Genomic DNA, 72,089 nt, shown 5'->3' on the forward strand with positions numbered 1-72,089 from the left:
ATCCTGGTATGCATGGCACCCCATCCCTCATCCCTATCCTGGTATGTATGGTACCCCTCATTCTGGTATGCATGGCAACCCATCCGTCATCCTGGTACCCCTCATCCTTGTCTTGGTTTGCATGGCCCCTCATCCGAATCCTGGTATGCATGGCCCTCCCATATCCCTCTCCTGGTATGCATGGTACCCCTCATCCCTATCCTAGTATGCCTGGCACCCTTCATCCTCAATTCTGGAATGCATGGCACCTCTCATCCCAAATCCTTTTATGCATGGCACCCCTCATCCCCAATCCTGGTATGCATGGCATTCCTCATTCCCAATCCTGTATGCATGGCACTCCTCATCCCCCAATCCTGGCATGCATGGCAACCCATTCCTCATCCTGGTATGTATGGTACCCCTCATCCCTATCCTGATATGTATGGTACCCCTCATCCTGGTTTTCATGGCACCCCGCATCTCTATTCTGATATGTATGGTACCCCTCATCCCAATTCTGGTATGCATGGCACCCTTCATCCCTCAATCTTGGTATGTATGGCCTCCTAATCCCCCAATCCTGGTATGCATGGCATCCAATCCCTCATCCTGGCATGCATGGCTCCCTCATCCCCAATCCTGGTATGTATGCCCCGCTCATCCCCAATCCTGGTATGCATGACACTACTCATCCCCCAATCCTGGTATGCATGGCACCCCATTCCTCATCCTGATATGCATGGTACTCCTCATCCCTATTCTGGTATGCATGGTACCCCTCATCCTGGTATGCATGGTACCCTGCATTCCTATCATGGTATGCATGGTACCCCTCATCCCTTTTCTGGTATGCATGGTACCCCTCATCCCCAATGCTGGTTTGCATGGCACCCCTCACCCCGCTATCCTGGTATGCATGATCCCCTCACTCCCCATTCCTGATATGCATGGTACCCCCTCACCCCCCAATCCTGGTATGCATGGTCCCCTCACCCTATAATCCTGGTATGCATGGTCCACTCACCCCCAAATTCTGGTATGCATGGCACCCCCTCATCCTGGTTTGCATGTTACCCCTCATCCCTATCCTGGTATGCATGGCGCCCCATCCCTCATCCTGGTATGCATGGTACCCCTCATCCCTATCCTGGTATACATGGTACCCCTCATTCCTATGCTGGTATGCATGGCCCCTCAATTGAATCCTGGAATGCATGCCCCCCCCACACACCCCTAGCCTGGTATGCATGGCATCCCTCATCCCAATCGTGGCATGCATGGCATTCCTCATCCCTCATAGTCATTGCTAAAGAAGCTGGCTGTTCACAGAGTACTGTATCCAAGCATATTAATGGAAAGTTGAGTGGAAGGAAAAAGTGTGGTAGGAAAAGGTGCACAAGCAACCGGGATAACCGTAGCCTTGAAAGTATTGTTAAGAAAAGTCCATTCAAACATTTGGGGGAGATTCACAAGGAGTGGACTGCTGCTGGAGTCATTGCTTCAAGAGCCACCACACAAAGACATATCCAGGACATGGGCTATATATGTCGCATTCCTTGTGTCAAGCCACTCATGACCAATAGACAACGCCAGAAGTGTCTTACCTGGGCCAAGGAGAAAAAGACCTGGACTGTTACTCAGTGGTCCAAGATGTTGTTTTCAGATGAAAGTAAATTCTGCATTTAATTTAGAAATCAAGGTCCCAGATTCAGGAGGAAGAGTGGAGAGGCCACAATCCAAGCTCCTTGAGGTGTAGTGTGAAGTTTCCACAATCAGTAATAGCTTGGGGAGCCAGGTCATCTGCTGGTGTAGGTCCTCTGTGTTTTATCAAGACCAAAGTCAGCACAGATGTTTACCAGGAAATTTTAGAGCACTTCATGCTTCCCTCTGCTGACAAGCTTTTTGGAGATGGAAATTTCATAGAATCATAGAATCATAGAATGGTAGAGTTGGAAAGGACCTCCTGGGCGATCTGGTTCAACCCCCTGCTCAAAGCAGGATTCACTAAATCATCTCCGACAGAAATTTGTCCAGCCTCTCTTTGAAAACTTCCAGTGAAGGAGAACTCACCACCTCTCATGGCAGCCTGTTCCACTCATTTATCACCCTCACTGTCAAAAAGTTTTTTCTAAAATCTAATCTGTGTCTCTTCCCGTTCAGTTTCATCCCATTGCTTCTAGTCTTTCCTTGTGCAAATGAGAATAAAGATGATCCTTCTACAATGTGACAGCCCTTGATATATTTGTAAACAGCTATTAAGTCTCCTCTCAGTCTTCTTTTTTAAAGCTAAACATTCCCAAGTCCTGGGACATGGTTTGCAGACCGGTCACCATTCTGGTCGCTCTTCTCACAACTTGCTCCAGTTTGTCGATGTCTTTTTTAAAATGTGGTGTCCAAAACTGGACACAGTATTCCAGATGAGGTCTGACCAAAGAGGAGTAAATTCCGATAAAGACTTCACATGATCTAGACTGTATGCTTCTGTTAATACATCCCAGAATTGTATTTGCCTTTTTTGCTGCTGCATCACACTGTTGACTCATGTACAGTCTGTGATCTATTAGTATATCCAAGTCTTTTTCACCTGTACTGCTGCTTAGCTCTATTCCTCCCATTCTGTATATGCTTTTTTCATTTTTATTGCCCAGATGTAGTACTTTGCATTTGTCTCTGTTAAAAACCATTCTGTTAGTTGCTGCCCACTGCTCCAGTTTATTTAGGTCTTTTTGAATCCTCTCTCTTCTCTAGTATTAGCTATCTCTCCTAGCTTTGTGTCATCAGCAAATGTAATCAGTTTACACTCAATTTCTTCATCTAAATCATTGATAAAGATGTTGAACAATACAGGTCCCAGGATAGAGCCCTGTGGTACCCCACTTGAGACATTCATCCAACTGGATGTGAAGCCATTTACGACCACTCTTTGAGTCTGATCACTAAGCCAGTTATGAATCCACCTAACAGTTGTCTTGTCTATTCCATACTTTGTCATATTTTCAATAAGGATGTTGTGAGATACTTTGTTAAATGCTTTGCTGAAGTCAAGATATACTATATCTACAGCATTTCTCTGATCCACCCAGTCAGTGATTCTGTCATAGAATGAAATTAAGTTAGTCTGACATGACTTGTTATTTTCAAACCCATGCTGACTCTGGTTAATCACTTCATTCTTATCCAGGTACTTACATACATGTTGTTTAATAATTTGTTGAAAGATCTTTCCTGGTATAGAAGTCAGACTCACCTGCCAATAGTTCCCTGAGTCCACCTTCTTCCCCTTTTTGAAGATAGGAACAACATTTGCTCTTCTCCAGTCTTCTGGGACTTCTCCTGTTCTCCAAGAATTTTCAAAGATTAAGGAGAGTGGTTCTAAAATTTCTTCTACGATCTCCTTCAGTACTCTGGGGTGTAATTCATCTGGACCTGGAGACTTGAACTCATTTATGTTAGCTAAATATTCCCTCACAATCTTTCTGTCTACAGATAACCTGGATTTTTCTATTCCTTTAATAGGACAGTGAAGATCAGTTGAGGTTACATTTTCTTTCTGAGAGAAAACTGATGTAAAATAGGAATTAAAAAGTTTGGCCTTCTCAACATCCTCTCTTACCATTTCTCCATTTTCATCCTGTAAAAATCCTATAGCATCTTTGACTTTTCTTTTTCTTTTGACATACCCCCAAAATCCTTTTCTATTGCTTTTGACATCTCTTGCAAGCCTTAATTCTTTGTCAGCTTTAGCTAACCTGATACGCGCCCTGCAGGATCTGCAGACTGCATTATAATCTTCTTTAGAAATGCCTCCTTCTTTACATTTGATACACATTTCTTTCTTTCTTTTTAGCATGTGTTTAATTTCTGTGCTCATCCACCCTGGTTTCCTTAAATGCTTCCCATTCTTCATACTTTTCAGGATTGTTAACGATTGTGCTTTGAGAATCTCATTTTTAAAAATTTCCCATCCTTCCTGGACATTTTTGTCCTTAGGACATCCAGCCATTGGATCCCACCTATTCTCTTTCTGAGTCGCTTAAAATCTGCCTCTCTGAAATCTAACCTTGAAGTTTGAGTCTTCATATGTCTTCCTCCTCTAGTTATCCAAAATTCTATAATAGCATGATCGCTGCCTCCTAGGGTCCCAGCCACTTTTACCTCCTCAACCATTTCCTCCCTGTTTATAAGGATTAGATCCAAAGTAGCAGATCCCCTTGTTATCTCCTCTACCATTTGGAAGATAAAGTTGTCAGCAATAGAGGATAAGAATTCGCTTGATCTGTTAATTTTACTTGAGAGAGATTCCCAACAAATGTCTGGATAGTTGAAATCTCCCATGACCACTACGTCATATTTTTTGGAGAACTTGGTCATTTGATACATAAAGAGTTCATCCATATCTTCAGCTTGCCCAGGTGGCCTGTAGTAAATGCCTACAATGGTGTCCTTTCCGTTGTTCTCTCCTTGTATTCTTACCCAAACAAGTTCCACAGAACTCCCAGTCTCCGAAGCTTCAATCTCTGTTTAGATATTCGCTTTCCTAACATACAATGCGACGCCTCCTCCTCGTATATCAAGTCTGTTTCTTGCAAATAAGTTGTATCCTTTTAGTCTTGTATTTCATTCTCCAGCAGGACTTGACACCTGTTCACACTGCCAAAGGTACCAATACCAGGTTTAAAAACAACAGTATCACTGTGCTTGATAGGCCAGCAAACTCGCCTAACCTTGTCAAGATGAAGATGAGAGACACCAGACCCAACAATGAGCTGAAGGTTGCTATCAAAGCATAACACCTCAGCAGTGCCACAGGCTGATCGCCTCCATTCCATGCCGCATTGATGTAGTAAATGATGCAAAAGGAGCCCGACCAAGTATTGAGGGCATTTACTGAACATACATTTCAGTAGGACAACATTTCGGATTTTAAAATGATTTTACAAGCTGTTGTTATAAAGTATTCTAATTTACTGAGATAATGACTTTTGTGTTTTCATTGGCTGTAAGCCATAATCATCAACATTAGCATAAATAAACATTTGAAATAGATCCCTCTGTAATGACTCTACATAACATAGGAGTTTTACTTTTTGCATTGAAGAACTGAAATAAATTAACTTTTGATGATATTCTAAATTATTGAGAAGCAACTTTAGATAGATAGTTTGATAGATAAATGGGGACAGTGAGAGAGATAGATAGCCGTCAGAAGTTTAATAAGCTCCGTGGAGCTTATCCAGCAGGATTTAGAAATAAATAAATAAAAAAATGCCATAGGGTCCACCTAATTTTTAATAACCAGCTAAGGGAAAGCAGACAGCGGGGAGCTGGTCTTAATAGTCTGCGATGGCAGCCTATTAATATCAGCTCACAGCTATCTTCTTAGCCTTTATCAGCCCTCAACCGCCCCAAAATGACCTCAGAAATTAGATGTGCCAACTCTGGCACTGAGACTCAGCTCTTCCAGATTGCCCTGGTGCCCTGACAATCAGGGTAATGGTTTTGGAGTTGATGTCAGCTTGGTAATGTCTGCTGACATCAAGACCAAGGGTTACTAATGGAGAGGTGTCTATCAGACACCCCCATTGCTGACCCTGTAGTCAAAAGAAAGAAACACACACACACAAAAGTCCTTTATTTGTAAAAATCACTCTCCGACAATTACCCTCTTTCACCCATTTATTATCATAAAAAAATAATCCACATGGTCTGACAAAGTCTATATTCTTCATCCAGTCTATGGAGCCCCGTTCAGAGAACTCAGCTTCAAAGACTGGAGCTGCAGCCACTGCCGATTCTCGAGCTGCACAGCGCCAGAAACCGGCTGCTGTGACAAGCATCAAGCTTTCTATCTTCTATTTATTTTAATCTTCTATTTATATATACTGTACACACTCATATATATATATTTATATATATATATATATATATATTTATATATCACTTTAAAGGACTACACTGTTTAAGTGTGTCAATTTATATTAAACACTAGTCAAGAATAGACACTGACTAGCAAATAGCTAATTTTCACTGTTTAGTTATCATTTACTTATTTATTTAGTGTATCTGATCTATTTCTCACTCTTCTATATGAGTCAGTCCACATCATTTTTCAGCCTATATTTGATTTGCTGCCAGAATGTGCATCAAATTAACATTTTCATTTATTCAACAATTTGCATGTGTGTTTGCCATATCCATAACACTATTTGCCAAAGGCAACAAAAAGCCAACCTAAAGACCTTAAAATGTAACTTCTATTTGACTAGAATAAAGGAACATAACTTTGAAAGTTTGCAGAGGTCAGTCTAACAACTAGATAACTATTGAGGATCCATTGATCTCTCATTTCATCTATCTGTATGACTACTGTATATCCTAAGGTAAGCAAGGTGCGGCCACTACCTATACTGTCCTATGCTTAGGTCTGACTTTTGTATACTGACTACTGCCATTAAAACAAAATACTGAGCCTCCCCAACATGTTTCACCAGAGATCTGACGTCATCAGGGGATAGAGGCTTAATGAGCTGACACATGGGAGGCCAGTTTTATTAAGCCCTTGCACATGACATCATCTAAAGGTCATCCAATCATATGGCACTGATCATCTACCACTAGCATCAGTACTCATAGTCACAAGGTTGCACTGACCAATAGACTCCTCTATTTCCCAAGCCTGATCCTCTATAATTGGTCCAGCTACTTTGTCATTCATTATTGATATCCCAATCCAAACACGGGATAAATCTCCCTCCTGCCCTCATTAACTACAACCTATAGGGCAGCACTTCTCTTAAACATATATGTCCCATTTAACAATCCCGGAGGTCCATAAACATTAGAGTACTTCCGGGTTTAGTGACTCCCCAGCCTGCACCACTGCACTTCATAACTGCAGGACCTGTGATGATGTCAGCACCATGTGATCAAGGGGTGGAGCTCTACATAACAATGTTGGTTAAGGATCTGTGATGAAGTCAGCACCATGTGAAAAGGGGGCGGAGCTCTACAGAACAATGTTGGTGAAGGACCTGTGATGACGTCAGCACCATGTGATCAGGGGGCGAAGCTGTACAGAGAAGTGATAAAGGACCTGTGATGCTGACAGCTCCATGTCATCAGGAGGTGGAGCTGTACAGAGAAGTTATAAAGGACCTGTGATGCTGTCAGAACCATGTGATCAGGAGGCGGAGCTGTACAGAGAAGTGATAAAGGACCTGTGATGCTGACAGCACCATGTGGTCAGGAGGCGGAGCTGTACAGAGTAGTGATAAAGGACCTGTGATGGTGTCAGCACCATGTGATCAGGGGGCGGAGCTGTACAGAGAAGTGATAAAGGACCTGTGATGGTGTCAGCACCATGTGATCAGGGGGCGGAGCTGTACAGAGAATTGATAAAGGACCTGGGATGCTGTAAGCACCATGTGATCAGGGGGCGAAGCTGTACCGAGAAGTGATAAAGGACCTGTGATTCTGTCAGCACCATGTGATCAGGGGGTGGAGCTGTACAGATAAGTGATAAAGGACCTGTGATGCTGTCAGCACCATGTGATCAGGAGGCGGAGCTGTACAGAGAAGTGATGAAAGACCTGTGATGCTGTCAGCACCATGTGATCAGGGGGCGGAGCTGTACAGAGAAGTGATAAAGGACCTGTGATGGTGTCAGCACCATGTGATCAGGGGGCGGAGCTGTACAGAGAAGTGATGAAGGACCTGTGAAGCTGTCAGCACCATGTGATCAGAGGGCGAAGCTGTACAGAGAAGTCATAAAGGACCTGTGATGCTGTCAGCACCATGTGATCAGGGGGCGGAGCTGTACAGATAAGTGATAAAGGAGCTGTGTTGCTGTCAGCACCATGTGATCAGGAGGCAGAGCTATACAGAAAAGTGATAAAGGACCTGTGATGCTGTCAGCACCATGTGATCAGAGGGTGAAGCTGTACAGAGAAGTCATAAAGGACCTGTGATGCTGTCAGCACTATGTGATCAGGGGACGGTGCTGTACATATAAGTGATAAAGGATCTGTGATGACGTCAGCGCCATGTGATCAGGGGGCGGAGCTGTACAGGTAAGTGATAGAGGACCTGTGATGATGTCAGCACCATGTGATCAGGGGGCGGAGCAGTACAGACAAGTGATAAAGGACCTGTGATGCTGACAGCACCATGTTATCAGGAGGTGGAGCTGTACAAAGAAGTTAGAAAGGACCTGTGATGCTGACAGAACCATGTGATCAGGAGGCGGAGCTGTACAGAGAAGTGATAAAGGACCTGTGATGCTGACAGCACCATGTGGTCAGGAGGCGGAGCTGTACAGAGTAGTGATAAAGGACCTGTGATGCTATCACCACCATGTGATCAGTGGCGGAGCTGTACAGAGAAGTGATAAAGGACCTGTGATGCTGTCAGCACCATGTGATCAGGGGGCGAAGCTGTTCAGAGAAGTGATAAAGGACCTGTGATGCTATCAGCACCATGTGATCAGGGGGCGAAGCTGTACAGAGAAGTGATAAAGGACCTGTGGTGCTGTCAGCACCATGTGATCAGGAGGCGGAGCTGTACAGAGAAGTGATAAAGGACCTGTGATGACTTCAGCACCATGTGATCAGGGAGCGGAGCTGTACAGATAAGTGATAAAGGACCTGTGATGCTGACAGCAACATGTGATCAGGTGGCGGAGCTGTACATATAAGTGATAAAGGATCTGTGATGACGTCAGCGCCATGTGATCAGGGGGCGGAGCTGTACAGGTAAGTAATATAGGACCTGTGATGACTTCAGCACCATGTGATCAGGGAGCGGAGCTGTACAGATAAGTGATAAAGGACCTGTGATGCTGACAACAACATGTGATCAGGTGGCGGAGCTGTACAGAGAAGTGATAAAGGACCTGTGATGCTGTCAGCACCAGGTGTTTAGGGGGTGGAGCTGTACAGAGAAGTGATAAAGGACCTGAGATGCTGACAACACCATGTGATCAGGAGGCGGAGCTGTACAGAGAGGTGATAAAGGACCTGTGATGCTGACAGCACCATGTGATCAGGGGGCGGAGCTGTACAGAGAAGTGATAAAGGACCTGTGATGCTGACAGCACCATGTGATCAGGGGGCGGAGCTGTACAGAGAAGTGATAAAGGACCTGTGATGCTATCAGCACCATGTGATCAGGAGGCGGAACTGTACAGAGAACTGATAAAGGACCTGTGATGCTGTCAGCACCATGTGATCAGGAGGCGGAGATGTACAGAGAAGTGTTAAATGACATGTGATGCTGTCAGCACCATGTGATCAGGAGGCGGAGCTGTACAGAGAAGTGATAAAGGACCTGTGATGCTATCAGCACCATGTGATCAGGGGGTGAAGCTGTACAGAGAAGTGATAAAGGACCTGTGGTGCTGTCAGCACCATGTGATCAGGGGGCGGAGCTTTACAGGTAAGTGATAAAGGACCTGTGATGACGTCTGCACCATGTGATCAGGGGGCGGAGCTGTACAGATAAGTGATAAAGGACCTGTGATGCTGACAGCACCATGTGATCAGGAGGTGGAGCTGTACAGAGAAGTGATATAGGACCTGTGATGCTGACAGAACTATGTGATCAGGAGGCGGAGCTGTACAGAGACGTGATAAAGGACCTGTGATGCTGTCCACACCATGTGATCAGGAGGCGGAGCTGTTCAGAGAAGTGATAAAGGACCTGTGGTGCTGTCAGCACCTTGTGATCAGGGGGCGGAGCTTTACAGGTAAGTGATAAAGGACCTGTGATGACGTCTGCACCATGTGATCAGGGGGCGGAGCTGTACAGATAAGTGATAAAGGACCTGTGATGCTGACAGCACCATGTGATCAGGAGGTGGAGCTGTACAGAGAAGTAATATAGGACCTGTGATGCTGACAGAACTATGTGATCAGGAGGCGGAGCTGTACAGAGACGTGATAAAGGACCTGTGATGCTGTCCACACCATGTGATCAGGAGGCGGAGCTGTTCAGAGAAGTGATAAAGGACCTGTGATGCTATCAGCACCATGTGATTAGGGGGCGAAGCTGTACAGAGAAGTGATAAAGGACCTGTGGTGCTGTCAGCACCATGTGATCAGGAGGCGGAGCTGTACAGAGAAGTGATAAAGGACCTGTGATGCTATCAGCACCATGCGATCCGGGGGCAGAGCTGTACATATAAGTGATAAAGGATCTGTGATGACGTCAGCGCCATGTGATCAGGGGGCGGAGCTGTACAGGTAAGTAATAAAGGACCTGTGATGACGTCAGCACCATGTGATCAGGGAGCGGAGCTGTACAGAGAAGTGATAAAGGACCTGTGATGCTGACAGCACCATGTGATCAGGAGGAGGAGCTGTACAGAGAAGTGATAAAGGACCTGTGATGCTGACAGCACCTTGTGATCAGGAGGCGGAGCTGTACAGAGAAGTGATAAATGACCTGTGATGCTGACAGCACCATGTGATCAGGAGGCGGAGCTGTACAGAGAAGTGATAAAGGAACTGTGATGCTATCAGCACCATGTGATCAGGGGGCGGAGCTGTATAGATAAGTGATAAAGGACCTGTGATGCTATCAGCACCTTGTGATCAGGGGGCGGAACTGTACAGATAAGTGATAAAGGACCTGTGATAACGTCAGCGCCATGTGATCAGGAGGCGGATCTTTACAGAGAACTGATAAAGGACCTGTGATGTTGACAGCACCATGTGATCAGTGGCGGAGATGTACAGAGAAGTGATAAAGGACCTGTGATGCTGTCAGCACCATGTGATCAGGGGGCGGAGCTTTACAGAGAAGTGATAAAGGACCTGTGATGCTATCAGCACCATGTGATCAGGGGGCGGAGCTGTACAGATAAGTGATAAAGGACCTGTGATGACGTCAGCGCCATGTGATCAGGAGGCGGAGCTGTACAGAGAACTTATAAAGGACCTGTGATGCTGTCAGTACCATGTGATCAGGAGGAGGAGCTGTACAGAGAAGTGATAAAGGAAATGTGATGCTATCAGCACCATGTGATCAGGGGCGGAGCTGTACAGAGTAGCGATGATTGACCTGTGATGCTGACAGCAGCATGTGATCAGGAGGCGGAGTTGTACAGAGAAGTGATAAAGGACCTGTCATGCTGTCAGCACCATGTGATCAGGGGGCGGAGCTTTACAGAGAAGTGATAAAGGACCTGTGATGCTATCAGCACCATGTGATCAGGGGGTGAAGCTGTACAGAGAAGTGATAAAGGACCTGTGGTGCTGTCAGCACCATGTGATCAGGGGGCGGAGCTTTACAGGTAAGTGATAAAGGACCTGTGATGACGTCTGCACCATGTGATCAGGGGGCGGAGCTGTACAGATAAGTGATAAAGGACCTGTGATGCTGACAGCACCATGTGATCAGGAGGTGGAGCTGTACAGAGAAGTGATATAGGACCTGTGATGCTGACAGAACTATGTGATCAGGAGGCGGAGCTGTACAGAGACGTGATAAAGGACCTGTGATGCTGTCCACACCATGTGATCAGGAGGCGGAGCTGTTCAGAGAAGTGATAAAGGACCTGTGGTGCTGTCAGCACCATGTGATCAGGGGGCGGAGCTTTACAGGTAAGTGATAAAGGACCTGTGATGACGTCTGCACCATGTGATCAGGGGGCGGAGCTGTACAGATAAGTGATAAAGGACCTGTGATGCTGACAGCACCATGTGATCAGGAGGTGGAGCTGTACAGAGAAGTAATATAGGACCTGTGATGCTGACAGAACTATGTGATCAGGAGGCGGAGCTGTACAGAGACGTGATAAAGGACCTGTGATGCTGTCCACACCATGTGATCAGGAGGCGGAGCTGTTCAGAGAAGTGATAAAGGACCTGTGATGCTATCAGCACCATGTGATTAGGGGGCGAAGCTGTACAGAGAAGTGATAAAGGACCTGTGGTGCTGTCAGCACCATGTGATCAGGAGGCGGAGCTGTACAGAGAAGTGATAAAGGACCTGTGATGCTATCAGCACCATGCGATCCGGGGGCAGAGCTGTACATATAAGTGATAAAGGATCTGTGATGACGTCAGCGCCATGTGATCAGGGGGCGGAGCTGTACAGGTAAGAAATAAAGGACCTGTGATGACGTCAGCACCATGTGATCAGGGAGCGGAGCTGTACAGAGAAGTGATAAAGGACCTGTGATGCTGACAGCACCATGTGATCAGGAGGTGGAGCTGTACAGAGAAGTGATATAGGACCTGTGATGTTGACGGAACCATGTGATCAGGAGGCGGAGCTGTACAGAGACGTGATAAGGGACCTTTGATGCTGACAGCACTATGTGGTCAGGAGGCGGAGCTATACAGAGTAGTGATAAAGGACCTGTGATGCTATCACCACCATGTGATCAGTGGCGGAGCTGTACAGAGAAGTGATAAAGGACCTGTGATGCTGTCCGCACCATGTGATTAGGGGGCGAAGCTGTACAGAGAAGTGATAAAGGACCTGTGATGCTATCAGCACCATGTGATTAGGGGGCGAAGCTGTACAGAGAAGTGATAAAGGACCTGTGGTGCTGTCAGCACCATGTGATCAGGAGGCAGAGCTGTACAGAGAAGTGATAAAGGACCTGTGATGCTATCAGCACCATGTGATCCGGGGGCAGAGCTGTACATATAAGTGATAAAGGATCTGTGATGACGTCAGCGCCATGTGATCAGGGGGCGGAGCTGTAAAGGTAAGTAATAAAGGACCTGTGATGAGGTCAGCACCATGTGATCAGGGAGCGGAGCTGTACAGATAAGTGATAAAGGACCTATGATGCTGACAGCAACATGTGATCAGGTGGCGGAGCTGTACAGAGAAGTGATAAAGGACCTGTGATGCTGACAGCACCATGTGATCAGGAGGCGGAGCTGCACAGAGAAGTGATAAAGGACCTGTGATGCTGACAGCACCTTGTGATCAGGAGGCGGAGCTTTACAGAGAAGTGATAAATGACCTCTGATGCTGACAGCACCATGTGATCAGGAGGCGGAGCTGTACAGAGAAGTGATAACGGAACTGTGATGCTATCAGCACCATGTGATCAGGGGGCAGAGCTGTATAGATAAGTGATAAAGGACCTGTGATGCTATCAGCACCTTGTGATCAGGGGGCGGAACTGTACAGATAAGTGATAAAGGACCTGAGATGCTATCAGCACCATGTGATCCGGGGGCAGAGCTGTACATATAAGTGATAAAGGATCTGTGATGACGTCAGCGCCATGTGATCAGGGGGCGGAGCTGTAAAGGTAAGTAATAAAGGACCTGTGATGAGGTCAGCACCATGTGATCAGGGAGCGGAGCTGTACAGATAAGTGATAAAGGACCTGTGATGCTGACAGCAACATGTGATCAGGTGGCGGAGCTGTACAGAGAAGTGATAAAGGACCTGTGATGCTGACAGCACCATGTGATCAGGAGGCGGAGCTGTACAGAGAAGTGATAAAGGACCTGTGATGCTGACAGCACCTTGTGATCAGGAGGCGGAGCTTTACAGAGAAGTGATAAATGACCTCTGATGCTGACAGCACCATGTGATCAGGAGGCGGAGCTGTACAGAGAAGTGATAACGGAACTGTGATGCTATCAGCACCATGTGATCAGGGGGCAGAGCTGTATAGATAAGTGATAAAGGACCTGTGATGCTATCAGCACCTTGTGATCAGGGGGCGGAACTGTACAGATAAGTGATAAAGGACCTGAGATGACGTCAGCACCATGTGATCAGGAGGCGGAGCTGTACAGAGAACTGATAAAGGACCTGTGATGTTGACAGCACCATGTGATCAGTGGCGGAGCTGTACAGAGAAGTGATAAAGGACCTGTGATGCTGTCAGCACCATGTCATCAAGGGGCGGAGCTTTAAAGAGAAGTGATAAAGGACCTGTGATGCTATCAGCACCATGTTATCAGGGGGCGGAGCTGTACAGATAAGTGATAAAGGACCTGTGATGACATCAGCGCCATGTGATCAGGAGGCGGAGCTGTACAGAGAAGTGATAAAGGACCTGTGATGCTATCAGCACCATGTGATCAGGGGTGGAGCTGTACAGAGTAGCGATGAATGACCTGTGATGCTGACAGCAGCATGTGATCAGGAGCAAGAGCTGTACAGAGAAGTGATAAAGGACCTGTCATGCTGTCAGCACCATGTGATCAGGGGGCGGAGCTTTACAGAGAAGTGATAAAGGACCTGTGATGCTATCAGCACCATGTGATCAGGGGGTGAAGCTGTACATAGAAGTGATAAAGGACCTGTGGTGCTGTCAGCACCATGTGATCAGGGGGCGGAGCTGTACAGGTAAGTGATAAAGGACCTGTGATGACATCTGCACCATGTGATCAGGGGGCGGAGCTGTACAGAGAAGTGATATAGGACCTGTGATGCTGACAGAACCATGTGATCAGGAGGCGGAGCTGTACAGAGACGTGATAAAGGACCTGTGATGCTGACAGCACCATGTGGTCAGGAGGCGGAGCTATACAGAGTAGTGATGAAGAACCTGTGATGCTATCACCACCATGTGATCAGTGGCGGAGCTGTACAGAGAAGTGATAAAGGACCTGTGATGCTGTCAGCACCATGTGATCAGGAGGCAGAGCTGTTCAGAGAAGTGATAAAGGAACTGTGATGCTATCAGCACCATGTGATTAGGGGGCGAAGCTGTACAGAGAAGTGATAAAGGACATGTGGTGCTGTCAGCACCATGTGATCAGGAGGCGGAGCTGTACAGAGAAGTGATAAAGGACCTGTGATGTTATCAGCACCATGTGATCTGGGGGCAGAGCTGTACATATAAGTGATAAAGGATCTGTGATGACGTCAGCGCCATGTGATCAGGGGGCGGAGCTGTACAGGTAAGTAATAAAGGACCTGTGATGACGTCAGCACCATGTGATCAGGGAGCGGAGCTGTACAGATAAGTGATAAAGGACCTGTGATGCTGACAGCAACATGTGATCAGGTGGCGGAGCTGTACAGAGAAGTGATAAAGGACCTGTGATGCTGACAGCAACATGTGATCAGGTGGCGGAGCTGTACAGAGAAGTGATAAAGGACCTGTGATGCTGACAGCACCATGTGATCAGGAGGCGGAGCTGTACAGAGAAGTGATAAAGGACCTGTGATGCTGACAGCACCTTGTGATCAGGAGGCGGAGCTGTACAGAGAAGTGATAAATGACCTGTGATGCTGACAGCACCATGTGATCAGGAGGCGGAGCTGTACAGAGAAGTGATAAAGGAACTGTGATGCTATCAGCACCATGTGATCAGGGGGCAGAGCTGTATAGATAAGTGATAAAGGACCTGTGATGCTATCAGCACCTTGTGATCAGGAGGTGGAGCTGTACAGAGAAGTGATATAGGACCTGTGATGCTGACAGAACTATGTGATCAGGAGGCGGAGCTGTACAGAGACGTGATAAAGGACCTGTGATGCTGTCCACACCATGTGATCAGGAGGCGGAGCTGTTCAGAGAAGTGATAAAGGACCTGTGGTGCTGTCAGCACCATGTGATCAGGGGGCGGAGCTTTACAGGTAAGTGATAAAGGACCTGTGATGACGTCTGCACCATGTGATCAGGGGGCGGAGCTGTACAGATAAGTGATAAAGGACCTGTGATGCTGACAGCACCATGTGATCAGGGGGTGGAGCTGTACAGAGAAGTAATATAGGACCTGTGATGCTGACATAACTATGTGATCAGGAGGCGGAGCTGTACAGAGACGTGATAAAGGACCTGTGATGCTGTCCACACCATGTGATCAGGAGGCGGAGCTGTTCAGAGAAGTGATAAAGGACCTGTGATGCTATCAGCACCATGTGATAAGGGGGCGAAGCTGTACAGAGAAGTGATAAAGGACCTGTGGTGCTGTCAGCACCATGTGATCAGGAGGCGGAGCTGTACAGAGAAGTGATAAAGGACCTGTGATGCTATCAGCACCATGCGATCCGGGGGCAGAGCTGTACATATAAGTGATAAAGGATCTGTGATGACGTCAGCGCCATGTGATCAGGGGGCGGAGCTGTACAGGTAAGTAATAAAGGACCTGTGATGACGTCAGCACCATGTGATCAGGGAGCGGAGCTGTACAGAGAAGTGATAAAGGACCTGTGATGTTGACAGCACCATGTGATCAGGAGGCGGAGCTGTACAGAGAAGTGATAAAGGACCTGTGATGCTGACAGCACCTTGTGATCAGGAGGCGGAGCTGTACAGAGAAGTGATAAATGACCTGTGATGCTGACAGCACCATGTGATCAGGAGGCGGAGCTGTACAGAGAAGTGAAAAAGAAACTGTGATGCTATCAGCACCATGTGATCAGGGGGCGGAGCTGTAAAGATAAGTGATAAAGGACCTGTGATGACGTCAGCGCCATGTGATCAGGAGGCGGAGCTGTACAGAGAACTTATAAAGGACCTGTGATGCTGTCAGCACCATGTGATCAGGAGGCGGACCTGTACAGAGAAGTGATAAAGGACCTGTGATGCTGACAGCACCATGTGATCAGGAGGTGGAGCTGTACAGAGAAGTGATATAGGACCTGTGATGTTGACGGAACCATGTGATCAGGAGGCGGAGCTGTACAGAGACGTGATAAGGGACCTTTGATGCTGACAGCACTATGTGGTCAGGAGGCGGAGCTATACAGAGTAGTGATAAAGGACCTGTGATGCTATCACCACCATGTGATCAGTGGCGGAGCTGTACAGAGAAGTGATAAAGGACCTGTGATGCTGTCCGCACCATTTGATCAGGAGGCGGAGCTGTTCAGAGAAGTGATAAAGGACCTGTGATGCTATCAACACCATGTGATTAGGGGGCGAAGCTGTACAGAGAAGTGATAAAGGACCTGTGGTGCTGTCAGCACCATGTGATCAGGAGGCAGAGCTGTACAGCGAAGTGATAAAGGACCTGTGATTCTATCAGCACCATGTGATCCGGGGGCAGAGCTGTACATATAAGTGATAAAGGATCTGTGATGACGTCAGCGCCATGTGATCAGGGGGCGGAGCTGTAAAGGTAAGTAATAAAGGACCTGTGATGAGGTCAGCACCATGTGATCAGGGAGCGGAGCTGTACAGATAAGTGATAAAGGACCTGTGATGCTGACAGCAACATGTGATCAGGTGGCGGAGCTGTACAGAGAAGTGATAAAGGACCTGTGATGCTGACAGCACCATGTGATCAGGAGGCGGAGCTGTACAGAGAAGTGATAAAGGACCTGTGATGCTGACAGCACCTTGTGATCAGGAGGCGGAGCTTTACAGAGAAGTGATAAATGACCTCTGATGCTGACAGCACCATGTGATCAGGAGGCGGAGCTGTACAGAGAAGTGATAAATTAACTGTGATGCTATCAGCACCATGTGATCAGGGGGCAGAGCTGTATAGATAAGTGATAAAGGACCTGTGATGCTATCAGCACCTTGTGATCAGGGGGCGGAACTGTACAGATAAGTGATAAAGGACCTGAGATGACGTCAGCACCATGTGATCAGGAGGCGGAGCTGTACAGAGAACTGATAAAGGACCTGTGATGTTGACAGCACCATGTGATCAGGGGCGGAGCTGTACAGAGAAGTGATAAAGGACCTGTGATGCTGTCAGCACCATGTCATCAGGGGGCAGAGCTTTAAAGAGAAGTGATAAAGGACCTGTGATGCTATCAGCACCATGTTATCAGGGGGCGGAGCTGTACAGATAAGTGATAAAGGACCTGTGATGACGTCAGCGCCATGTGATCAGGAGGCGGAGCTGTACAGAGAAGTGATAAAGGACCTGTGATGCTATCAGCACCATGTGATCAGGGGTGGAGCTGTACAGAGTAGCGATGAATGACCTGTGATGCTGACAGCAGCATGTGATCAGGAGCAAGAGCTGTACAGAGAAGTGATAAAGGACCTGTCATGCTGTCAGCACCATGTGATCAGGGTGCGGAGCTTTACAGAGAAGTGATAAAGGACCTGTGATGCTATCAGCACCATGTGATCAGGGGGTGAAGCTGTACATAGAAGTGATAAAGGACCTGTGGTGCTGTCAGCACCATGTGATCAGGGGGCGGAGCTGTACAGGTAAGTGATAAAGGACCTGTGATGACATCTGCACCATGTGATCAGGGGGCAGAGCTGTACAGAGAAGTGATATAGGACCTGTGATGCTGACAGAACCATGTGATCAGGAGGCGGAGCTGTACAGAGACGTGATAAAGGACCTGTGATGCTGACAGCACCATGTGGTCAGGAGGCGGAGCTATACAGAGTAGTGATGAAGAACCTGTGATGCTATCACCACCATGTGATCAGTGGCGGAGCTGTACAGAGAAGTGATAAAGGACCTGTGATGCTGTCAGCACCATGTGATCAGGAGGCAGAGCTGTTCAGAGAAGTGATAAAGGACCAGTGATGCTATCAGCACCATGTGATTAGGGGGCGAAGCTGTACAGAGAAGTGATAAAGGACATGTGGTGCTGTCAGCACCATGTGATCAGGAGGCGGAGCTGTACAGAGAAGTGATAAAGGACCTGTGATGTTATCAGCACCATGTGATCTGGGGACAGAGCTGTACATATAAGTGATAAAGGATCTGTGATGACGTCAGCGCCATGTGATCAGGGGGCGGAGCTGTACAGGTAAGTAATAAAGGACCTGTGATGACGTCAGCACCATGTGATCAGGGAGCGGAGCTGTACAGATAAGTGATAAAGGACCTGTGATGCTGACAGCAACATGTGATCAGGTGGCGGAGCTGTACAGAGAAGTGATAAAGGACCTGTGATGCTGACAGCAACATGTGATCAGGTGGCGGAGCTGTACAGAGAAGTGATAAAGGACCTGTGATGCTGACAGCACCATGTGATCAGGAGGCGGAGCTGTACAGAGAAGTGATAAAGGACCTGTGATGCTGACAGCACCATGTGGTCAGGAGTCGGAGCTATACAGAGTAGTGATAAAGGACCTGTGATGCTATCACCACCATGTGATCAGTGGCGGAGCTGTACAGAGAAGTGATAAAGGACCTGTGATGCTGTCAGCACCATGTGATCAGGAGGCGGAGCTGTTCAAAGAAGTGAAAAAGGACCTGTGATGCTATCAGCACCATGTGATTAGGGGGCGAAGCTGTACAGAGAAGTGATAAAGGACCTGTGGTGCTGTCAGCACCATGTGATCTGGAGGCGGAGCTGTACAGAGAAGTAATAAAGGACCTGTGATGCTATCAGCACCATGTGATCCGGGGGCAGAGCTGTACATATATATGATAAAGGATCTGTGATGACATCAGCACCATGTGATCAGGGGGCGGAGCTGTACAGGTAAGTAATAAAGGACCTGTGATGACGTCAGCACCATGTGATCAGGGAGCGGAGCTGTACAGATAAGTGACAAAGGACCTGTGATGCTGACAGCAACATGTGATCAGGTGGCGGAGCTGTACAGAGAAGTGATAAAGGACCTGTGATGCTGACAGCACCATGTGATCAGGAGGCGGAGCTGTACAGAGTAGTGATAAAGGACCTGTGATGCTGACAGCACCTTGTGATCAGGAGGCTGAGCTGTACAGAGAAGTGATAAAGGACCTGTGATGCTATCACCACCATGTGATCAGTGGCGGAGCTGTACAGAGAAGTGATAAAGGACCTGTGATGCTCTCAGCACCATGTGATCAGGAGGCGGAGCTGTACAGAGAAGTGATAAAGGACCTGTGATGCTATCCGCACCATGTGATCAGGGGGCGAAGCTGTACAGGTAAGTGATAAAGGACCTGTGATGCTGTCAGCACCATGTGATCGGGGGACGGAGCTGTAGAGAGAAGTGATAAAGGACCTGTGATGCTGACAGCACCATGTGATCGGGAGTCGGAGCTGTACAGAGAAGTGATAAAGGACCTGTGATGCTGTCAGCACCATGTGTTTAGGGGGTGGAGCTGTACAGAGAAGTGATAAAGGACCTGAGATGCTGACAGTACCATGTGATCTTGAGGCGGAGCTGTACAGAGAAGTGATGAAGGACCTGTGATGCTGTCAGCACCATGTGATCAGGGGGCGGAGCTGTACAGAGAAGTGATAAAGGGCCTGTGATGCTATGAGCACCATGTGATCAGGAGGCAGAGATGTACAGAGAAGTGATAAAGGACCTGTGATGTTGTCAGCACCATGTGATCAGGGGGCGGAGCTGTACAGAGAAGTGATGAATGACCTGTGATGCTGACAGCAGCATGTGATCAGGAGGCGGAGCTGTACAGAGAAGTGATAAAGGACCTGTGATGCTTTCAGCACCATGTGATCAGGGGTCGGAGCTGTACAGAGAAGTGATAAATGACCTGTGATGCTGACAGCACCATGTGATCAGGAGGCGGAGCTGTACAGAGAAGTGATAAAGGAACTGTGATGCTGACAGCACCATGTAATCAGGGGGCGGAGCTGTACAGAGAAGTGATAAAGGACCTCTGATGCTATCAGCACCGTGTGATCAGGAGGCGGAACTGTACAGAGAACTGATAAAGGACCTGTGATGCTGTCAGCACCATGTGATCAGGAGGCGGAGATGTACAGAGAAGTGTTAAATGACATGTGATGCTGTCAGCACCATGTGATCAGGGGGCGGAGCTTTACAGAGAAGTGATAAAGGACCTGTGATGCTATCAGCACCATGTGATCAGGGGGTGAAGCTGTACATAGAAGTGATAAAGGACCTGTGATGCTGACAGCACCATGTGGTCAGGAGTCGGAGCTATACAGAGTAGTGATAAAGGACCTGTGATGCTATCACCACCATGTGATCAGTGGCGGAGCTGTACAGAGAAGTGATAAAGGACCTGTGATGCTGTCAGCACCATGTGATCAGGAGGCGGAGCTGTTCAAAGAAGTGAAAAAGGACCTGTGATGCTATCAGCACCATGTGATTAGGGGGCGAAGCTGTACAGAGAAGTGATAAAGGACCTGTGGTGCTGTCAGCACCATGTGATCTGGAGGCGGAGCTGTACAGAGAAGTAATAAAGGACCTGTGATGCTATCAGCACCATGTGATCCGGGGGCAGAGCTGTACATATATATGATAAAGGATCTGTGATGACATCAGCACCATGTGATCAGGGGGCGGAGCTGTACAGGTAAGTAATAAAGGACCTGTGATGACGTCAGCACCATGTGATCAGGGAGCGGAGCTGTACAGATAAGTGACAAAGGACCTGTGATGCTGACAGCAACATGTGATCAGGTGGCGGAGCTGTACAGAGAAGTGATAAAGGACCTGTGATGCTGACAGCACCATGTGATCAGGAGGCGGAGCTGTACAGAGTAGTGATAAAGGACCTGTGATGCTGACAGCACCTTGTGATCAGGAGGCTGAGCTGTACAGAGAAGTGATAAAGGACCTGTGATGCTATCACCACCATGTGATCAGTGGCGGAGCTGTACAGAGAAGTGATAAAGGACCTGTGATGCTCTCAGCACCATGTGATCAGGAGGCGGAGCTGTACAGAGAAGTGATAAAGGACCTGTGATGCTATCCGCACCATGTGATCAGGGGGCGAAGCTGTACAGGTAAGTGATAAAGGACCTGTGATGCTGTCAGCACCATGTGATCGGGGGACGGAGCTGTAGAGAGAAGTGATAAAGGACCTGTGATGCTGACAGCACCATGTGATCGGGAGTCGGAGCTGTACAGAGAAGTGATAAAGGACCTGTGATGCTGTCAGCACCATGTGTTTAGGGGGTGGAGCTGTACAGAGAAGTGATAAAGGACCTGAGATGCTGACAGTACCATGTGATCAGGAGGCGGAGCTGTACAGAGAAGTGATGAAGGACCTGTGATGCTGTCAGCACCATGTGATCAGGGGGCGGAGCTGTACAGAGAAGTGATAAAGGGCCTGTGATGCTATGAGCACCATGTGATCAGGAGGCAGAGATGTACAGAGAAGTGATAAAGGACCTGTGATGTTGTCAGCACCATGTGATCAGGGGGCGGAGCTGTACAGAGAAGTGATGAATGACCTGTGATGCTGACAGCAGCATGTGATCAGGAGGCGGAGCTGTACAGAGAAGTGATAAAGGACCTGTGATGCTTTCAGCACCATGTGATCAGGGGGCGGAGCTGTACAGAGAAGTGATAAATGACCTGTGATGCTGACAGCACCATGTGATCAGGAGGCGGAGCTGTACAGAGAAGTGATAAAGGAACTGTGATGCTGACAGCACCATGTAATCAGGGGGCGGAGCTGTACAGAGAAGTGATAAAGGACCTCTGATGCTATCAGCACCGTGTGATCAGGAGGCGGAACTGTACAGAGAACTGATAAAGGACCTGTGATGCTGTCAGCACCATGTGATCAGGAGGCGGAGATGTACAGAGAAGTGTTAAATGACATGTGATGCTGTCAGCACCATGTGATCAGGGGGCGGAGCTTTACAGAGAAGTGATAAAGGACCTGTGATGCTATCAGCACCATGTGATCAGGGGGTGAAGCTGTACATAGAAGTGATAAAGGACCTGTGGTGCTGTCAGCACCATGTGATCAGGGGGCGGAGCTGTACAGGTAAGTGATAAAGGACCTGTGATGACGTCTGCACCATGTGATCAGGGGGCGGAGCTGTACAGAGAAGTGATAAAGGACCTCTGATGCTGTCAGCACCATGTGTTTAGGGGGCGGAGCTGTACAGAGAAGTGATAAAGGACCTGTGATGCTGTCAGCACCATGTGATCAGGGGGCGGAGCTGTACAGAGAAGTGATAAAAGACCTGTGATGCTGTCAGCACCATGTGATCAGGGGGTGGGGCTGTACAGAGAAGTGATAAAGGACCTGTGATGCTGTCAGCACCATGTGTTTAGGGGGCAGAGCTGTATAGAGATGTGATAAAGGAACTGTAATGCTGTCAGCACCATGTGATCAGGGGGTAGAGCTGTACAGAGAAGTGATAAAGGTCCTGTGATGCTGACAGCACCATGTGATCACGGGGTGGAGCTGTACAGAGAAGTGATAAAGGACCTGTGATGACGTCAGTGTGGTATCCCACAATGTGGCCATTTCTATGGGATACCGTATAAAGAGTGTGTTTCACATAAATACTGTTTTTTTTTGTGTAAGCTGCATTTTAATTACATTGTGAGACTTGCTTACAGGCTGCACAAAAAAGGGTTAATCTTTCTCTCACTGGCTGGATCATGTGACCCTGCTCTCTTTAATACGCAGAAGCTTCTGGAAAAACGCCTCTGGGCAGTCAGCCAATGACTGCAGCTCTAACAGTCACATGGGAGTGGGAGGAGCTAATTCCTGTGAGGTAGCTAAGGATTGAAGTGGCAGTTGGTGGTCAGACATTTTGAGAAGAGGAAGCCATCTTGTAGGTGAAGGAGTTACCGACCTTCTCCCTGACTGCTGCGCTTAAAAAGGGGACAAACACAATAAAGGGAAATGATAGTCTTCACATTCATATCCTGTACCTCAGTTCCCTACTGTTTGTGAATAAGAATTTGCCCCATTATCCTCAGTAAAGAGACTTCTGTTTAAGTTCTTAAGGCTTCTTTATGAATGGGGCCGGGTGCACAGACTGCTACCACCATCATCACCCTCTACCGGGAGGCATTTAGTGGAAAAACATTATATTGTGGAGTTTAATGTGGGTGTGTAATTTGAGAAGAGATGACTCTTCTCCTGACAGAAAAACTGGCCACAGCGAGATACATTATATACTGCGAGGAGCACAACCCCCTGGCATACACCACATAAGATTACCACAAGAATTGGCGTCACGAACGGGATCTACCTCTGTGCCTTATATTTATTGAAGATTAAGTTAATAAATTCTGCTGATATTGAGGGAAGCTGAAGAGAAAATTACCTCAGAAAGTGTCAGTCTTTACTGCTGTAAACAACTTGTACTGCACCGCAGCTGTTGTTGGACTGTACACACCCCAGTGGCTGCTTTTTTGGGAACAGTGATCTGATTTGATTGTAATACCCTGTGATTTAAACTGTGTTTTCCAAGTTTTTGAGCAGATATCATGAATATAAAGTTGGTGCCCGGCAGGAATGAGCAATTTTCTCCACTGCAGCCCGACAAAGAGGGGAGAGACATACAGCAGCCGGAAAGGTAAGAGGAACCACTGCATTATACATACAGTGTTGTAAACGTGTCTTCAGAAGAGGAGAGTGAAGGGACTAGCCCATCAACTCCTATGGCTCAAGCCATGCCATTAACAAGGCCTTATTACTTTGGGAACCCCGGCTCCCCAGCTACAGTGGAGAACCCCACACATTAAAGGACTTTAAAGAGAAAATGCATGCAATGTTCAGATTGTACCCAGTGAGCCCTGCACAAAAAGTGGAGATATTGATTGGTCAGCTAGGGGGCGCTGTACTAAGGGAAGTTAAATCTTGGTCTCCCAGTATAAGGAAAACTCCTGAACAGATACTAGACAGGTTAGGAGTTACATTTGAAACTAAAACCCTGTCAGCGTTAAAGATGAGATTCTTCTGGAAAAGACAATAGTCCCGTGAATCTTTAAGAGATTTTTCCCTCAGTTTAAGGGAAGCCGGGTGTGCCCTTACCCAAGCTGATCCCGCTGAAACTGTTAATGCTGATCAAATTTTAAAGGAACAGTTTATTGAGGGAGTAATTTCTGATACTACCAGGTTACAATTGAGAATGCTAGCACTACATGTCCCTGATAGTGATTTTCTGGATTTTAAAGAATCTGCCATAAAAATATTGAGCCCTAGGGATAAATGATTGAACGACCAAGAAAGTGCTGTGTTTGCCAATGCCAAACCTGTTGTTGTTCAGTGTGCTCCCCAACAGGTAGAAGGCTCTACTTAAGAGATTCGTAATCAAATTGCGGAACTTGACACTGGATAGCAAGTTACAACAATCCAGCTATCACAATATAAGCGTTATTGGAAAACAGACCATCTAGCAAAAATTACCTTGGCTGACCTCAACATTATAACTAGTAAGGGACAACATGTTCCTAAAGTGGGCTACTTGGCAGCTACTTTTAAAATTGGCAGAACTGAACTACCTGACCAAGGCCTTATTGTAGTCGATATAAGAGAAGATGATTTCCCACCCATAGTTTTAGGGATTAATGTACTACAAAATTGTCTTGACAAACTGATTGAAGGCATGACTTACGCTCTAAATGCTGTGTCCCCCATGAAGAAGAGAACCCTTCAGAAAACACTCCACATACTCGTTATTCATCAGAAATTAACTAATTCAAAAGGGGAGATCGACCCTTCCAGGATAATGAGTCCAGGCCTGTAATCCTGAAACCTCGTACTGAAACTATGGTGTGGTGCAAAACCAAGATGGGTCTACAGGGTCAGGACTAAGAAGTTCTAGTTGAATCAAATGAACACAAAGATGATACAATCATTATAGCTGCAAGACGTTTGGCTACTGTAACTCATGGTCGAGTACCAATGCATCTCATAAATTGCAGGGACCAAGCTGTCACCCTGCATAAATATTCCACTATAGAAAAACTGAGTAGACTCAATTTTCAGGATGTCCTTCAAGAGTCCCAATGCTCTATCTAAGTGAAACCTTCCCCAAGTGTAGAAACTGAAAAGGAGTGGTGGCACGAACTCGACATAGGCACTGAAGAGACCCCCTTGAGCAAAAAGATGGAGTGCTAAGAGTTGCCAAAGAATATCAAAATATATTCAGCAAGTTTGCCTTTGACTTTGGGAGAGTCCGTACAATCGAGCACCCCATTTCCACTAGTTCCTGTTATGCACACGCCCGGACTGACTGGCATGTGCGTGATTAGTGATCCCACTGTGACATAAACCGGAGAGTGCCTGGAGGGGCGTAACTAAGTATCAACCCGATCCGACCAAGGTCGCACGATGGCTAACGACACCGTGCACCAGGGAGGAACCGAGCAGAGGGACCAGGTGCCACTCCAGGTCAGACAACGGACACGGCTGTTGACCCACACCGGGGAATACAGGAACAGGCAGGTTAGGCTGGCACACAGTCTGGTGGGTATAGGTAGGCGCGGCTGGCATACAGACGGGGAGGTACTGGCAAGCACGGCTGGTATGCAGACTGGATAGGGTCCAGTACAGACTGAGACTCAGGAACAGAACCGCAGATGCGGTAGACAAACAGAGCAGAGAGAAACCGCTGGAGCGGTGGGCAAGACAAAGCAGAGAGATACCGCAGAAGCGGTGAGCAAGCAGAGCAGGGCAAAACTGCCAGAGCGGTGAGAAAAGCAGAGCAGAAAGGAACCTCCGGAGCGGAGAGCAAGGCAGAGGAGAGCGAAACCGCCATAGCGGTGAGCAAGGCAGAGCAGGCAGGAACCGCCAGAGCGGTGAGCAAGGCAGAGCAGGCAGGAACCACCGGAGTGGTGAGCAAGGCAGAGCAGGCAGGAACCGCCGGACCGGTGAGCAAGGCAGAGCAGGCAGGAACCACTGGAGCGGTAAGCAAGGCAGAGCAGGCAGGAACCGCCGGAGCGGTGAGCAAGGCAAAGCAGGCAGGAACCGCCGGAGTGGTGAGTAAGGCAGAGCAGAGATAAACCGCCGGAGCGGTGAGCAAAGGCAGAGCAGAGGGGACAGAGCTCTGTTCACACGGAACAGACTAGAAGGGAAAGGCAGAACCAGATACACACAAGATACCTGCAATGAAGAAGCGAGTGGACTCTATACTCACAAAGGGAAGTACAGCGATAACGAGTAGGAGTTAGGTGCAGGTTCAGACTCTGCAGAAAAAGGGAAGGTACGGACATAGAGAAAAACAGGTAACAGGCTAGGAGAGTGTTCAGACAGTAACTGAGTGTTCAGACAGGAACTGACACTGCAGCGAGATACAGGAGTGAATCTGCATATGCAGCCCCCAGAATGGCGGACAAACAGGTTAGAAGACACAGATAAAAGGTCTGGGCATGCGGCACCCAGAAGGCTGGACGAACAGGCTAGGAGCATGTTCAGACAGGCCTGGGAATACAGCCTCCAGGAAGGCGGACTGGAAGGAAAAACAGAACGGGACCTGGCACATCAGAGGCTAGGAGCTCTCTGAGTGTAAGAGTTGCTCAGGCACCAGCTTCCAGGTGGAGCTGGTTTAAATATCCAGTGACAGACAGCAATAGGCTAAGGACGCATTAGGGGTGTGCCCACAGCAGCTACAAAAAACAGGAAGTAACCGGGCCACCGCCCTAAGCAGTCAGAACAGAGACAAAGAGACAGCATGAATAGAAGCCAGGCTAGCAGACTGGACTGAAGATCAAGTTTGCGATCTTGCATAGCCCGTCACCAGGTATGTTACAGTTCCCATCCTCCAATCAAAGAAAAGTACCGACGTATACCTCCATCCATGTATCAGCCAGTAAAGAAGATGATGCAAGAAATAAAGGATGCTGATGCAATTAAGGACAGTTGCAGTCTTTGGGCCGCACAAATTGTTCTTGTCAAAAAAGAAGGATGGGAGTAATCTTTTTGTATGGATTATCGCAAACTTAACAAAGTTACCCACAAAGATGCATACCCCTTGCCCGGAATAGAAGAATCATTGACTGCCATGAAATCAGCAGCCTATTTCTCCACCCTAGATCTCACCAGCGGATACTGGCAAGTACCAATGGCCCAGAGGACCAAGAGAAGACCGCATTCACTACCCCCATGGGTTTGTTTGAATTTAACGTCATGCCCTTCGGCCTGTGCAATGCTCCAGGAACCTTCCAGAGACTCATGGAATGCTGCTTGGGTCACAAGAATTTTGAAACTGTGCTTCTGTATTTAGATGATGTAATCATCTATTCCAAAACCTACAAGGAACATCTCCAGCATCTTGCTGAGGTCTTTGAAGTCCTAGCCGAGCATGGCCTGAAAGTCAAACTGTCCAAGTGCCATCTTCTAAAATCCAAGGTCCAATACCTAGGGCACGTAGTTAGTGCAAAAGGATTTATTCCAGATCCTGAGAAGATTGCTGTGGTAAAAGACTGGCCATTCCCAACTACCATTAAGGAAGTCCGCGGGTTCTTCGGATTTACTAGCTACTACAGAAGATTCACCAAAACTTTACTCTGATTGCTGCCCCCTTACAAGACCTCCTAAAAGGACCACCATGCGAGAAGACGTACTAAAGCCCCTCCATTCAATGGACTCCAGAGCTAGAACAGTCCTTTCAAGAACTTAAGATGAAGTTAACTGAAGCCCCAATTCTCTCTTACCGGACTACAATATCCCCTTCCACCTGTATACAGATGCTAGCCATATGGGACTAGGTGCAGTGCTAGCTCAAGTCCAAGATGGCAAAGAAAAAGTTACAGCTTATGCCAGTAGATCCCTCCAGCCAACCGAGAAAAATTATCACAACTACAGTTAATTTAAGTTGGAATTCCTTGCATTAGTGTGGGCTGTCACTGAAAAATGTAAGTATTATTTGGCTGCAATCCCCTTCATCGCTTTCACTGACAATAACCCATTGTCCCAGTTACAGACTGCTAAACTTGGAGCCCTTGTGCCGAGATGGGCCTATCGCCTGGCCAACTACAAATTTATCCTGAAGTACCGAGCAGGCTGATCAAATGCCAATGCTGATACCCTTTCCAGTTTGCCAACAACAGAAACATCCCATTATAACGAAGACGATTGGGAAGAAGTAGAAATGCCTACCTTTTACTCCTATGTCACCAAACAGAATGTGCGGAGAATCAAAAGAAACGCAGTTTCACAACCTAGCCACAAATCCACGGTGAGTCACGATTGGGCTGAAATCCAGAAGGAGAGCAGAACTTTCACAACTCTACGGAAGTTGCTAGACTGTAGATCCCCAAAACTGCCCATGGGCTACTAACAATCTTACCCAGAAATTTGTCGATTATGGCGAAAGAAAAAAGGTCTGCAGTTCCACAAAGGAGTTCTTGTTCGATGCACCGTGAACCCTCACACTCACGAGAGAGTGTTTCAAGTAGTCGTACCCAGACAAGATACCAGCCTGATCCTAAAGGCATACCACAACCAATCAGGACACTTTGGCTGCCAAAAGACAGAGTTGACCATCCGAGAACGCTTCTATTGGATAGGAATGCGCCAAGACATTGAGAAATGGTGCAGAGAATGTGTTTCATACACAAGTAGCCGAGAAGGTATGGAACGAAGAGTCTCGCTGCATCCCATTGAAACTCCCCATCCTCTGGAGCTTGTTGCTCTTGACCATGTGAAGCTGCAACCCAGTAGTACTGGATACCTCTATGCTCTGACTAATATCAACCACTACACCAAATTTGTTGTGGCTGTGCCTGTCAGAGATCAGACTGCCTGGACCACTGCCACAGTATTTTGGAAACATTTTGTAAGGCCTTATGGATACCCTGAGCAGATCCTGATAGATCAAGATCACACATTAGAGTTATTCCAAGAACTGTATGCACTCTATGTCTGCAAGACACTTCGCACAACTGCGTACCATCCCCAATGCAATGGACTATGTGAAAGGATGAATAAAACTTTGATTGACGTGCTAAAAATTTTTCCAACAAAAGAAAGACAAGAATGGCCTGAGTTGCTCCAAGAGTTAACTTACCTGTATAACAACACTTCCCACTGCTCAACCAGTTACACTCCATATTACTTGATGTTTGGCCATCCAGGGAAACTGCCTGCAGATTTTCAGGTAAATGTTCAAGCGGAAGATCACTCTAATTCCCTAAAACAGTCAGATTTGGTTGTACACCACCAAAGACGTCTCCGAGAAGCTAACAAAATTGTGGAAGACCGAATGAAAGCTGTCCGTCAACGGCAGGAGGATGATTTCAATGCAAGGGCCAAGGCGAAACCCTTACAAGTAGGAGACAGAGTTAGGGCTAAAAAGAACCACCGCTCCCACAAACTGGATGACCAGTGGGAATCAAACACTTACGTCATCACCAGTATCCCGTTCCCAGGGGTGGAAGTGTACAAAATTGTCAGAGAGGACTCTCAGCAAGAAAAGGTGGTCCATCATAGCCTGATCAAGATTTGCATACCCCTGGAAGTTCCAGTCCCGCCAGTTTCTAACCCTATTGCACCAGAAGAGACTTCCCGAACCCCTACCACCCCATTTGTTTGGCTTCATGCGCCCTGTCTTCAGTTTGTGCTACCAGTGCCTCATTCTCCATTAGAAGATTCAGGCATAGCTCCTGCATCCACCCAAGAAAAAAGGGAAGTGCCAGCTTTGCGAAGACACGAAAGAGCGACCAAGGAACAGTTACAAGCTTGTTACCAGGACTAGTTGGTCACTACTTATCTAAATGGGAGAGACTTTGTATGTGTGGCTCCGATAGAGACGTATTTGTACTACATAATAAGAGAGACTCCATGGCTCATGGGAGCCTTATTACTGCCATACTGTTTCCTAGCCTTCCCAAAAACAGCTGGTGCAGGAAGTTTCTTTATGGTCTGTGTGCCCCGACTGCACCTGGGGACGAAGCAAAGAAGTTATAACGGGTTTGCTGTTATCCGGTTCCCCACTTAGTGGTGGTTGTTCTTGCAAGTACCTACTCCAGAACCAAAAGCACTCTTTTATTACATTTACATGTTGTTTTACCTTTGTATTCAGATGTTGCATAGTTTTATGTTTCTTCACAGGTACTCAGGAAACCAAGAATATTTTAAGCAACAGTATGGACTGAATTTGTAAACATGTATGCTGTTACATTTTGTTTTACAGATGTGGATGTATCGGGGACGACACACTTCCAGAGGGGAGACTTGTGGTATCCCACAAAGTGGTCATTTCTATGGGACACCAAACATATAGTGTGTTAAATACTGTTGTTGTTTTTTTTGCGTAAATTGTGCATTTTAAATACATTGTGAGACCTGCTGACAGGCAGCACAAAAAGGGTTAATCTTTCTATCACAGGCTTGATCATGTGACCCAGCTCTGTTTAATATGCAGAAGCTTCTGGAAAAAACGCCTCTAGGCAGTCAGCCAATGACTGCAGCTCTAACAGTCACATGTGGGTGGGAGGAGCTAAATCCTGTGAGGTAGTTAAGGATTGAAGTGGCAGATGGTGGCCAGACATTTTAAGAAGAGGAAGCCATTTTGTAGATGAAGGAGTTACCGACCTTACCCCTGACTGCGTCTCTTAATCACAATAAGGGGAACTAATAGTCTCCATATTAGGTAGAATTACCTCAGGGCAGAAACAGAGCACCGCCCTGAGGAAGAAATATTCAGATTTGATGAAACCAAAGGTTACCAGGATCTGCCTGTGCAGGTACACAGCAGCCTTCAACCGTGCGTGTCATGCTGTACCTCAGTTCCCTACCGTTTGTGAATATGAATTTGCCCCATTATCCTCAGTAAAGAGACTTCTGTTTAAGTTCTTAAAGCTTCTTTATGACTGGGGCCGGGTGCATGGACTACTACCACCATCATCACCCGCTACCTGGAGGCATTTACTGGAAAAACGTTATATTGTGGAGTTTCATGTGGGTGTGTAATTTGAGAAGAGAGGACTCTTGTCCTGACAGAAAAACTCGCCACAGCGAGACACATTGTATACTGCGAGGAGCACAACCCCCTGCCATACACCACATGAGATTACCTCATCAGCACCGTGTGATCAGGGGGCGGAGCTGTAAAGAGAAGTGATAAAAGGCCTGTTTTGACATCAGCACAATGTGATCAGGGGGCGGAGCTGTACAGAGAAGTGATAAAGGACCTGTGATGACATCCGCACCGTGTGATCAGGGGGCGGAGCTGTACAGATAAGTGAGGAAGAACCTGTGATGACACTGTAATGCAGAAAGATACATTTGCTTGACCGCATCATTTCCAGGTCGCATGACGTATGCGCGCCTGTGCACATCCACTGATCTCTCCACCAATCACGTTCTGAGTGGACAACCTCTCACAGGTCACTTTATGGGATCCAATGCGCCTGCGTTAACTCCGATACACAGTAAAGAGCATACAAATGCGCATGTCTCGATATCTGTCACCCATCTTATACTTTAAAATATTATATCTTTTATATAGGGTAGGAAATAAGGAAGGTTTATTATTATGTATTACGCAATATCGAACAGTTTGAATCTCATTTGTCAATAATCATAAGTGTAATCCTGTCACAAAATACAATGTAAATGACAATGTTAAAAATGATATAACTGTAATACTGTGAAAAAATGACAATGGGGAGTCACTATGATAGTAAACCAAATAAAGTGCACATCACATCCCTTCACTACTAAAAACATACACGATCTATCCAGAGTCTCCTCAACGCAAATAAATCATACCACAATTAATACCAATAATCATAATAGAAGCCATATCATGATGTCAAGCACAGCCCATATATACTATAGACTTATTCCATAACATTATTTCATTATCCATTAATGTTGATGGCAGGACAAAAAACCTCTATTCCTCATAAACTCAATACTCTGGCAATAACCATAAAAAAAAAAAAATAACATCATGCTCTATTGTAATTGCACACTTATCTACACAATTGCCGGTGTTTTTTGAGCGCTGGCATGCGTACTTACTATATTTGAATCCTTTCTATATATTGCTTCATACACATGCGCAACTGGATTTTTCCTTATTTACTCAGCGACATCAGACAAGTACATCATGGGCCTATGCTTTTACCTCTATCAGCTGATATTTCAGAAATGCACAGGCGCGCCAGCGATCTTATTGGCTGGTTACATTAAGTCTCTCAACTAGTTATACTTCGCAATAAAAAGTGGAGTACGGTGGTCCAGAATCCACGCTGCCCAATGGTTGCCTTTTTTTTTAATACATTTTCTATATATTTCAACACTTATTGAGTTGTATCTTATCATTGTGGTTTGGTCCTGGTGAAGAGGTTTTGAAAACCGTGAAACGCGTTGACAAAATAAACCGCATTCATGCTTCACCTTCGTGTGTGATCACATATTTGGGCATCACGGATTCTGAACCACCATACTCCACTTTTATTACAACGTATGTCCTTGGTGATCCTGCATCAGCCTTTACATGCCTCTATAGGCGTTGTGACTGGCACAACCCTATCAGGTGAGCATACCTCTAACATTTTACACCACTTGGTTATCAGATAAGACCCTATTTGCGCTTTCTGTCTTTCCAGTTTTTCTGGTTTGCTTTAACTAGTTATACTTCGACACGCATGCTCAGTAGGTGTTCCCTGACATCAAACTGTGTCTCAAACACTCTGATTGGTCAGACATAGAGTCGCATGCGCGGTAGCCGCATTCTTTTGCCATGTTATAATACATGCAGCATGACTGCATACATGTCGGCACACATTCTCATTGCACACTTTGTGACAATGCAATGTGGTACATATCTTTTGATTGGCTATACGATGGTGTGCATGCACAGTATTGAATTTCTGGCGCCAAACCCTGTTCCGGCACCATCTCCTTCTCTAGGATGTATAAATATCGTAACATTTGGGTGTTTATATAATGTTTCACAGTAACAGGTTATGTACAGTTCTAATACTTTATAGTGTGTTATTACACATGCTCTTTTTATACCAATAGACCTTGACAAGTATGGTGTGTGTCTGATTACACACTGCTTTATATTGATTTAAGCAATATGTATTTGACAATTATTTTTTGCCATTATATCCTATTTTTTGATATTGTGTTCTAGCAAAACAAGCAGTGGACACTGGAGGAAGGGTGCTAGTCCTATTCTGATCACACCCGGTGGATTATTTATTTTGTGGCATTTTTGCTTTTTAAATGTTCTTAATTCATATACGTCATTGTTTGACTTGATTGGTTCAATAAACTCGCATTGAATTCTTTTTGGTGATCGCAGTTTTCTTAGTGCACATGTAAGAGAATAAGCACATAGTTATTTCCACAATAAATGGACTTGTTCTCTTTATGAATTTAACACAAGACTACTAAAGGAAACTATATATGAGACTTTGTTATGTCACTGTTGGGAACAGTTTATAACACTCTTTAATATCCAGTACCTTAGACCAACAGCTATGAATTCCTCCTTCTATTACCACTTTGGAACTAAACATTACCATCCCCTTCTCCTAGTGTGCCAAGAAGCAAGGCACAATTCTAGTCCACCAGCGCTGGCGATATTAACCCCTCCACATCTTACATTACCAGGATAGTTTTAATTAGTATGAAATATTTTTTCCCTTTTTCTGTTTTATAAACCTGAGTGCATCTAGAAGTTTGAAAAACATGGTAAATGATTAAATCTAAACAAGATATCTGTTCCACAAAAAAAATAAAAATGTGGGGGAGGAGGGAGGGAAAAAAGGGAAAAAAGCTGCAGATAGATTAGCGGACCTTGTATGAAAGTCTACAAGGGCGATTACATAAATAAAGGGAAGTAGTCCAAAGCCAATGATGGCAAACGAATCCTCAGTTGGCAGGAAAAATGGAGTGTCTACTCTGATTCATGTTGGAGAAACTGCGGACAAAATGCCAAATTATTTCATATCTTTTGGACATGCCCTAAAGTTGTGTTTTTATGGCATGAGATCTTTAAATTGTGGAATAAAATCAACAATTCTACGGTTAAAATTTCACCACAATTAGCCCTTTTATCTCTTGACTCAAATACACTCCAACAGAAGATAAAACATATTTCCATTCATATATTTGCTATAACAAAGTTACTTATTGCATCTAAATGGAAGCCAGTAAATGTTCCAACTATCTCAGAAATTATAGATCAAAAGTTTTTTCACAATTCTTTTGAACATTCCTATGCTTTAAGAAACAACTCTCTTAACCATAGAACGCATACCTGGGGCCTCGCAGGCCTGCTCTGTTACTTGTTTTTTATTTTCTGCAAGATCACTTTAGTTAGAATTTTGAAACTCTAGGTATTCCTCAGTTATATAGTTGTTAGTAATTTCCAGTTGTTCATATATTTTTATGTTATAGGCATTTCGGTAAAACAACTCTTTATTGGGACTACCCCATATTCACATACCTGGGGCCTTTTAGGCCTGTACTTGGTTTACATGTGATCCTCAGTCTTTTTGTCTGTACTGTTACTTAGAAGGAAAACATATCGCTTCAGGAAGAAAAAAAACATGGAAAAATATAATAAAAGAGGAACTATATGGTTACATTGCCCTTACTCTTCAGGCAGGGTGTACAAAATCGTACGATGATCCAATCAGAGAATTATTTCTGAACCCTTTTTCAGATCCACACTACAAAGCTACAATGTCAGTTAATAAATTGAGAATATTCGGAGAAGCCTCCGTTTTGATGATAAGAGAACTCATCCTGTGAGGTTGGAAACAGATAAATTAGCCCCTATTAGCTAAATCTGGAATCTTTTCATCAAAAACTGTACAAAGTTTTACCATTCTAATGACAATGTGACAGTGGATGAGCAACTTCTTGACTTTAGGGGACGTTGCAAATTCATTCTGTACATGCCCAGTAAACCGGCCAAGCATGGCATAAAAATTTTCTGGATGTGTGATTCTGCAAGCTATTATGGTATGAATGGTCTGATTTACTGTGGCAAAGAAGCTGATGATCCAGTCCAGAAAGTCCTATGTTCTGGCATAGTAAAAGAACTTGCAGTACAAATTTTCAATTCTGGAAAAAATATAACAATGGACAACTACTTTACCAATCTGGAACTGGGCAAATTTTTGCTTCAGAAAAAACTCACACTTGTTGGTACTATGAGGCCAAACCGCCGCGAAATTCCTCCAATCATTAAGCACAATCCCAAGCGACCACTTTATGAGAGTGTCTTTGGTTTCTGCAATCAAGAGGCAATGGTATCTTATAAAGCAAAGAAATAAAAATCCGTGATATTACTGAGTACAATACATCATGATGGAAGTAATGACACCGATGACAGGAAACAGAAACCTGACATCATACTGCATTATAATAAAACAAAAGGAGGTGTGGACAAGATGGATGAAATGAATGGAGAGTATTCGTTCAAGAGGTAGGCAAAACATTGGCCTGTAGTCATTTTTTATAGTATCCTTGATGTGTCAGCACTCAATAGCTATATTGTTTATAGTGAAACTCATCCAGAATTCCATGCCAACAGGAAGGACAAGAGACGTCTATTCTTGACGGAACTTTGCTTTGAACTTTTGATGCCTACCATGATGGAGCAAAGCAACACAAAATGCTTGCCAAGGCAAATTACGGAAGCTATGATCCGATGTGGTATACATTTTCAGGAACATCCAGAGCCAAGAGAAAAAAAAAGAAAGCACTGTTATATTTGTCCAGCAAAGAAGGAAAGGAAATCTGAGCGTTTCTGTACTACTTGTGGACAAAATGTCTGCAAGGAACATTCTTCTGAAAAAATATGTGAAAATTGTTGGGGTAATCAGTAAAATTGAAAAGGAAAGTTTTTGAAAAAGAAATATTCCTGCACCATGTTTACTACAACTTTTATATAAAAAAACTTTTAGACAAAAAAATCGTTATATACAGTACAGACCAAAAGTTTGGACACACCTTCTCATTTAAAGATTTTTCTGTATTTTCATCACTATGAAAATTGTACATTCACACTGAAGGCATCAAAACTATGAATTAACACATGTGGAATTATATACTTAACAAAAAAGAGTGAAACAACTGAAAATATGTCTTATATTCTAGGTTCTTCAAAGTAGCCACCTTTTTCTTTGATGACTGCTTTGCACACTCTTGGCATTCTCTTGATGAGCTTCAAGAGGTAGTCACTGGAAATGGTCTTCCAACAATCTTGAAGGAGTTCCCAGAGATGCTTAGCACTAGAGATGAGCGTTGTTCTACTCGAACTGTTCGCCAATCTCAAATTCGAGCTGTTTTGGGCGGTGTTCGAGCCGTTCGGCGAACACGAACAATTTGAGAAAAATTCGGCTGTTCGAGGTTATGTTCGATAACTGTTCGTGCACCAAAATCATAACTGGATTTTTTCTCAGTAATGATGAAAATTAATGTTAATACGCAGTTTGAGTGTACAGCGGGGTGGGGGGAGGGGCAGGGGATGGATCTCTGCAGGAACAATGAAGATCTCCATTTTTTTTTCTCTTTCCCGCATTTGCAGTGGGGAGGTGCAATCTGTCAGCCTATCAGCAGCGCACACACGGAGCGAAGTGCTTTTTTTCACACAAGCAAGGGCATGTGTCATTGGCAGTGTATGTCACATGTCCTTGCCCTATAAGACCAAGCCATTTTCCCCGTCGCCACCATTTTCTCACTGCTGCAGCTGCGTGTTAGACGGCACCGCTGTTGCTGTGTGCGCTATACCTTGTTAATTTCAAGCCAATTTTCGCACAAATATACAGATAGCTTGGGAGTAGGGAATAGTTGTGATTGCAGTCCTTTTAAGGACTAGGTTACAGCATTTCCTACGACTTTTATCAGGGAGGTCTGTGCTCTTAAATAGATAGGTTGTGGGAGTAAAGACTAATTGTAATTGGAGTCCTTTTCAGGACTAGGTTACATGAGTTCCTATCAGTTTTTGCCAGGCAGGTCTGTGCCAGTGCTGTGCAAGTTTTTTTCACAGCATTTGGCTGAATCTAGCAAAGCTAATCCTTTTTGGCCTATTGCAGAGTGTGTTAGTCAGTGGAGTAGCCTAACTGTGTTGCAAGATATACCACCTGTGTATAGAATACCAATTTTTTTACTGCACCTAGTGAAGTAAAATCTTTTGGGCATAGCATCATTCTATTAGTCCATCTATACTGACCTCCATCAGGTTGCAAATTAAAACTAATTTTTATCTGCATCTACAGTACCTCTGAAAAAATATTTGGGCTTCTACCTGTGTGTGGGACTTGTTGTATTAGTCCATCTATACTGACCTCCATCAGGTTGCAAACTGAATATATTTTTTTCCTGCATCTACCTCTGAAAAAATATTGGGCTTCTAGCTGTGTGTGGGTCTTGTTCTATTAATCCATCTATACTGACCTCCATCAGGTTGCAAACTGAATATAATTTTTTTCTGCATCTAGCTCTGAAAAAATATTTGGCCTTCTAGTAGTGTGCCGGACTTTCTCTATTAGTCCATCTATACTGACCTCCATCAGGTTGCAAACTGAATATAATTTTTTTCTGCATCTAGCTCTGAAAAAATATTTGGCCTTCTAGTAGTGTGTCGAACTTTCTCTATTAGTCCATCTATACTGACCTCCATCAGGTTGCAAATTAAAACTAATTTTTATCTGCATCTACAGTACCTCTGAAAAATTATTTGGGCTTCTAGCTGTGTGTGGGACTTGTTGCATTAGTCCATCTATACTGACCTCCATCAGGTTGCAAACTGAATATATTTTTTTCTGCATCTACCTCTGAAAAAATATTGGGCTTCTAGCTGTTTGTGGGACTTGTTGTATTAGTCCATCTATACTGACCTCCATCAGGTTGCAAACTGAATATATTTTTTTCTGCATCTACCTCTGAAAAAATATTGGGCTTCTAGCTGTGTGTGGGTCTTGTTCTATTAATCCATCTATACTGACCTCCATCAGGTTGCAAACTGAATATAATTTTTTTCTGCATCTAGCTCTGCAAAAATATTTGGCCTTCTAGTAGTGTGTCGGACTTTCTCTATTAGTCCATCTATACTGACCTCCATCAGGTTGCAAACTGAATATATTTTTTTCTGCATCTACCTCTGAAAAAATATTGGGCTTCTAGCTGTGTGTGGGACTTGTTGTATTAGTCCATCTATACTGACCTCCATCAGGTTGCAAACTGAATATATTTTTTTCTGCATCTACCTCTGAAAAAATATTGGGCTTCTAGCTGTGTGTGGGTCTTGTTCTATTAATCCTTCTATACTGACCTCCATCAGGTTGCAAACTGAATATAATTTTTTTCTGCATCTAGCTTTGAAAAAATATTTGGCCTTCTAGTAGTGTGTCGGACTTTCTCTATTAGTCCATCTATACTGACCTCCATCAGGTTGCAAACTGAATATATTTTTTTCTGCATCTACCTCTGAAAAAATATTTGGCCTTCTAGTAGTGTGTCGGACTTTCTCTATTAGTCCATCTATACTGACCTCCATCAGGTTGCAAATTAAAACTAATTTTTATCTGCATCTACAGTACCTCTGAAAAAATATTTGGGCTTCTAGCTGTGTGTGGGACTTGTTGTATTAGTCCATCTATACTGACCTCCATCAGGTTGCAAACTGAATATATTTTTTTCCTGCATCTACCTCTGAAAAAATATTGGGCTTCTAGCTGTGTGTGGGTCTTGTTCTATTAATCCATCTATACTGACCTCCATCAGGTTGCAAATTCAAAATAATATTTTTCTGCATCTAACCCAGCCAATAGTTTTGGCCTAATACCACAGTTTGGCCACTCAGCTCTGCTCGGTTACCATCCATTGTTTTTTTGTGCAAACAACTCCAGAGTTGTGAATTAGTTAACCACCAAAATGAGTGGAAAAAGGCCTGCTGCTGGTGGAAAGGGGAATAGGCGTGTTGGGAAGGGGAAAAAAGGTTGTGTCCGTGGGGAAGGTGTTAAAGCAACAGTAACATCTGCAGAAGAAAGACCATCTTCCAGCCAAACTAAAATGTCTACTTCTTTTAGCGGACAATGTGATAAGATCCCTTTCTTACGGCCACGCCAATCGCTACAAATTCCAGATGAGGCACAAAAACAGCAGGTGCTTCAACGGATATCAAGTGCTCCTTTAAGTGGGCTCTCCTCCACATCAACTTCAACATCACAAATACTCCAGTCCTCAAAGGTGTCACCCAAATCGCACTTGCTTCCTCACAGCTCCCAAATCTCCAGCTGCCCGTCTGAGTATGAGGTAGAACAGATGGTTGAGTCTGCAGAGCTGTTTACTCATACTATAGCCTGGGAATCAGAGGTCGACTCCAGCGCTTCTGTGAATCCAGACGAGGAAATGATCTGCACTGATGCCCAGAATCTTTATGAGTCGGATCCAGGACCAGACGCAGAAGGTTCTGACCATAATGTAGACCCTCATTCCCAAACTGTAACTCCTGTTGGTGGAGACAATGAGGAAGACGATGATAAGACTCAAATACCTGATTGGAGCAACAACTTTCGTTTTTTGTCAGGGCAGGAACAGGTTGGCTCTGAGGACGACGGGTGTGATAACGCACAGGGTGATGATGATGAGGTCGGAGATCCCACTTACTGTCAACCCACAGTCAGCCAAGAGATGAGGTCAGCAGAGGAGGTGGAGGAAGATGCTAGTGACGACAAGGTCAGGTTGCGCCTTCCTGGATAGAGACGTAGTACTGGAAGCACGTCAACAACTGCATCCTCAAACACAACTCTGCCTCTCACCACAAGTCATGGTGGCTCTTCAGGTCGCATGGGTGCTAAGCCTTGCATAGCCTGGGCATTTTTTCAGATCGATAAAGATGACCCAACTCGTGTTATCTGTAACATTTGTCAGCAAAAGCTAAGTAGAGGCCAAAAAATACATAGTTTGAGTACTTCATGCATGAACCGGCACATGGACATGAAGCATAAGTTGCAGTGGGAAGCTCAGTGTGCTACAATGCGGCCTAGCCGGCCGGGCCAACCACCGTCTGCCATATCTTGTGCATCCGCGGCCTCTTCATCCTCTGTGACTGGGGGGACAGCAGTCACACCTGTTTTGGGGCGCAGACCTGCCACCTCTTTACCCGCAACAGCCAACGTGATTGGCAGGTCATCATTTTCTTTGGAGGTGGTAACACCAGCTGGTGTTGAGCGCTGTCCGACATCGATAGCACCACCTTTGGATCAAGGCAACCTAACATGTCCGCCTGCATCTTCCTCACAGACCGGCAGTTTGCCGGGGACACCCTTATCAACCCCGTCTAAGCACAATAGCCAGCCCTCGGTCCCTCAGATGTGGACAAGTAAAAGACCATTTCCTCCTAGCCATGAGAAAGCTAAGAGGTTGAATTTCACCATCTGCAAGCTCTTGGCTACAGAAATGCTGCCTTTCCGCCTGGTGGACACAGAGGATTTTCGAGACCTTATGTCCGTCGCAGTGCCCCAGTACCAGATGCCCAGTCGGCACTACTTCTCAAAGAACGGTATGCCTGCGCTCCACCAGCATGTCGCACATAACATCACCGCTTCTTTGAGAAACTCTGTGTGTGACAGGGTGCATTTCACCACAGACACTTGGACGAGTAGGCATGGACAGGGGCGTTACATGTCGCTGACTGGGCACTGGGTAACTATGGTGACAGCAGGACAAGGGGCTGCTGTCCAAGTCTTGCCGTCCCCACGAGTTGTGCGTCAATAGTCTTTATGTCAAAGTTCCTCCACTGCTTCTGCCTCCTCAACCTCCTCTCGGTCTTCCACCTGCACCCAAAGCCTGTCTGGTCATGCCACAAGCTTTCTAACTGCGCAGAAGGGATCCTGCACACCTCCTTACTATGCTGTCAGTAGGGCTCAACGTCATCAGGCGGTTTTTACATTGAAATGTCTGGGAAATGTGAGTCACACAGCTGAGGAGTTGTGGTCAGCTCTGGAGAACCAATTTCATGAATGGTTGTCTCCACTGGACCTGAAACCAGGGAAGGCCGTGTGCGACAATGCTGCAAACCTGGGTGCGGCCCTTCGCCGGGGCAATGTCACACACGTGCCTTGTATGGCTCACGTGTTGAACCTGGTTGTCCAGCAATTTTTAGCCCACTATCCCAGACTAGATGGCCTTCTGCAGAGGGCACGGTCGCTGTGTGCTCACTTCCGCCGTTCGCATCCCGCAGCTCAGCGACTTACATCTCTACAGAAGTCGTTGGGAATGCCACTTCACCGGCTAAAATGCGATGTGCCTACCCGGTGGAATTCAACTCTGCACATGTTGCAGCGACTGTGGCAGCACCGACAAGCCCTGGTGCAATACGTTCTGACGTATAGCCTGGGCCAACGAGATTCAGAGGTGGGGCAAATCACGCTGGAGGAGTGGTCTCAGATCAGGGACCTATGCACCCTTCTGCACAGCTTTGAAATGGCGACGAAGATGTTTAGTGCTGACGATGCCATTATCAGCATGACTATTCCGGTGATTTACATGCTGGAGCACATGTTAAACAGAATTCGGAGTCAGGTGGTGGCACAAGAGGAGGTGGAGGAAGTAGAGGAGGAGGAGTTGCATGCGGAAGGGCTAACATCTGCAAGGTCCAGACGGTCGGCAGCACCAAGGCGGCAGGCATGTGAGGGTGGGGGAGATGGTTTTACCAGGGCGCATGGTAGCAGCCAAACTAGTGAGGAAGGTGCAGGAGCCCAGGAAGAAGTGGAGGACGAACTGATGGAAGACTCATCAGATGAGGGAGACCTTGATCACATTTCTGTTGTGCGAGGTTGGGGGGAGAGGACAGAGGAAGGAAGCATGATTGTTACCTCGCCACCAACACAACAGGGACTTGGTGCTCCTGGATGCGCAACACACATGAGTGCCTTCTTGCTGCACTACCTGCAACATGACCCTCGAATTGTGAGAATTAGAAATAATCCTGACTACTGGGTTGCCACACTGTTAGATCCCCGGTACAAAAGTAAATTTGCAGAAATTATTCCTGCCATAGAAAGGGATGCACGCATGCAGGAGTATCAGCAGAGACTGTTGCAGAATCTTACATGTGCTTTTCCACAAAATACCAGTGGTGCACGTAGTGAATCTCACAGTTCCAACTTGCCAACCATGGGACCGTCAAGTGTTCAGCACTCAAACCGTAACAGAACCACAGTATCTGCTGGTAACATCAATTTTGCGGAATCATTTCACCACTTTTTTAGCCCATCCTTTGCAAGGCCACAGGAGACATGAAGTCTGACACATAGTCAACGCCTAGAGACGATGGTACAGGAGTATCTCCAAGTAAACATTGAAGCCACGACTGTGTCACTGGACCCTTGCTCTTTTTGGGCTTCCAATCTGGATAAATGGCCGGAGCTAGCCACTTACGCCTTGGAGATCTTGTCATGCCCCGCAGCCAGCGTTCTGTCTGAACGTGTGTTCAGCGCTGCTGGTGGTGTGCTGACAGATAAGCGCACGCGGCTCTCCACTGATAATGTAGACAGACTCACGTTCATAAAGATGAACAAATCATGGATCCGAAACGACTTTTCTACCCCTGTGTCATCCTGGGGAGAGTAAAAGCTTGATGATTGGTTAAAATCACCCTACCAACCGTTTTAAGCTTTCAAATTACTAATCATGTTTATCTTTATCTTGACTGGAAAATAATTTGGGCTTTGTAGCAGTGTGCAGCACTGATCCTATTAGGCCATCTATACTAAAGCTTCACCAGATTTAAAATTAAAAATAATTTTTAGCTGCATCTAGCCCGGAAAATAATTTTGGGGCTCCGAGATGCGCAAGGCACATAAGTGCCTTCTTGCTGCACTACCTGCAGCATGACCCTCATATTGTCAGAATTCGAAGTAATCATGACTACTGGGTTGCCACACTCTTAGATCCCCCAAACTTTTCGATCAACCTTTTCATTTTAATAAAGACCAAAAAAATGGTCATTTTTGAAATTATAAGCATTAGCAGGTTGTTAGAAACTGAAATCAAACAGTTTTCAACTCAAAACTTTATTCTAGGTGATGTTACATTTTCACATAGGACCCCTTGTTCGAAAGGAGCTTCTGAACTCTCTCGTCCATTGAATTTGTCAGGTTTTGGATGGTTTCTGCTTCAATTGTTTTGCATGAGGACAGAATACCCTCCCAGAGCTGTTGCTTAGATGTGAACTGCCTCCCGCCATCATAGACACTCCTTTTAATGATGCTCCAAAGTTTCTGAATGGGGTAGAGGTCAGGGGAGCATGGGGGTCACACCATAAGTTTGTCCCCTTTTATGCCCATATCAGCCAGAGATGCAGATGTTTTATGTGCAGCATGAGATGGTGCATTATCATGCAGAAAAATGATCTTGCTGTGAAATACACGGTTCTTCTTCTTGAACCATGGCAGGAAGTGCTGTTTGAGAAAATCCACATACATTATGGAGTTCATCTTTAGCGCCTTCAGGGATCCTAAAGGGGCCGACAATCTCTCTCCCCATGATTCCAGCCCAAAACATTACTCCACCTCCTCCTTGTTGGCGCTGTAGCCGTGTTTGCGTGGGGTGTCCATCAATCAGCCATCCTCCACTCCATCCATCTGGACCATCGAGCGCTGCACGGCACTCATCCGTGAACAAAACAGTTTTGAAATCAGTCTTCATGTAATGTTTGGACCACTGGAGCCGTTTCTGCTTGTGTGAAGTGGATAGAGGAGGTCGACAGGATGGCGCATGCACAGCTGCAAACCTCTGAAGGACCCTGCATCTTGTTGTTCAGGGGATGTTGGAGGCACAAGCAGCTTCAAAAACTTGTCTGCTGCTATGACAAGGCTTTTTTGCCGCTGCTCTTTCAACCTGACGTAATTGCCTGTAGGAAAGAGTCCTCAATTTGCCCTTATCAGCACGCACACGTGTGTACTGTGAATCAGCTACATACTTCTTGATTTCCAAGACACTTCATCCTGATCATCGCACAATGTTGATTGTAGTCATGCCTTGACCTAAACACTCCACAATTTGTTGCTTCTCAGCAGCCGACACATCCTTTTTCTTTCCCATTTTGGCAGAAAATGTAGGCTGCTTAATAATGTGAGAGAGCCTTCTTAAGTAGTCTTGCCTTTCATTGGACACACCTGCCAAACTAATTAGCACAGGTGTCTGCAATTGCTTACAGTGATATAAAAAGCCCTGACACACATCACCATCAATGAGTTTAACTGACAAACAAACAAATTCTTCCCTTATCACTCCTAAACACTTTTTGCATAATAATTTGGAACGCAGTGTACATGTGCTTTTCCACAAAACACCAGTGGTTCACGTAGTGAATCTTACAGTTCTAACTTGCCAACCGTGGTCTGTATGGAGTTGTTCAATAAAGGGCCCAAAATTAAGATAACATAGATGGGAGATGTCTCTATGAATAGGAATTCCTAAGTATTTGATACCCTGTGAGGGCCAGGCAAAGGGAAAGTTGGACTGGATGGAATCCTATATGGATTTGGGGAGGGAGACATCGAGGGCCTCAGACTTCGCTGCATTGATTTTAAAATTTTACCATGTAACAAAGTGATCTATTTCAGCCATAACAGCATGGATGGATATATGTGATTGAGTGATATATACTAGGACATCATCAGCAAATAGAGAGCACTTGTACTCGGTGCCTCCCACCTCAATCCACCTAATATTGGGGTTATGGCGAATTGATGAGAGCAGGTGCTCCGTCACTAGGATGTATAAGAGAGGGGACAGAGGACATCACTGCCTTGTCCCATTGGTGATTGTGAAAGGTGATGAAAATGTTCTGACGCACCCCCTGGGCCTTGGGACACCCGGAGCCGGACCCTTTTTGGTGGATGCTGGTGGTTGTAGTCTTCGTGGCGGCGACCCGGTTCCGTGGCTCAGGGCGGTCAAACCAGTGGCGGAACTATTTATGTGGTTTTGATGTTTAAATGTCGGACTACGCCACCCGTGGATTGCGGTCAGAGTGAACCGCCGCTACAGGGCAGACCGCTGAGGCTGGTGTTGTGGGTGCAGCAGAGCGTAGCATAACTTCCCACGGGAGGAGTATAGCCTCAGGGCAGTGTATGCGGAGGATGGGGGTGATGGTGCAGGGCAGCAGCAGTAACGACACGGAGTCAGTGATGCAGTTCAGGGCCTTTACTCACAGTTCTTATTATCCAGACCACGTCTGCAGGTAACGGCTGCCCACGTCGTACTGTGCTCACCAGGTGAGGGGCTCAGACAACTCCCAGATAACTTTGGAGCACTTCACAGGACCCCCTTTGTGTGTCCTTTGTCTGGCCTTTCTTACCAACACTTCTGTCCGGCTGCCTCGGGCCTCCTCTTGGTAAACTTGGCGCCAGTTTCCCTGACCCTATGTGGTGCCTTCCTAGCGGGTGTAGCGAGGGGCTGCGCCACATAAAATGTCAGAGCCTCCGGTTTCTAGCTGAGGGTCGTTTCCTGCCTCCACTAGTTCGGGGACCGGTCTCCCCCTTTGGCCTGACCCCTCCACGCAGGTGGATTCGGGCGTGCGGTGGAGACTCGCCCGTCCGCACCCCTGGGATCCCTTCATTCCTCGTTCCTGGAGCCTTCTCCGCTCCTCTTCCTTCCTTCTCCCTCTTCCAGGCCTGGGCCTCTGTTACTAGGCCCGCCTCCGGAGCAGAGCTCATGCAGAGCCCCTGCTCCCTGCCACTTCTGCTCAGACTTCTCTGCACTGAACTAAGATGGTGCCCACATTTTATACTCCCTTCTCAATGCACCCAGGAACTGCTTCCTCCCTGCTCCTGCACTACAGGGTTCCCCTTCCTCAGTGTTCCCTCCCCCCACTCCAGCCAGGGACAGGGACTGTCGTGCCCATCTCAGGGGCATATTGGTCGCCCTGCCCCACGGCAATGTGGTGTAATGCATGCAGATGTCGGGTCCTGATCCACACTCCATCCTTACCTGAGAGTGAGATATCACACCTCTGGGTGAGGTGCAATACGTCTGTAGCAACCGAGCCCTCAGGGTGCTACATTTCCATTTATCTTCAGCCTAGGTGACGTATTGCGATACAGGGCCGTGATTTTGTCTATAAAAGGGTCCCCTAGACCCCTACCCCAAGCTTTTTAAGAGAATCATATATGGCGTGCCAGGAGACTCTATGGAATGCTTTCTCAGCATCCAACGAGAGTATCTAATTACAAATTTTTAACTGCATCTAGCCCAGGAAATACTTTGTGCCTAGTAGCAGTGTCTGCTAGTCAGCGGATTATCCCGGCTGTTAAGCAAGCTGCACCACCTGTAGTTTAGACACTTAATTTTTTCAAAGGAAATGCTTCGGGACCATGGGATACTTAGTGAAGAGCATCAGGAGGCACCCCAAGGCATAGGGGCTGGGACTGGCAGTAGGATGCCTTGCGGTGGACAGCCGAGCTCGATCCTTATAAAAGCTTTTTAACTGCAGCAGATTTAGTGGACGCTACTGTAGCTGGAATTACCGCGGCTGCTGGCATGAGACTTGCAATCCAATAGATCCTTGTAAATGGATTTAAAGTGTATTCATTCAAATTAGAGAGACAATTTAAATTAAAAAGCTTAGAGCTGCCTCCACCACAGGGGGGCTCGCTCGACCCACCAGCGGACAGGCACCAGTATTGGGAGAGGGGGGCTGGCCGTCAGGGTTCACCGCGGCTCTGGCACAAAACCGGCGACACGGAGGTGGCACGGGCAGGAGCGGACTGGCCGTGTCGGCTTCTCACTTTTTGGATTTTAGAAGGGCATGACATGCCTATATCTGTGTCTCCCCCTCCTTTTACTCCTCCACCTCTTTTATTTTCGCATGACTATATGTACTTGTGACTTTTCCATGTGTTAGTTATGTCTTCTGAGCAGTTTGTCAGCTTTTGGACACCTTTGAAGGTGTTTTCTATGTGTTTCTATGTGTTTTCGTTTGCCTGCCATTGGTTTTAACGGTGTTCGAAGGTGTTCAACGAACAGTTCGACGAACAGTTCGGCGAACACACGGGTGTTCGACGAACTGAACCGAACTCGAACACTACGGGGGTGGCTCAACACTACTTAGCACTTGTTGGCCCTTTTGCCTTCACTCTGCGGTCCAGCTCACTTCAAACCATCTCGATTGGGTTCAGGTCTGGTGACTGTGGAGGCCAGGTCATCTGGCGTAGCACTCCATCACTCTCCTTCTTGGTCAAATAGCCCTTACACAGCCTGGAGGTGTGTTTGGGGTCATTGTCCTGTTGAAAAATAAATGATGGTCCAACTAAACTCAAACCGGATGGAATAGCATGCCGCTGCAAGATGCTGTGGTAGCCATGCTGGTTCAGCATGCCTTCAATTTTGAATAAATCCCCAACAGTGTCACCAGCAAAGCACCCCCACACCATCACACCTCCTTCTCCATGCTTCACGGTGGGAACCAGGCATGTAGAGTCCATCCATTCACCTTTTCTGCGTCGCACAAAGACACGATGGTTGGAACCAAAGATCTCAAATTTGGACTCATGAGACCAAAGCACAGATTTCCACTGGTCTAATGTCCATTCCTTGTTTTCTTTAGCCCAAACAAGTCTCTTCTGCTTGTTGCCTGTCCTTAGCAGTGGTTTCCTAGAAGCTATTTTACCATGAAGGCCTGCTGCACAAAGTCTCCTCTTAGCAGTTGTTGTAGAGATGTGTCTGCTGCTAGAACTCTGTGTGGCATTGACCTGGTCTCTAATCTGAGCTGCTGTTAACCTGCAATTTCTGAGGCTGGTGACTCGGATAAACTTATCATCAGAAGCAGAGGTGAATCTTGGTATTCCTTTCCTGGGGTGGTCCTCATGTGAGCCAGTTTCTTTGTAGCGCTTGATGGTTTTTGCAACTGCACTTGGGGACACTTTCAAAGTTTGCCCAATTTTTCACACTGACTGACCTCAATTTCTTAAAGTAATGATGGCCACTCGTTTTTCTTTACTTAGCTACTTTTTTCTTGCCATAATACAAATTCTAATAGTCTATTCAGTAGGACTATCAGTTGTGTATCCACCTGACTTCTGCACAACACAACTGATGGTCCCAACCCCATTTATAAGGCAAGAAATCCCACTTATTAAACCTGACAGGGCACACCTGTGAAGTGAAAACCATTTCCGGTGACTACCTCTTGAAGCTCATCAAGAGAATGCCAAGAGTGTGCAAAGCAGTAATCAAAGCAAAAGTTGGCTACTTTGAAGAACCTAGAATATAAGACATATTTTCAGTTGTTTCACACTTTTTTGTTAAGTATATAATTCCACATGTGTTAATTCATAGTTTTGATGCCTTCAGTGTGAATGTACAATTTTCATAGTGATGAAAATACAGAAAAATCTTTAAATGAGAAGGTGTGTCCAAACTTTTGGTCTGTACTGTATATATATATATAAAGAATTAAATAGAATGCATATATTGGGCGTTTTAAGCCGGTGTAATTACTTTTTTTTGTTTTATGCACATAATTGTAATGTTTTGAAATATTCACATCTCAAATAAACTTTGAAAAGTATTTCTATTTGAGTTGCTCCATGTTATTTGCACACAGGCCTAAAAGGCCCCAGGTATGTGAAAATGTAGATTTCAATGGTTGCGCGTTCTAGGGTTAAGAAATACTATTCTATATATTCTTCCTGGAACTGGAACTTTTCTGTGAATAAGAATACCTCTCCAAACAAATAACAACATCTTCTTTTAGCCATAAAGTATATAGATTAATTATTTTAATATAATTAAACTGAAATCCTGTGATGCCATAATAATGATTATACTGTAGATGATCTATTGTGTTTTCACCATCCTTTACCTATTTTACTCATTTATCCTTCCCTTTTGTTTTCCTTTTTCCCATTGCATTCATTTTTCCCTTTCCTTCCTTTTTTTCCTTCTTTTCTCTCCTGTATCCTTTCCCAGGTTCTTCTTCCAAGTTGAAAGTTTTGTTGTTAGGATCATATAACTGTTGTAATACTACTATACTGTCTTTATCATATTTTATTTCCCCTTTCCCTTGTTTTGTAAAAAAGCCATTAATAAAAGTCTATTATTGAAAAAATGGAGTGTCCTGAAAAATACGGTTGTTCTTGGACTCTCCATTTTTTATTATTTCTGCCAACTAAGGATTCGTTTGACATCATTGACTTTGGACTACTTTTACATTTACACTTTTAAGGACTATTAAGTCATTTTAACATTGATTTCTCTTTTTTTTTTTTCTGCTACAGCTATTTTTTTCTGGGCATACCACCTGCATATTTTAGCATTTGTATATCCTCATTTGTGAAATTAATCTATTATTGGACCCTTCATTGATGTCCTCGGCATATAGTTTTGGCTTAATATTACATTAATGCCCACCCTCTTTCCCTTCCTCCACCCCATCCTCCTCTCCTCCTTCTTCCTAGCCCGATAGATTTATTATTTTATTTAAATTATAAAATCTGTTTTTTGCAGCTAATGAACAGCTTGATAAAGGGGGGAACACCTCCGTTATCATTTATAGACCATTCTAAATACATCTTGTAAATAGATTTTGCTTTAACCAATGCACGGAGCAGAAATAATGCAATGTAACATGTTTTAATTTAATTAAATACTATTTAAATTTCATATTATGAGATTTATTCTTTTGCTAGTTATATACAGACTTGAAAATTCACCGTATTGACTTATTGTAGGAGCACAAACATTAAAAGGATAACCGATCTGTGGGATTTCTGTAGACCCAAGACATATTGATAATTGATCAACATAATATATAAGGTGTCGTTATGTTCATCGTTATAATGATATTATATTTTCTATAAATGTTACATCTCTTTGTTCATTTATCAAATAAAAATTTAAATTTTCTTTTTTGTTATAATTATTTATCTTGACATTTGGAAGATGCCGACATTAGAGACAATATAAGGGGATAAAAACAAGGTTTAGTGATTTAAATTACAAATATTAATAATTTAATACAGATCAGAAAAAATGCTGTAATTTATGTTTCCTCCAGAAATTCCACATCTTTTCAGACCTACATTAAAGATATTTGGGGATTTTCTCTTTACAGCCTTTCTCTTATTGTAATCTATGAATGAGAAAAATATAACAGACCAGATAAATAAGAAAGGCTTTAATATGGTAGTTCATGTATGTGCCATGTATAAAATTTAGTCAGCAAGATGGAATAATTTTGACATTACCTTTCATCAAATTATCTTTATTGGTTTTTAAATATAGGAAGGAAAATACAATACAAACAAAGGTTTTAAAATCAACAAAAAACAAGGATAAATAGGTTATTGGGGAAAAGATAGGGAGGGTTTTGGATCATGAAAAGAATTGAAGGAAAATAGGGAATGAATGCAAATTTACAGTAGGTCAACCAAACCGTTTACATTTATTTTAATTCTGAAAATAAAACAAAAATCTTTATCATCAAGAGGAAATAAAAAAAAAAGATTCTGGTATTTATATTACATTAGTTCTTATTGGGAATCTTAGGAGGAAAATGAGTGTTCCTTAAATATTAATGAATGTTATATTTGTTTCTTTGTGTTCTTTCTCATAGCGGCCGCTAGTTCAAAAATATTATTCGTAATTACTGTTTCAATTACCTCTGATATCAAGGTGTGGAGACACAAGGGTCAGTGCGTGCTCTCGTCCGCTGGCCTGGCTGTCTTTAGAAAGACTGCATGGACCTGGGCTTATCCTGCTGAATGCCTGTTTCCTTTCACATGGGTAGAATACTACTCAGACAACACAGGATGAAGGTAAAACAGTGTGGCAATATTTTAGTAAACCACCAACAGACAATAGCATATAAAACAGTCCCAGCAAATACCCAAGATGATGCAAAATTACAGATTCTCATCCTTCCGCTGACTCGCCAGGACTAGAGCTGTTAAAATTGTGGAAATCGATGGGAACAGTTCTAAAATGACATGGAAACAGCATGGGGAAGACCCCTGAAAGCTTTTCTGACTCCCAGGTCACTGCTGTGAACAATGTTGTCAGAGGTATAACGCCACTTTTACAGACTCACAATAAAACATACAAAAACTAAACCAAAATGGATTTTCCTGGGAAAAATGTTAAGGAACATCCTTTCCAGGGTAAGGACTTGTGTATATAAGGCAAAATAAATAGACAAAATAAAAAATGCTCCTCCACACCTTGGGCTATGTTCACACATAGCGTTTTTGATGCGTTTTTGCACTTTTGCATTGCTTTCAATGGTGAAAAATACATTTACCAGTGAATGTAATTTTATCATTTTACTACCTTATCTGGCCATGTGGTGTGTGAGACATGTTCAGACACATGCATACAGTGCTGAAAAGACATGGGAACAGCATGGGGAAGACCCCTGGAAGCATCTCTGACTCCCTGGTCACTGCCTAAAATTGTGGTGATCAGACGTGATCCTATATTACTGCAGTAATATTATAGACATTTTTTCCAACGTGACAAATATTAAACTCTATTTATAATGGGCAAGTAAGGTGGCAAGGGACGGGAAAGTGGATGTAATAGTGATGGTGCATGCAGAGGCCTAAGCTGTGGGTAAGATGAAACTGCACCTGCTGAGAGAGCACAACAAACACCCACATCATTTCGAACTACCTTCCTGCCCCAATTTCTAGGTGGCCGCGGAACACCACTACTGAAGCAAGAGCAGTGTGAAAAGGTTGTTGGTTGGATAGCAGATGAAGCTTGCAGTAAGTTTGCCACCACCACCTCCCTGTCTTCCACATGGTCCAGTCTCAGTAGCCGTGAGTCTGGACCACATTATTATTATTACTTTAACGCCATTTATTCCATTGCTCTTTACATGTGAAAAAGGGGTTTACAAATACATCGCAAAAACAATTACAATAATCTTGAACCAAAATGTTACAGTGACTTGTACAGGAGAGCAGAGGATCCTGCCCACTCAGGCTCACAGTCTACCAGGGATTAAGGAGCATTGAGTAGGTGAGGATAGAGCTTGTCGTGCAGCGGTATGGTGGAGTGAGGGCTACTGCAAGGTTGTACGCTTGTCGGAAGAGGAGGGTCTTCAGGTGTCTTTTGAACGTTTCAACAGTAGGCAAGAGTAAGAATTGTTGGGGTAGAGAGTTCCAGGGAATGGGGGAAATCTTGTATGCGATTGTGGGAAAAGGAGATAAGATGGGAGTAGAGAAAGAGATCTTGTGAGGATCAGAAGTTGCGTGCAGGTATGTACCTGGAGACAAGGTCACAGATATATGGAGGAGACTGGTTGTGGATGGCTCTGCATGTTATGGCTAGGGTTTTGAACTGAAGTCTCTGGGCAATGGGGAGCCAGTGAAGAGATCTTATAGATTACTGGAGCCAGTCCACATTAAAAAAAAAACAGCCATATAGTGTCTGGGAACCTTAACACAGACTTTTCTTAGCCTGGGCTGCTTCTTGGCAGGGTTGGACAGGCCCACCCTGGCTTCTCCATCATGGTGCAAACTTTGCTGGTCGTGATGATGTTAGAAGCCACCATTTCCTTTGCTTGCTGCTGGTACTTTTCTGTGGGAATCAGCTTTGCTCCAAGCAGCCTGGAATATTTCCAGTGAACTATAGCACGAGGCAATGGTATTAGCAGTGTTCCCAGTACCAGTAGTGAAGCCATCCACAATTTCCTTCTCAAGAGTTTTATTTTTTAGTCTGAGTGGCTTCCCAAATACATTCATTTCTCACAAAGGAGCTGAAGATACTGAGTGGCAGTAGGTGAAATTTTCTCCAGCATGTTAGATATCAGAGGGAGAACAGAAAGGGCAGCACAACGGCTCAGTTGGTTAGCACTGAAGCTTTGCAACACTGGGGTCCTGGGTTCAAATCCCACCAAAGATAACATCTGCAAGGATTTTGTATGTTCTCCCCATGTTTGCATGGGTTTCCCCATCAGTGAAAAAGCAGACATAGAGTGTACAGGAACACAGACTTTTCTTAGCCAGGGCTGCTTCTTGACAGGGTTGGACGGGCCACCAGAAAATCCTCCGGTGGGCCTTGGCATCTCCATCAGGAAAGTTCCTGATAGCACAAACTTTGCAGCTGCTATTGGGCTCTTGAGCGGGGGAGAAAGGTGAGCACTCAGAATCAAATCCTCGGGTTGGCCCAAGGTTCTTAAGTCTGACACTACTTCTCAGTAAGAATTGTATTTCACCACAGCCATATTCTTTAGCTATGTGAAAGGACTAGCATAGAGGGAAACCGTATGTACTCTGGCTGTCATTTCTCCACCAACAGGTTTTGGACATTGTCACACATGACCATTCTTAGCTGTATGTTCAGCGGTGAGAGCCAAAGATCTGCCTGCTGTGTTACAGCTTTCAACAAATCTGCAGCGGTGTGTGGTTTGTCACCTAAGCATTAAGCATATTATCTTCAGCACAGCCTGTTGCTGCTTGGCCATGGCAGTGCTGCAGTGATTCTAGCTTGTTACTGATATGGTCATTTCAGAGATGGAGGCCAACAGGAGGAGGAGGTGCAGGAGCTGAACAATGTGATTGCATTGAGGTTACATTGACGAGTCTGGTTTTTATACTAAAGAAAGATCCTGCTGTGTTTTTATTTATTTTATTTTTTTACGACTCTTCAAATGTGTATTGGAGTGCATCCTAATTTTTGTCTGCCCTTGAAATTGCTGCATATGCAATAATAGTATAGTAGACCCACTCCTTAATAAAGGGATGGACAATTCAAATAGATACTATATTCTAGAATATTCACTGTGTTATCTGAATTTCGTTTATGGGTGAGGTATCGCAGTATGGATAGCGTATTACACCTATCCAGCCAGGTATTATTGTCTTATACACGGGCCCCAGCTGCCTGGGAGCGGCCGGGTGTCCATAAAAGGTCCCCAGCCGCCCCTATTTCTCCTTGAAACTTCTCCCACACTTTTCTTAGCCTAGCCTGCTTTAGAGCAGCATTGGATGAGCCCACCAGAGAACCAGACTCCTCCGGTGGACCATGGCTTCTCCATCAGGGGAGTTGAGAGTGCCAAGAAGAGGAGCATGATGATGATGATAGAAGTTAGCATCTGCTTTGTTTTCTTGGAATGCAAGCGCATGTATGTAGTAGCGGCTAGGCCTGAGGTAGTCAGTGCTTTGGCGCATATCCTACCTCCTCCGAGGATTGCTGGATGTTTTCCTGCTACTATCTCAGTTCTATGACTCCCGTTAAAACAAAGTTTCAGGTGATGAATTATGGATGTGGTGGTGGCAAAGGAGAAGGAGCAGGAGGAACAGGGACCATTCACATCAATATCAGGCCAGTCAACCACACATGTCTTGTAGGATATGTTTCTGTACCAAAAGGAGCGTTTCGGTTACACAGTTATAGCGCATGCAGTAAGTGCAATGCCTAACAAAAATTTTGAGGCACTGCAATGCCCCTTGGAAGTGACATGGAGGTCAGCGGGCCTTAATGAAACTGTTTTTTCCATTTATAGCAACTGGGTCTCCTGTGCACTGTTGGCCTAAGCAGTGAATGGAAGGGTTTCCAAAAATTATGAGGAACTGCAATGCCCCTTGAAATAGACGTGGATTACAGCATACTGAAAACCTACAACTCATTATTGGGGAGTGGGTCTCCCTTAGTGTTCGCCTATGCATTGAAAAGCAATAGCTGACTAAAATTAGGAGGAAATGCAATGCCCGTTGTAAGAATGGTGGAAGTCGCAGTGGAATAAAAAGACAATATCAATGCCCCTTGGAAAAGTGGTGGAGGTTGCAGTAGCTTAACAAGACGGTTTTAATGCCCATTGGGAGAGAAGTGGAGGTCGCAGTAGCTTAACAAGATGGTTTTAATGCCCCTTGAAAGAATGGTGGAGGTTGCAGTAGCTTAACAAGACGATTTTAATGCCCCTTAGAAAAGTGGTGGAGGTTGAAGTAGCTTAACAAGATGGATTTAATGCCCCTTGGAAGAGACGTGGAGGTCGCAATGGAATAAAAGGACAATATCAATGTCCCTAGGAAAAGTGGTGGAGGTCACAGTAGCTTAACAAGACGGTTTTAATGCCCCTTGGAAGAGACGTGGAGGTCGCAGTAGCTTAACAAGACGGTTTTAATGCCCCTTGAAAGAGACGTGGAGGTCGCAGCAGTTTATCAAGGCGGTTTTATTACCCCTTGGAAAAGTGGTGGAGGTCGCAGTAGCTTAACAAGACTTTTTTAATGACACTGGGAAGAGACCAGGAGGGGGCAGTGGAATAAAAAGACAATATCAATGCCCCTGGGAAGAGTAGTGGAGGTCGCAGTAGCGTAACAAGATGGTTTTATTTCCCCTTGGACGAGAACTGGAGGTCGCAGTAGCTTAACAAGACTGTTTTAATGCCCCTTGGAAGAGACGTGGATGTTGCAGTAGCTTAACAAGACGGTTTTAATGCCCCTTGGAAGATACGTGGAGGTCCCAGTGGAATAAAAAGACAATATTAATGCCCCTGGGAAAAGTGGTGGAGGTCATAGTAGCTTGACAAGACGGTTTTAATGCCACTTGGAAGAGAAGTGGAGGTCGCAGTAGCTTAATAAGACGGTTTTAATGCCCCTTGGAAGAGTGGTGGAGGTCGCAGTGGAATAAAAAGACAATATCAATGCCCCTGGGAAAAGTAATGGAGGTCACAGTAGCTTAACAAGATGGTTTTATTGCCCCTTGGAAGCGAAGTGGAGGTCGCAGTAGCTTAACAAGACGGTTTTAATGCCCCTTGGAAGAGACATGGTTGTTGTAGTAGCTTAACAAGACGGTTTAAATGCCCCTTGGAAGAGACGTGGAGGTCGCAGTAGCTTAACAAGATGGTTTTGATGCCCCTTGGAAGATACGTGGAGGTCGCAGTGGAATAAAAAGACAATATCAATGCTCCTGGGAAAAGTGGTGGAGGTCGCAGTAGCTTATCAAGACGGTTTTAATGCCCCTTGGAAGAGACGTGGAGCTTGCAGTAGCTTAACAAGATGGTTTAAATGCCCCTTGGAAGAGACATGGAGGTTGCAGTAGCTTAACAAGACGGTTTAAATGCCCCTTGGAAGAGCCATGCAGTACAGCATCTTAAAAACATTATTCCCATTATTGGGGAGTGGGTCTCCCATAGTCTTTGCCTATGCCTTCCATGCAAAAGCTGCCAACAATTAGGATGGAGGAACTTGCAATGCTGGCAACACGGACCAAGGTCACCCTGGTGGTAAAGTGGTGGTGGAGGCTGAGGATAAGGAGAAGAGTAAAATGCAGCTGAAATGAGGAAGCGTATACCCATGTGTGGGTGTGAAGCAGTGCATGGGAGTACACCTCCCGAAATAACACCGTGGATTTGACTTTATGTTACTCTGCTGTCATTTGGTGGTGATGAGAAGTCTGGCCCAATCCAGCCCTTGTTCATTTTGATAAGGGTCAGCTTGTCAGCATTGTCAGTTGACAGGCGAGTGTGCTTATCTGTTATAATTCCACCAGTGGCACTAAAAACATGCTCCGATGACACACTAGCGGCAGGGCAGGCCAGGACCTCCAAGGCGTACACAGCGAGTTCATTCCAAGTGTCCAGCTTGGATACCCAAAAATTAAAAGGCACAGAGGAATCACGGAGGATGCTGGTACGTTCGGCAAGGTACTCCCTCACCATCTTTTGAAACTTTCCACTCCTTGTGAGAGTACCCCGCGCCTCAGGGCCTGTAAGCTGGGTGGGTCTCAGAAAACTGTCCAAGAATGTTGACAGTGTTCCCCTGCCTCTGCTGGATTGGAGTTGCTTCTCTCTCACCTGTATGCCTTGGTTGGTCAACGAACTGTGACCTCTGCCACTAGCGTGTTCAGATGGGAATTTTTTTAACAGTTCTGCAGCAAGGGCCTTCTGGTACTGCCACATTTTTGTAGACCTCTCCACCTCAGGAATAAGAGAGTGAAAGTTCTCCTTGTAGCGGGGGTCTAAAAGTGTCTCCAACCAGTAATGACTGTCACCCAACATTTTGACAACATGAGGGTCACGGTTAAGGCAGCGTAATATAGAGTCAGCCAAGCATACCAGACTGGTAACGGGCAAGACTTCCGTGTCCTCACCAAGAAGACGACTGACCATGCTCTCCTCCTACTCCTCCTCCTCCCCCCTGTCCTCAGGCCACCCACGCTGAACCGATTGTATGACAGTTGTACAGGTACTACCGTCTACAGCGCATGATACCAGCTCCTGTTCTTCCTCCTCCTCCTCCTCCTCCTCTCCCTCATTGTCCCCCAGTGCACGTTGGGATGAGATGAGTCTCGGCTGTGTGTAATCGCCCATTACGGGTTCTTGATCCATCTCATCATACTCTGGCTGCAATGCCTCCTCTTTAATTGTCTGCTGGGAGCGTTGCAAAAGACAGACAAGTGGTACTCTAATGATGACGTCATCGTCACTCACCATCTTGGTGGACTCCTCAAAGTTTGTCAGGATGGTACATATGTCAGACATCCAGGTCCTCTCCTGAGGTCTTATGTGTGGAGTCTGACCTGAATATCGACAGCCTTGTTACAGCTGGTACTCCACAACTGCTCTCTTCTGCTCACAAATCCTTTTCAACATGTGGAGTGTAGAGTTCCAATGTGTGGGGTCATCAAACAGCAGTCAGTGTGCCTGGAGCTGCAAATGCTGCTGCAACACAGCAAGTGCGGCGGAAGTTGTAGCCGACTTGCGAAAATGAGCTGACAGGCGACGTACTTTGACGAGCAGATCTGGCAACTCGGGGTACAATTTAAGAAACCGCTGAACCACGAGGTTAAGCACATGATCCAGGCATAGTACGTGTGTGATCTCGCCTCGCCACAGAGTCGCCACCAGGTTACGGCCATTGTCACACATGACCATGCCTGGATGCAGGTTCAGCGGTTTCAGCCACAGATCTGCCTGCTCTTTCACAGTTGTCCACAACTCACAAGCAGTGTGAGGTTTATCACCTAAGCTTATGAGTTTCAGCACAGCCTGTTGCCGATTGGCTGAGGCAGTACTGCAGTGCTTCCAGCTTGTAACTGATGTGGTGATATCTGAGATGGAGGCTGAACATGAGGAGGAGGATGATGCGCAGGAGCTGTACACTGTGGGGGCAACTCTGACTGACATAGGGCCCGCAATCCTCGGTGTGGGGAGGATGTGTTCCGTCCCAAGGTCCGACTGGGTCCCGGCTTCCAGTATGTTTACCCAGTGTGCCTTCAGGGAGATGTACCCGTCCCTGGCCACAAGCACTTGTCCACGTGTCCTTTGTCAGTTGGACTCTCCCAGTAACTGCGTTGTTGATGGCACGGCAGATGTTTTGGGACACGTGCTTGTGTAGTGCGGGGATGGCACAGCGGGCAAAATAGTGTCGGCTGGGGACTGAGTACCGAGGGACAGCCACCGCCATAATGTTGCGGAAGGATTCCGTCTCCCCAAGCCTAAAAGGCAGCATTTCCAACTCAAGCAGTCGTGAAATGTGCGAATTTAGGACTGTGGCCTGTGGGGCTTTGGCTGCGAATTTGCGCTTTCCTTCAAAGCTCTGGGATATGGACAATTGAATGCTGCGGTGGGATGTGGACGTGGACGTTGATGCTGTTTCTTGAGAAACTGCCATAACAAGTGAAGACTGAGAGGAGGGGGCATCTTTGCATGCAGCATGGACAGGGGATTGCCTTGCACGCACAACAGGGGGTTCTATTACACGCACAACAGTGGAAGAAGCAGTGGTGACACCCGCTGACAGTGGTCGTGGACCCTGGGGTTCGCCCCATAAAGACGGGTGCTTTGCTGCAATGTGTCTTATCATGCTGGTGGTGGTCAGGCTGATAGTTTTGTCACCCCTGCTGATGCTGGCTTGGCAGGTGGTACAAATGGCCATTTTGGGGTTATCAGCAGAGTCTTTAAAAAAATTCCAGAAACTGGAAGACCTACCGGTTGTATTGGCAATGTTCCTCGTGTTGGTGTTACAGGGAACTGTTGCCCGCCTTCTGTGTGTGGCCACCACACTGCTTCTTCCTGCCTGTTGGGGTACTCTACCTCCCTCCCCCTGTGTGCTGCTGACCTCTCTCTGCGTGTCTTCCTGCCACGTTGAGTCAGTTACTAGATCATCCTCCACGTCCTCCTCTTCCACTTGTGCACCACGATCCTCCTCCTCACTTTGTGGCAATTGAGGTGTGCAGGATCCCTTCTGCGCAGTTAGAAAGCTTGTGGCATGACCAGAGAGGCTTTGGGTGCAGGTGGAAGACCGAGAGGAGGTTGAGGAGGCAGAAGCAGTGGAGGAACTTTGACATAAAGAGGATTGGCGCACAACTCGTGGGGACGGCAAGACTTGGACAGCAGCCCCTTGTCCTGCTGTCACCATAGTTACCCAGTGCCCAGGACTATTAGGGAAAGTCCCACACACTGCTAGAAGGCCAAATATTTTTTCAGAGCTAGAAGCAGACAAAAAATTATTTTCAGTTTGCAACCTGATGGAGGTCAGTATAGATGGACTAATAGAACAAGTCCCACACACAGCTAGAAGCCCAAATATTTTTTCAGAGGTAGATGCAGAAAAAAATTATATTCAGTTTGCAACCTGATGGAGGTCTGTATAGATGGATTAATAGAACAAGTCCCACACACAGCTAGAAGCCCAATATTGTTTCAGAGGTAGATGCAGAAAAAAAAATATATTCAGTTTGCAACCTGCTGGAGGTCAGTATAGATGGACTAATAGAGAAAGTCCCACACACTGCTAGAAGGCCAAATATTTTTTCAGAGCTGGATGCAGATAAAAATTATTTTTAATTTGCAACCTGATGGAGGTCAGTATAGATGGACTAATAGAGAAAGTCCCACACACTGCTAGAAGGCCAAATATTTTTTCAGAGCTGGATGCAGATAAAAATTATTTTTAATTTGCAACCTGATGGAGGTCAGTATAGATGGACTAATAGAGAAAGTCCCACACACTGCTAGAAGGCCAAATATTTTTTCAGAGCTAGATGCAGAAAAAAATTATATTCAGTTTGCAACCTGATGGAGGTCAGTATAGATGGACTAATAGAACAAGTCCCACACACTGCTAGAAGCCCAAATATTTTTTCAGAGCTAGATGCAGAAAAAAATTATATTCAATTTGAGATTTGAGATTGGCGAACAGTTCGAGTAGAACAACGCTCATCTCTGCTAAAAACATACACGATCTATCAAGAGTTTCCTCAACGCAAATAAATCATACCACAATTAATACCAATAATCATAATAGAAGCCATATCATGATGTCAAGCACAGCCCATATATACTATAGACTTATTCCATAACATTATTTCATTATCCATTAATGTTGATGGCAGGACAAAAAACCTCTATTCCTCATAAACTCAATACTCTTTCAATAACCATAAAAAAAAAAAAATAACATCATGCTCTATTGTAATTGCACACTTATCTACACAATTGCCGGTGTTTTTTGAGCGCTGGCATGCGTACTTACTATATTTGAATCCTTTCTATATATTGCTTCGTACACATGCGCAACTCGATTTTTCCTTATTTACTCAGCGACATCATACAAGTACATCATGGTCCTATGCTTTTACCTCTATCAGCTGATATTTCAGAAATGCACAGGCGCCCAAGCAATCTTATTGGCTGGTTACATTAAGTCTCTCAACTAGTTATGGTGAAGAGGTTTTGAAAACCGTGAAACGCGTTGACAAAATAAACCGCATTCATGCTTCACCTTCGTGTGTGATCACATATTTGGGCATCACGGATTCTGAACCACCATACTCCACTTTTTATTACAACGTATGTCCTTGGTGATCCTGCATCAGCCTTTACATGCCTCTATAGGCGTTGTGACTGGCACAACCCTATCAGGTGAGCATACCTATAACATTTTACACCACTTGGTTATCAGATAAGACCCTATTTGCGCTTTCTGTCTTTCCAGTTTTTCTGGTTTGCTTTAACTAGTTATACTTCGACACGCATGCTCAGTAGGTGTTCCCTGACATCAAACTGTGTCTCAAACACTCTGATTGGTCAGACATAGAGTCGCATGCGCAGTAGCCGCATTCTTTTGCCATGTTATAATACATGCAGCATGACTGCATACATGTCGGCACACATTCTCATTGCACACTTTGTGACAATGCAATGTGGTACATATCTTTTGATTGGCTATACGATGGTGTGCATGCACAGTATTGAATTTCTGGCGCCAAACCCTGTTCCGGCACCATCTCCTTCTCTAGGATGTATAAATATCGTAACATTTGGGTGTTTATATAATGTTTCACAGTAACAGGTTATGTACAGTTCTAATACTTTATAGTGTGTTATTACACATGCTCTTTTTATACCAATAGACCTTGACAAGTATGGTGTGTGTCTGATTACACACTGCTTTATATTGATTTAAGCAATATGTATTTGACAATTATTTTTGCCATTATATCCTATTTTTTGATATTGTGTTCTAGCAAAACAAGCAGTGGACACTGGAGGAAGGGTGCTAGTCCTATTCTGATCACACCCGGTGGATTATTTATTTTGTGGCATTTTTGCTTTTTAAATGTTCTTAATTCATATACGTCATTGTTTGACTTGATTGGTTCAATAAACTCGCATTGAATTCTTTTTGGTGATCGCAGTTTTCTTACTGCACATGTAAGAGAATAAGCACATAGTTATTTCCACAATAAATGGACTTGTTCTCTTTATGAATTTGACACAAGACTACTAAAGGAAACTATATATGAGACTTTGTTATGTCACTGTTGGGAACAGTTTATAACACTCTTTAATATCCAGTACCTTAGACCAACAGCTATGAATTCCTCCTTCTATTACCACTTTGGAACTAAACATTACCATCCCCTTCTCCTAGTGTGCCAAGAAGCAAGGCACAATTCTAGTCCACCAGCGCTGGCGATATTAACCCCTCCACATCTTACATTACCAGGATAGTTTTAATTAGTATGAAATATTTTTTCCCTTTTTCTGTTTTATAAACCTGAGTGCATCTAGAAGTTTGAAAAACATGGTAAATGATTAAATCTAAACAAGATATCTGTTTCACAAAAAAAATAAAAATGTGGGGGAGGAGGGAGGGAAAAGGAGGGAAAAAAGCTGCAGATAGATTAGCGGACCTTGTATGAAAGTCTACAAGGACGATTACATAAATAAAGGAAAGTAGTCCAAAGCCAATGATGGCAAACGAATCCTCAGTTGGCAGGAAAAATGGAGTGTCTACTCTGATTCATGTTGGAGAAACTGCGGACAAAATGCTAAATTATTTCATATCTTTTGGACATGTCCTAAAGTTGTGTTTTTATGGCATGAGATCTTTAAATTGTGGAATAAAATCAACAATTCTACGGTTAAAATTTCACCACAATTAGCCCTTTTATCTCTTGACTCAAATACACTCCAACAGAAGATAAAACATATTTCCATTCATATATTTGCTATAACAAAGTTACTTATTGCATCTAAATGGAAGCCAGTAAATGTTCCAACTATCTCAGAAATTATAGATCAAAAGTTTTTTCACAATTCTTTTGAACATTCCTATGCTTTAAGAAACAACTCTCTTAACCATAGAACGCATACCTTGGGCCTCGCAGGCCTGCTATGTTACTTGTTTTTTATTTTCTGCAAGATCACTTTAGTTAGAATTTTGAAACTCTAGGTATTCCTCAGGTATATAGTTGTTAGTAATTTCCAGTTGTTCATATATTTTTATGTTATAGGCATTTCGGTAAAACAACTCTTTATTGGGACTACCCCATATTCACATACCTGGGGCCTTTTAGGCCTGTACTTGGTTTACAGGAGATCTTCAGTCCTTTTGTCTGTACTGTTACTTAGAAGGAAAACATATCGCTTCAGGAAGAAAAAAAACATGGAAAAATATAATAAAAGAGGAACTATATGGTTACAGGACCTCCAAGGCGTACACAGCGAGTTCATTCCAAGTGTCCAGCTTGGATACCCAAAAATTAAAAGGCACAGAGGAATCACGGAGGATGCTGGTACGTTCGGCAAGGTACTCCCTCACCATCTTTTGAAACTTTCCACTCCTTGTGAGAGTACCCCGCGCCTCAGGGCCTGTAAGCTGGGTGGGTCTCAGAAAACTGTCCAAGAATGTTGACAGTGTTCCCCTGCCTCTGCTGGATTGGAGTTGCTTCTCTCTCACCTGTATGCCTTGGTTGGTCAACGAACTGTGACCTCTGCCACTAGCGTGTTCAGATGGGAATTTTTTTAACAGTTCTGCAGCAAGGGCCTTCTGGTACTGCCACATTTTTGTAGACCTCTCCACCTCAGGAATAAGAGAGTGAAAGTTCTCCTTGTAGCGGGGGTCTAAAAGTGTCTCCAACCAGTAATGACTGTCACCCAACATTTTGACAACATGAGGGTCACGGTTAAGGCAGCGTAATATAGAGTCAGCCAAGCATACCAGACTGGTAACGGGCAAGACTTCCGTGTCCTCACCAAGAAGACGACTGACCATGCTCTCCTCCTACTACTCCTCCTCCCCCCTGTCCTCAGGCCACCCACGCTGAACCGATTGTATGACAGTTGTACAGGTACTACCGTCTACAGCGCATGATACCAGCTCCTGTTCTTCCTCCTCCTCCTCCTCCTCCTCTCCCTCATTGTCCCCCAGTGCACGTTGGGATGAGATGAGTCTCGGCTGTGTGTAATCGCCCATTACGGGTTCTTGATCCATCTCATCATACTCTGGCTGCAATGCCTCCTCTTTAATTGTCTGCTGGGAGCGTTGCAAAAGACAGACAAGTGGTACTCTAATGATGACGTCATCGTCACTCACCATCTTGGTGGACTCCTCAAAGTTTGTCAGGATGGTACATATGTCAGACATCCAGGTCCTCTCCTGAGGTCTTATGTGTGGAGTCTGACCTGAATATCGACAGCCTTGTTACAGCTGGTACTCCACAACTGCTCTCTTCTGCTCACAAATCCTTTTCAACATGTGGAGTGTAGAGTTCCAATGTGTGGGGTCATCAAACAGCAGTCAGTGTGCCTGGAGCTGCAAATGCTGCTGCAACACAGCAAGTGCGGCGGAAGTTGTAGCCGACTTGCGAAAATGAGCTGACAGGCGACGTACTTTGACGAGCAGATCTGGCAACTCGGGGTACAATTTAAGAAACCGCTGAACCACGAGGTTAAGCACATGATCCAGGCATAGTACGTGTGTGATCTCGCCTCGCCACAGAGTCGCCACCAGGTTACGGCCGTTGTCACACATGACCATGCCTGGATGCAGGTTCAGCGGTTTCAGCCACAGATCTGCCTGCTCTTTCACAGTTGTCCACAACTCACAAGCAGTGTGAGGTTTATCACCTAAGCTTATGAGTTTCAGCACAGCCTGTTGCCGCTTGGCTGAGGCAGTACTGCAGTGCTTCCAGCTTGTAACTGATGTGGTGATATCTGAGATGGAGGCTGAACATGAGGAGGAGGATGATGCGCAGGAGCTGTACACTGTGGGGGCAACTCTGACTGACATAGGGCCCGCAATCCTCGGTGTGGGGAGGATGTGTTCCGTCCCAAGGTCCGACTGGGTCCCGGCTTCCAGTATGTTTACCCAGTGTGCCTTCAGGGAGATGTACCCGTCCCTGGCCACAAGCACTTGTCCACGTGTCCTTTGTCAGTTGGACTCTCCCAGTAACTGCGTTGTTGATGGCACGGCAGATGTTTTGGGACACGTGCTTGTGTAGTGCGGGGATGGCACAGCGGGCAAAATAGTGTCGGCTGGGGACTGAGTACCGAGGGACAGCCACTGCCATAACGTTGCGGAAGGATTCCGTCTCCCCAAGCCTAAAAGGCAGCATTTCCAACTCAAGCAGTCGTGAAATGTGCGAATTTAGGACTGTGGCCTGTGGGGCTTTGGCTGCGAATTTGCGCTTTCCTTCAAAGCTCTGGGATATGGACAATTGAATGCTGCGGTGGGATGTGGACGTGGACGTTGATGCTGTTTCTTGAGAAACTGCCATAACAAGTGAAGACTGAGAGGAGGGGGCATCTTTGCATGCAGCATGGACAGGGGATTGCCTTGCACGCACAACAGGGGGTTCTATTACACGCACAACAGTGGAAGAAGCAGTGGTGACACCCGCTGACAGTGGTCGTGGACCCTGGGGTTCGCCCCATAAAGACGGGTGCTTTGCTGCAATGTGTCTTATCATGCTGGTGGTGGTCAGGCTGATAGTTTTGTCACCCCTGCTGATGCTGGCTTGGCAGGTGGTACAAATGGCCTTTTTGGGGTTATCAGCAGAGTCTTTAAAAAAATTCCAGAAACTGGAAGACCTACCGGTTGTATTGGCAATGTTCCTCGTATTGGTGTTACAGGGAACTGTTGCCCGCCTTCTGTGTGTGGCCACCACACTGCTTCTTCCTGCCTGTTGGGGTACTCTACCTCCCTCCCCCTGTGTGCTGCTGACCTCTCTCTGCGTGTCTTCCTGCCACGTTGAGTCAGTTACTAGATCATCCTCCACGTCCTCCTCTTCCACTTGTGCACCACGATCCTCCTCCTCACTTTGTGGCAATTGTGTCTCGTCATCGTCCACCTCTTGTGACAAATTGCCAACGTCGACTTCCTGTGGCCATGCCTGTTCAAATATTTGGGCATTGTTACATGGGATCTCCTCTTCCACCACTTCAAGCGGAGCAGGCGAGGGGCACAAATATGGAAATGGACCAGTGAACAGCTCTTCAGAGTGTCCAAGTGTGGGATCAGTTGCTGATTGATGTCACTCAGCATGGTGGGAGGAAGGAGCATCAGGGTGATGAGGAGTATGCGGTCGAGACTTACGGCTACTAAAACTTGACCGTGTGGAAGACAGACTGGAGGTGGTGGTGCCCAGGTAACTGGAAGTATTATCTGCTATCCAATTAATAACCTGTTCACACTGATCAGTTCGCAATACTGGTGTGGTAGTGCGCTTCCCTAGTTATTCGGCCAAGAAGTGGGAGCGAGAAGATGTGGCTGTTGGGTGTGGCACATTTTCACCTTGGCCACGGCCCTGTCCTCTACACTCACCGTCACCAGAACATCCAGTTCCACGTCCCTTGCCACGCACCTTGCCCTTTGTAAATGAAGTATAATAGCTTACACTCGCACTATCAATGGAAAAAGGGTAATAAAAAGGAGATTAGAACCGTGGAAGAGAAAAACCACAGTTCTATTTTTCTGGCCTACACCAGACTCTTTTAAACAGATATATTTGTGACTGAACAGACAGGGAGACACTATTACTGTTTTTTTTTTACGTAAAAAAGGCCAAAAGCTGGATAATACAGAGATTTGAACCGTGGAACTGCAAAAACACAGTTCTAATTTACTGGCGTATATCAGACTTTTTTACATAGATATATTGGTGTCTGACCAGTCAGGGAGACACTATTACTGTTTTTTTTTTACGGCAAAAAAACCCCAGAAACAGGATAATACAGAGATTTGACCCGTGGAACTGCAAAACCACAGTTCTATTTTTGTGGCCTTCACCAGACTCTTTTAAACAGATATATTGGTGTCTGAACAGTCAGGTAGACACTATTACTGTTTTTTTTTTACGGCAAAAAATGCAAAAAGCAGGATAATACAGAGATTTGTACCGTGGAACTGCAAAACCACAGTTATATTTTTCTGGCCTACACCAGACTCTTTTAAACGGTTATATTGGTGTCTGATCAGTCAGGGATACACTATTACTGTTTTTTTTATGGCAAAAAATGCCAAAAGCAGGATAATACAGAGATTTCACCCGTGGAACTGCAAAACCAAAGTTATAGTTATGTGGCGTACACCAGACTCTTTTAAACAGATATATTGGTGTCTGACCAGTCAGGGAGACACTATTACAGTTTTTTTTACGACAAAAGATGCCAAAAACAGGATAATACAGAGATTTGACCCTTGGAACTTCAAAACCATATTTATAGTTATGTGGCATACAACAGAATCTTTTAAACAGATATATTGGTGTCTGACCAGTCAGGGAGACACTATTTCAGTTTTTTTTTACGGCAAAAAATGCCAAAAACAGGATAATACCGGGATTTGACCTGTGGAACTGCAAAACCACAGTTCTATTTTTCTGGCCTTCACCAGACTCTTTTAAACAGATATATTGGTGTCTGAACACTCACAGACACACTCAATTTTTTTGGGGGGAGGGGAAATACCAAAAGGTTAATAAGATGCGTATTTGGACAGTCTGACTGAGGAAAAAAAAAAATACAGGATTTAGATGAAAAAAAATAAATAAATTTCCTGGCCCCTGAGACCGGGGAATAAGTCTAGCAATTTGACCAAAGGGAGCACACAGGACTGTAATGCAGCGTTTGCTGGTATAACCTCTGCATCTCCTATACAGCCTGCCTGCCTGCCTGGTATCTGGGATGGATATTAGTCCTGAGAAGAACTGTTTGTTTGATTTGGCAGGCTTTAGAGACTCTACACTACCTATTTCGCACTATATATCTCTCCCTAACTCAGCAGCACTCTCCCTACACCGTCTGATCTGGAGCGACTGTGTCCAAGATGGCGAAGCCCGGTTTTAAATACTCGAGGTGACGCTGTGCGGCCAGCCAATCACTGTAATGCCCACAAACAACATGGCTGCGGCATTACAGTGACTGGCTGGCAATCACTGCATGTTCATTGGCTCTGTAAAGAGCGCCAAACGTGCATGGTGGAGACCCGAGCTCCCCTCCGAGTAACCCGGAAATGCTCGGTGCTCGCCGAACATCCCGAGTAGCGTGATGCTCGGGCGAGTAACGAGCAGTGTCGAGCATGCTCGTTCAACACTACTTATACTGTGTCCTGCTGGTGCTGCCCAAATAAATTTAAAATCTATTCTATTCCCACCAATAACGCGGTTAGATGCATTTACAATAGTGACAGGTGCTAGGTGGTATCATCAGCTACAGATGAGTGTTCATTCTGCCGCGTCAATGTCTTCCATAGTTCATAACTTTTTTTTTAGTATTTAGTTGGCCTTATATACAAGTCATTAACCTGGAAAGAATGTTTCTTAACATTTTTTCCATTTTAGCTTGTTTTTTGTATGTGTTTTTGTGTCAGTCCGCAAAAGTAATACCCTGAAAACATTGTTCACACATATGCTATTTTTCAGCATCCAAGTGAGAATAAGTTTGAACCCTCAACTGTAATACTTTAAATGGAGAGTAATATTTGACACAGTCACAATAATTGCTGGATTATTAGGGCCATCATATGGGATAACGTCTGATGGCCACGGTTTCAGGCAGTCACCTAATAGCATTGTATTTGTCAGCAACCAAGTGTCAATTGATTCAGCAAAACACTGCTGGCTGACTTAAATTCAGTAGAATATTTGGCACGCTCCACAAAATTTCTGTATTATTACGGTAGTCATTTGGGATCACGTCTAATCTTTGAAAAAAGTTTCTCTGCTTCCACAATACAGTAATGCAAATTAAATAAAAGAATTCTGGCTGTATTCTGCAGACAAGCAAATGGAACATAAAAATTGAGTAATCTGGATTGCTTTTAAAGCAAATAATCAGGATTAAGATAAAAAAGTTAGCACTGGCCCCTGATATCTGGGGCAATGTCTACGGATATCTGTAAGAGCAGGAGCAGCAGGAACGTGCAATGGACCCTCTTGTGCTGTATTCACTGCCATATACCCTGCCTGCCAGCCTATCTCCTGCTTTCACCACTGAATATATGGAGCTGAATTAGTCCTTAGAAGGACTGTTAATCCAGATGGATTTATAAATATACTCCAGGAGTATCACTACCTATATCTATCTATTACATCACTTATTCTGTCCCTCACACAGAAGCACCTCTCTCTACTCTGCCTGTTTCCGGTATAGACTGTGACGAGCCTAGCATCACCAGGTCTTACATAGACTAGATGACGTTATTGAGCCAGACAATCACTGTAATGCCACAACCAACATGGCTACGGCATTACAGTGCATGGCAAGCAATCCCTGCATGTTCATTGGCTCTCTAAAGAGCTCCAAACATGCAGGGAGGGGACCTGAGCTCCCACCCGAGCAACCCCGGAAATACTCGCCGAGCACCAAGCATGTCGAGCAGTAAGATGCTCATGCGAGTACCGTACAGTGGCGAGCTTGGTTGCTCATCATTAATACTACTGTTATGATCTGCAACAAGTACTAAGGAAAGAAAGGGGAAAGCTGTCCCTACAGTAAGACTTAGCTGAATCCCTACGATGTAGTGGGCTGCCTGTTCCTGGTGACCCTCCTTATTCCTCAGCTAGTCTGAACGAAGACCTATGGCATAAGGGGAGGGTCCCTAAAAGAACGAAGGACTGGAACAAAAAAGGGACACCTCCTAAGTAGTGTTGAGCCACCCCCGTAGTGTTCGAGTTCGGTTCGGTTCGTCGAACACCCGTGTGTTCGCCGAACTGTTCGTCGAACTGTTCGTCGAACACCTTCGAACACCGTTAAAACCAATGGCAGGCAAACAAAAACACATAGAAACACATAGAAAACACCTTCAAAGGTGTCCAAAAGCTGACAAACTGCTCAGAAGACACAACTAACACATGGAAAAGTGACAAGTACATATAGTCATGCGAAAAGAAAGAGAGACACAGATATAGGCATGTCATGCCCTTCTAAAATCCAAAAAGTGAGAAGCCGAGACGGCCAGTCCGCTCCTACCCGTGCCACCTCCGTGTCGCCGGGTTTGTGCCAGAGCCGCGGTGAACCCTGACGGCCAGCCCCCCTCTCCCAATACTGGTGCCTGTCCGCTGGTGGGTCGAGAGAGCCCCCCTGTGGTGGAGGCAGCTCTAAGCTTTTTAATTTAAATTGTCCCTCTAATTTGAATGAATACACTTTAAATCCATTTACAAGGATCTATTGGAGGGCAAGTCTCATGCCAGCAGCCGCGTAATTCCAGCTCCAGTAGCGTCCACTAAAGCTGCTGCAGTTAAAAAGCTTTTATAAGGATCGAGCTCGGCTGTCCACCGCAAGGCATCCTACTGCCAGTCCCAGCCCCTATGCCTTGGGGTGCCTCCTGATGCTCTTCACTGAGTATCCCGTGGTCCCGAAGCATTTCCTTTGAAAAAATTAAGTGTCCAAACTACAGGTGGTGTAGCTTGCTTAACAGCCGGGATAATCTGCTGACTAGCAGACACTGCTACTAGGCACAAAGTATTTCCTGGGCTAGATGCAGTTAAAAATTTGTAAGTAGATACTCTCGTTGGATGCTGAGAAAGCATTCCATAGAGTCTCCTGGCACGCCATATATGATTCTCTTAAAAAGCTTGGGGTAGGGGTCTAGGGGACCCTTTTATAGCCAAAATCACGGCCCTGTATCACAATACGTCACCTAGGCTGAAGATAAATGGAACTGTAGCACCGAGGGCTCGGTTGCTACAGACGTATTGCACCTCACCCAGAGGTGTGATATCTCACTCTCAGATAAGGATGGAGTGTGGATCAGGACCCGACACCTGCATGCATTACACCACATTGCCGTGGGGCAGGGCGACAAATATGCCCCTGAGATGGGCACGACAGTCCCTGTCCCTGGCTGGAGTGGGGGGAGGGAACACTGAGGAAGGGGAACCCTGCAGTGCAGGAGCAGGGAGGAAGCAGTTCCTTTGTGCATTGAGAAGGGAGTATAAAAGGTGGGCACCATCTTAGTTCAGTGCAGAGAAGTCTGAGCAGAAGTGGCAGGGAGCAGGGGCTCTGCATGAGCTCTGCTCCAGAGGCGGTCCTAGTAACAGAGGCCCAGGCCTGCAAGAGGGAGAAGGAAGGAAGAGGAGCGGAGAAGGCTCCAGGAACGAGGAATGAAGGGATCCCAGGGGTGCGGACAGGCGAGTCGCCACCGCACGCCCGAATCCACCTGCGTGGAGGGGTCAGGCCAAAGGGGGAGACCGGTCCCCGAACTAGTGGAGGCAGGAAACGACCCTCAGCTAGAAACCGGAGGCTCTGACATTTTATGTGGCGCAGCCCCTTGCTCCACCCGCTAGGAAGGCACCACATAGGGTCAGGGAAACTGGCGCCAAGTTTACCAAGAGGAGGCCCGAGGCAGCCGGACAGAAGTGTTGGTAAGAAAGGCCAGACAAAGGACACACAAAGGGGGTCCTGTGAAGCGCTCCAAAGTTATCTGGGAGTTGTCTGAGCCCCTCACCTGGTGAGCACAGTACGACGTGGGCAGCCGTTACCTGCAGACGTGGTCTGGATAATAAGAACTGTGAGTAAAGGCCCTGAACTGCATCACTGACTCCGTGTCGTTACTGCTGCTGCCCTGCACCATCACCCCCATCCTCCGCATACACTGCCCTGAGGCTATACTCCTCCCGTGGGGAGTTATGCTACGCTCTGCTGCACCCACAACACCAGCCTTAGCGGTCTGCCCTGTAGCGGTGGTTCACTCTGACCGCAATCCACGGGTGGCGTAGTCGGACATTTAAACATCAAAACCACATAAATAGTTCCGCCACTGGTTTGACCGCCCTGAGCCACGGAACCGGATCGCCGCCACGAAGACTACAACCACCAGCATCCACCAAAAAGGGTCCGGCTCCGGGTGTCCCAAGGCCCAGGGGGTGCGTCAGAACATTTTCATCACCTTTCACAATCACCAATGG

The sequence above is a fragment of the Phyllobates terribilis genome, unplaced genomic scaffold, assembly GCF_046119375.1.
Source record: "Phyllobates terribilis strain yellow unplaced genomic scaffold, ASM4611937v1 Scaffold_11__3_contigs__length_659146591, whole genome shotgun sequence".
Lineage (NCBI taxonomy): Eukaryota > Metazoa > Chordata > Amphibia > Anura > Dendrobatidae > Phyllobates > Phyllobates terribilis.